This window comes from Amia ocellicauda, chromosome 12 (genome assembly GCF_036373705.1).
Source record: "Amia ocellicauda isolate fAmiCal2 chromosome 12, fAmiCal2.hap1, whole genome shotgun sequence".
Taxonomy (NCBI): domain Eukaryota; kingdom Metazoa; phylum Chordata; class Actinopteri; order Amiiformes; family Amiidae; genus Amia; species Amia ocellicauda.
The window spans coordinates 2,041,074-2,113,162 of NC_089861.1; the positions used below are offsets into that span (position 1 = coordinate 2,041,074).

Consider the following 72,089-nt stretch of genomic DNA (forward strand, 5'->3'; position numbering starts at 1 on the left):
GCGTCTCTCTGTATACAGTGTGTGCGTCTCTATGTATACAGTGTGTGCGTCTCTCTATACAGTGTGTGCGTCTCTCTGTATACAGTGTGTGTGTCTCTCTGTATACAGTGTGTGCGTCTCTCTGTATACAGTGTGTGTGTCTCTCTGTATACAGTGTGTGCATCTCTCTGTATACACTGTGTGCATCTCTCTCTATACAGTGTGTGTGTCTCTCTGTATACAGTGTGTGCGTCTCTCTGTATACAGTGTGTGCGTCTCTCTGTATACAGTGTGTGCGTCTCTCTGTATACAGTGTGTGCGTCTCTCTGTATACACAGTGTCTCTCTGTATACAGTGTGTGCGTCTCTCTGTATACAGTGTGAGTGTCTCTCTGTATACAGGGTGCGTCTCTCTGTATACAGTGCGTCTCTATGTATACACTGTGTGCGTCTCTCTGTATACAGTGTGTGCGTCTCTATGTATACAGTGTGTGCGTCTCTCTGTATACAGTGTGTGCGTCTCTGTATACAGTGTGTGTGTCTCTGTATACAGTGTGTGTCTCTGTATACAGTGTGTGCGTCTCTCTGTATACAGTGTGTGCGTCTCTCTGTATACACAGTGTCTCTCTGTAGACAGTGTGTGTCTCTGTATACAGTGTGTGTCTCTGTATACAGTGTGTGTCTCTCTCTGTACAGTGTGTGCGTCTCTCTGTATACAGTGTGTGTCTCTCTGTATACACTGTGTGCGTCTCTCTGTATACACTGTGTGCGTCTCTCTGTATACAGTGTGTCTCTCTGTATACACTGTGTGCGTCTCTCTATATACAGTGTGTCTCTCTGTATACAGTGTGTGTGTCTCTCTGTATACAGTGTGTGTGTCTCTGTATACAGTGTGTGTCTCTGTATACAGTGTGTGTCTCTCTCTGTACAGTGTGTGCGTCTCTCTGTATACAGTGTGTGTCTCTCTGTATACACTGTGTGCGTCTCTCTGTATACACTGTGTGCGTCTCTCTGTATACAGTGTGTCTCTCTGTATACACTGTGTGCGTCTCTCTATATACAGTGTGTCTCTCTGTATACAGTGTGTGCGTCTCTCTGTATACAGTGTGCGTCTTTCTGTATACACAGTGTCTCTCTGTATACAGTGTGTGTGTCTCTCTGTATACAGTGTGTGTCTCTGTATACAGTGTGTGCGTCTCTATGTATACACTGTGTGTGTCTCTCTGTATACAGTGTGTGCGTCTCTCTGTATACAGTGTGCGTCTCTCTGTATACAGTGTGTGCGTCTCTCTGTATACACAGTGTCTCTCTGTATACAGTGTGTGCGTCTCTCTGTATACAGTGTGTGTGTCTCTCTGTATACAGTGTGTGTGTCTCTCTGTATACACTGTGTGCGTCTCTCTATACAGTGTGTGCGTCTCTCTGTATACAGTGTGTGCGTCTCTCTATACAGTGTGTGTGTCTCTCTGTATACAGTGTGTGCGTCTCTCTGTATACAGTGTGTGCGTCTCTCTATACAGTGTGTGCGTCTCTCTGTATACAGTGTGCGTCTCTCTGTATACAGTGTGTGCGTCTCTCTGTATACACTGTGTGTCTCTGTATACAGTGTGTGTGTCTCTCTGTATACAGTGTGTGTCTCTGTATACAGTGTGTCTCTCTGTATACAGTGTGTGCGTCTCTCTGTATACAGTGTGTGCGTCTCTCTGTATACAGTGTGCGTCTCTCTGTATACACTGTGTGCGTCTCTCTGTATACACTGTGTGCGTCTCTCTGTATACAGTGTCTCTCTGTAGACAGTGTGTGTCTCTGTATACAGTGTGTGTCTCTCTGTATACACTGTGTGCGTCTCTCTGTATACAGTGTGTCTCTCTGTATACACTGTGTGCGTCTCTCTGTATACACTGTGTGCGTCTCTCTGTATACAGTGTGTGCGTCTCTATGTATACAGTGTGTGCGTCTCTCTGTATACAGTGTGTGCGTCTCTCTGTATACAGTGTGCGTCTCTCTGTATACACTGTGTGCGTCTCTCTGTATACACTGTGTGCGTCTCTCTGTATACACAGTGTCTCTCTGTAGACAGTGTGTGTCTCTGTATACAGTGTGTGTCTCTCTGTATACACTGTGTGCGTCTCTCTGTATACAGTGTGTGCGTCTCTATGTATACAATGTGTGCGTCTCTCTGTATACAGTGTGCGTCTCTCTGTATACACTGTGTGCGTCTCTCTGTATACAGGTTGTGCGTCTCTATGTATAGACTGTGTGCGTCTCTCTGTATACAGTGTGCGTCTCTCTGTATACACAGTGTCTCTCTGTATACAGTGTGTGCGTCTCTCTGTATACAGTGTGTGTGTCTCTCTGTATACAGTGTGTGCATCTCTCTGTATACACTGTGTGCATCTCTCTCTATACAGTGTGTGTGTCTCTCTGTATACAGTGTGTGCGTCTCTCTGTATACACTGTGTGCATCTCTCTATACAGTGTGTGCGTCTCTCTGTATACAGTGTGTGTGTCTCTCTATACAGTGTGTGCGTCTCTCTGTATACAGTGTGTGCGTCTCTCTGTATACAGTGTGCGTCTCTCTGTATACACTGTGTGCGTCTCTCTGTATACAGTGTGTGCGTCTCTCTGTATACACAGTGTCTCTCTGTAGACAGTGTGTGTCTCTGTATACAGTGTGTGTCTCTGTATACAGTGTGTGTCTCTCTCTGTACAGTGTGTGCGTCTCTCTGTATACAGTGTGTGTCTCTCTGTATACACTGTGTGCGTCTCTCTGTATACACTGTGTGCGTCTCTGTATACAGTGTGTCTCTCTGTATACACTGTGTGCGTCTCTCTGTATACAGTGTGTCTCTCTGTATACAGTGTGTGTGTCTCTCTGTATACAGTGTGTGCGTCTCTATGTATACACTGTGTGCGTCTCTCTGTATACAGTGTGCGTCTTTCTGTATACACAGTGTCTCTTTGTATACAGTGTGTGTGTCTCTCTGTATACAGTGTGTGTCTCTGTATACAGTGTGTGCGTCTCTATGTATACACTGTGTGTGTCTCTCTGTATACAGTGTGTGCGTCTCTCTGTATACAGTGTGCGTCTCTCTGTATACAGTGTGTGCGTCTCTCTGTATACACAGTGTCTCTCTGTATACAGTGTGTGCGTCTCTCTGTATACAGTGTGTGTGTCTCTCTGTATACAGTGTGTGCGTCTCTCTGTATACAGTGTGTGTGTCTCTCTGTATACAGTGTGTGTGTCTCTCTGTATACACTGTGTGCGTCTCTCTATACAGTGTGTGCGTCTCTCTGTATACAGTGTGTGCGTCTCTCTATACAGTGTGTGTGTCTCTCTGTATACAGTGTGTGCGTCTCTCTATACAGTGTGTGCGTCTCTCTGTATACAGTGTGTGCGTCTCTCTGTATACAGTGTGTGCGTCTCTCTGTATACACAGTGTCTCTCTGTATACAGTGTGTGCGTCTCTCTGTATACAGTGTGTGCGTCTCTCTGTATACAGTGTGTGCGTCTCTCTGTATACAGTGTGTGCGTCTCTCTATACAGTGTGCGTCTCTCTGTATACAGTGTGTGTGTCTCTGTATACAGTGTGTGTCTATACAGTGTGTGCGTCTCTGTATACACTGTGTGCGTCTCTCTGTATACAGTTTGTGCGTCTCTCTGTATACAGTGTGCGTCTCTCTGTATACAGTGTGTGCGTCTCTCTGTATACACTGTGTGCGTCTCTCTGTATACAGTGTGCGTCTCTCTGTATACAGTGTGTGCGTCTCTCTGTATACACTGTGTGCGTCTCTCTGTATACACTGTGTGTGTCTCTCTGTATACACTGTGTGTGTCTCTCTGTATACAGTGTGTGTCTCTGTATACAGTGTGTGTCTCTGTATACACTGTGTGTGTCTCTCTGTATATAGTGTGTGCGTCTCTCTGTATACAGTGTGCGTCTCTCTGTATACAGTGTGTGTGTCTCTCTGTATACAGTGTGCGTCTCTCTGTATAGAGTGTGTGCGTCTCTCTGTATACAGTGTGCGTCTCTCTGTATACAGTGTGTGCGTCTCTCTGTATACAGTGTGTGTTTCTCTCTGTATACAGTGTGTGTGTCTCTCTGTATACAGTGTGCGTCTCTCTGTATACACTGTGTGCGTCTCTCTGTATACAGTGTGTGCGTCTCTCTGTATACACAGTGTCTCTCTGTAGACAGTGTGTGTCTCTGTATACAGTGTGTGTCTCTCTCTGTACAGTGTGTGCGTCTCTCTGTATACAGTGTGTGTCTCTCTGTATACACTGTGTGCGTCTCTCTGTATACAGTGTGTGTGTCTCTCTGTATATGGTGTGTGTGTCTCTCTGTATACAGTGTGCGTCTCTCTGTATACACTGTGTGCGTCTCTCTGTATACACAGTGTCTCTCTGTAGACAGTGTGTGTCTCTGTATACAGTGTGTGTCTCTGTATACAGTGTGTGTCTCTCTCTGTACAGTGTGTGCGTCTCTCTGTATACAGTGTGTGTCTCTCTGTATACACTGTTTGCGTCTCTCTGTATACACTGTGTGCGTCTCTCTGTATACAGTGTGTCTCTCTGTATACACTGTGTGCGTCTCTCTGTATACACTGTGTGCGTCTCTCTGTATACAGTGTGTGCGTCTCTATGTATACACTGTGTGCGTCTCTCTGTATACAGTGTGCGTCTCTCTGTATACAGTGTGTCTCTCTGTATACAGTGTGTGCGTCTCTATGTATACACTGTGTGCGTCTCTCTGTATACAGTGTGCGTCTCTCTGTATACACAGTGTCTCTCTGTATACAGTGTGTGTCTCTGTATACAGTGTGTGCGTCTCTATGTATACACTGTGTGTGTCTCTCTGTATACAGTGTGCGTCTCTCTGTATACACAGTGTCTCTCTGTATACAGTGTGTGCGTCTCTCTGTATACAGTGTGTGTGTCTCTCTGTATACAGTGTGTGTGTCTCTCTGTATACAGTGTGTGCATCTCTCTGTATACACTGTGTGCATCTCTCTCTATACAGTGTGTGTGTCTCTCTGTATACAGTGTGTGCGTCTCTCTGTATACAGTGTGTGTGTCTCTCTGTATACAGTGTGTGCATCTCTCTGTATACACTGTGTGCATCTCTCTCTATACAGTGTGTGTGTCTCTCTGTATACAGTGTGTGTGTCTCTCTGTATACAGTGTGTGCGTCTCTCTGTATACAGTGTGTGCGTCTCTGTATACAGTGTGTGCGTCTCTCTGTATACAGTGTGTGCGTCTCTATGTATACAGTGTGTGCGTCTCTCTATACAGTGTGTGCGTCTCTCTGTATACAGTGTGTGTGTCTCTCTGTATACAGTGTGTGCGTCTCTCTGTATACAGTGTGTGTGTCTCTCTGTATACAGTGTGTGCATCTCTCTGTATACACTGTGTGCATCTCTCTCTATACAGTGTGTGTGTCTCTCTGTATACAGTGTGTGCGTCTCTCTGTATACAGTGTGTGCGTCTCTCTGTATACAGTGTGTGCGTCTCTCTGTATACAGTGTGTGCGTCTCTCTGTATACACAGTGTCTCTCTGTATACAGTGTGTGCGTCTCTCTGTATACAGTGTGAGTGTCTCTCTGTATACAGGGTGCGTCTCTCTGTATACAGTGCGTCTCTATGTATACACTGTGTGCGTCTCTCTGTATACAGTGTGTGCGTCTCTATGTATACAGTGTGTGCGTCTCTCTGTATACAGTGTGTGCGTCTCTGTATACAGTGTGTGTGTCTCTGTATACAGTGTGTGTCTCTGTATACAGTGTGTGCGTCTCTCTGTATACAGTGTGTGCGTCTCTCTGTATACACTGTGTGCGTCTCTCTGTATACAGTGTGTGCGTCTCTCTGTATACACAGTGTCTCTCTGTAGACAGTGTGTGTCTCTCTGTAGACAGTGTGTGTCTCTCTGTATACTGTGTGTGTCTCTGTATACAGTGTGTGTCTCTGTATACAGTATGTGTGTCTCTCTCTGTACAGTGTGTGTGTCTCTGTATACAGTGTGTGTGTCTCTCTGTATACAGTGTGTGTCTCTGTATACCGTGTGTGTGTCTCTCTGTATACAGTGTGTGCGTCTCTCTGTATACAGTGTGTCTCTCTGTATACAGTGTGTGCGTCTCTATGTATACACTGTGTGCGTCTCTCTGTATACAGTGTGCATCTCTCTGTATACAGTGTGTGCGTCTCTCTGTATACAGTGTGTGTGTCTCTCTGTATACAGTGTGTGCGTCTCTCTGTATACAGTGTGTGTGTCTCTCTGTATACAGTGTGTGTGTCTCTCTGTATACAGTGTGTGCATCTCTCTGTATACACTGTGTGCATCTCTCTCTATACAGTGTGTGTGTCTCTCTGTATACAGTGTGTGCGTCTCTCTGTATACAGTGTGTGTGTCTCTCTGTATACAGTGTGTGCATCTCTCTGTATACACTGTGTGCATCTCTCTCTATACAGTGTGTGTGTCTCTCTGTATACAGTGTGTGTGTCTCTCTGTATACAGTGTGTGCGTCTCTCTGTATACAGTGTGTGCGTCTCTGTATACAGTGTGTGCGTCTCTCTGTATACAGTGTGTGCGTCTCTATGTATACAGTGTGTGCGTCTCTCTATACAGTGTGTGCGTCTCTCTGTATACAGTGTGTGTGTCTCTCTGTATACAGTGTGTGCGTCTCTCTGTATACAGTGTGTGTGTCTCTCTGTATACAGTGTGTGCATCTCTCTGTATACACTGTGTGCATCTCTCTCTATACAGTGTGTGTGTCTCTCTGTATACAGTGTGTGCGTCTCTCTGTATACAGTGTGTGCGTCTCTCTGTATACAGTGTGTGCGTCTCTCTGTATACACAGTGTCTCTCTGTATACAGTGTGTGCGTCTCTCTGTATACAGTGTGTGCGTCTCTCTGTATACAGTGTGTGTCTCTGTATACAGTGTGTGTGTCTCTCTGTATACAGTGTGTGCGTCTCTCTGTATACAGTGTGAGTGTCTCTCTGTATACAGGGTGCGTCTCTCTGTATACAGTGCGTCTCTATGTATACACTGTGTGCGTCTCTCTGTATACAGTGTGTGCGTCTCTATGTATACAGTGTGTGCGTCTCTCTGTATACAGTGTGTGCGTCTCTGTATACAGTGTGTGTGTCTCTGTATACAGTGTGTGTCTCTGTATACAGTGTGTGCGTCTCTCTGTATACAGTGTGTGCGTCTCTCTGTATACACTGTGTGCGTCTCTCTGTATACAGTGTGTGCGTCTCTCTGTATACACAGTGTCTCTCTGTAGACAGTGTGTGTCTCTCTGTAGACAGTGTGTGTCTCTCTGTATACTGTGTGTGTCTCTGTATACAGTGTGTGTCTCTGTATACAGTATGTGTGTCTCTCTCTGTACAGTGTGTGTGTCTCTGTATACAGTGTGTGTGTCTCTCTGTATACAGTGTGTGTCTCTGTATACCGTGTGTGTGTCTCTCTGTATACAGTGTGTGCGTCTCTCTGTATACAGTGTGTCTCTCTGTATACAGTGTGTGCGTCTCTATGTATACACTGTGTGCGTCTCTCTGTATACAGTGTGTGCGTCTTTCTGTATACAGTGTGTGTGTCTCTCTGTATACAGTGTGTGCATCTCTCTGTATACAGTGTGTGCGTCTCTCTGTATACAGTGTGTGTATCTCTCTCTATACAGTGTGTGTGTCTCTCTGTATACAGTGCGTCTCTATGTATACACTGTGTGCGTCTCTCTGTATACAGTGTGCGTCTCTCTGTATACACTGTGTGCGTCTCTCTGTATACAGTGTGTGCGTCTCTCTGTATACAGTGTGTGTGTCTCTCTGTATACAGTGTGTGTGTCTCTCTGTATACAGTGTGTGCGTCTCTCTGTATACAGTGTGTGCGTCTCTCTGTATACACTGTGTGCGTCTCTCTGTATACACTGTGTGCGTCTCTCTGTATACAGTGTGCGTCTCTGTATACAGTGTGTGCGTCTCTCTGTATACAGTGTGTGTGTCTCTCTTTATACAGTGTGTGCGTCTCTCTGTATACAGTGTGTGCGTCTCTCTGTATACAGTGTGCGTCTCTGTATACAGTGTGTGTGTCTCTGTATACAGTGTGCGTCTCTGTATACAGTGTGTGCGTCTCTCTGTATACAGTGTGTGCGTCTCTCTGTATACAGTGCGCACTGGCTCTTCACAGTGGCTGGAGTGGCACCACTGCCCTGCTCCGGCTCCACTCAATCTCTCTTCTTCACAGGGTTCATACGGGTGCTTGAAATCCTTGAAAATGCTTGAATTTTAAGGTGGTATTTTCAAGGTTGTGAAAGTGCTTGAAAGTGCTGGAATTTTGTGAATATATATATATATATATATATATATATATATATATATATATATTCATTATGTGCTCCTTGCATTCTTAATTGTTCTCCTCTTGCTCCCTTTCCCGTAGCCCTCGTCTGTAACCCGACATCTTGACAGCACTTAGCTTTCACCGTCCGTTCAGGATGTAGGAAGTCACTTACTGTACTTGTGTAAATTGTAAATTGCAATTTGAAAAATGTATTTTGAATTGCTGTTTAGTTTAATTGAATTTGTAATTATTGATGCCTTGTACTTACTGTATTCTTGCACTTTGTTTGCACTTATGTTGTAAGTCGCCCTGGATAATAATAATAATTTTTAAATTTGCTAATCACTGTCATAATATATCGGCAATCTGATTAAATGAATTAACTTCGGGATATAACTACAGTGGTTGGAGAGCCAGTTGATTGCTTTATGCCGCGGCCAATACAACTCCTGTTTGATGTGCCGGTGTGTTTGACGCGCTGAGTGTGAGCCGCTGACACAGCGCACATCAGCGCCCAGTGTGCAAATGTGCTGCAAAGCTGCCCTTTAAAGAGAGGTGGCTCCATAACATTGAATATACTCTATGATTAAAACAAGGTCCACATTGCGCACAGCATTGTAAGTTTCCACTATGGGAGAGTCTGCACTGTCGGGTTAGGTAGTAAGGTAAACGGCAGGGAATGTTTCATAATTCCTAGACGTTTTGAAGAGAATAAACAGTTTTGACAGTAAGTGAACATACTGAATATACATGGATTGACTCGTAGTACTTTGTTGTGCTCTATTTTACATTTGCTCATTGAATGTACATGGAAGTTCAATAAAGAAAAGTATTGATGTAGTTTTTTATGTTTTGCATATTTAAAACAATTGTCACTTAAGCTTTAATTCTAACTGAAGTTACTGTGTACTGGTGTTCACTAATTTTGACTCATTGCAAGATTGATTTATATTGATTTAATATCAACCTGATTTAAGCCAGGTAACAACACAATGCCAAGTGTACATGAAGGCTCTCATGAAACATTTTTGGTGTTACAGCATAATAACATCTAATAGTGTGGTGAAATTATAATTTAATGTGCTTAGTTCAGTGCAGAAAAGTCAATCAATCAATCAATCAATTTTTATTTGTATAGCGCCCTTCGCAGGGTAGCCACAGAGCACTTTACAGACTGGTAAACATACAACAAACGTACAGCAAAATAAAATACATAAATACAATAAAATAAAATATAGACCTGTAAACATTTTACATGATCTAGAATAAAGTGAGTGAACATTTAAGTAAATAAACCATTTACGCACGGAGGAGAGAAAAACAAAAAACTCCTATGGATGGCATGTAGGAGAAAATGAATCCCTGGGGGTCCATGGTAGGGTTGGCAGTGCTCCGGGTTTGCTGGCTCCGGCTCCGGAGCTGATGGAGGTCCCCTGCTCCAGCTCCAGGTCGGCTCCAGCAGCCCCAGCTCCAGCTCCGGAGCCACAAAAAACAGTGCAAACTAGGATGTGAATGTTATAAATAATGATTCCTTTTTTACTTCTTTTATGTAAATAACTTTAACAAAAACAAAATATTAATAACAAACATCTGTTTAACATGAAAAAGTAGAAACTTGTAAAGATGTCTGTGGCAATTAGGGTTGCCAGCCGGCCGGCCAGTATTTTAGTGGACTGTCCTGTATTTGTACACTAGATGGCCAACAGTATGTGGACACCTCTTCTAATTACTGTGTTTGGCATGCGGGAGACTCTGAGACCAAGTAGAGGAAGATTCTATGGTCTGATGAGACCAAAATAGAGCTTTTCAGCCTCAACACTAAGTGCTATATTTGGTGCAAGCCTAACACTGCACATCATGGTGGTGGCAACATTATATAAAATGGATGCAGCAAAGTACAGAGAAATCCTGTAAAAAAACCTGCTGGAGTCTGCAAGAGACCTGGGACTTGGGAGAAGATTTGTCTTCCAGCAGGGCAATGACCCCAAACATACAGCCAAAGCCACACTGGAGTGACTTAAAAATAAAAAGGTCAATGTCCTGGAGTGGCCCAGTCAAAGTCTGGACCTCAATCCCATTGAGAACATGTGGAAAGAGTTGAACATTGCTGTTCACCAAAGGGCCCTATCCAACTTGATGGAGCTTGAGCAATTGTGCAAAGACATTTTTCGTATTCTCTCTCTTCATTGTATCACTCGTTTTATGGATTTCACGTCACAATAGCACTGATTGATGACTTCCTGCTCCCTTTTGCGAGCCCTTCGTGATTGAAGCATCAGACAGGGGTCTCCCCAGCAGAGACACTCCAGTCTCCACATTTAAACAACACACCAGTAAGGGACACAGACCACATGGACGGCAATAGAGACTTTTGTTTTGGCTGTGCCCCCTGGCCAATTAGATGGTCTGTGTCAGTTCAATAAACTGTGCTTTCAAGACATTATGATTTGTGCAGACGGTTCTTTATTTTCCTCATATTAATGATTAATAACAAAAGTGGTTACCCTGGTGAGCAGAAGTGTCATTGTGTTAGCTGTGCCAGGGAGAGTGTGTCTGTAGAGCATGGGGACATGCATTGTGGAGATGCCTGAATGAATATGCAGTACATAAGAACATGAGAAAGTGTCCAATCGAGAGGAGGCTATTCACCCCATCGTGCTCATTTGGTGTCCATTAATAACTAAGTGATCAAGGATCCTATCCAGTCTGTTTTTGAATGTTCCCAAATTGTCTCTTCAGCCACATCGCTGGGGAGTTTGTTCAGATTGTGACGCCTCTCTGTGTAAAGAAGTGTCTCCTGTTTTCTGTCTTGAATGCCTTGAAGCCCAATTTCCATTTGTGTCCTCGGGTGCGTGTGTCCCTGCTGATCTGGAAAAGCTCCTCTGGTTTGATGCGGTCGATGCCTTTCATGATTTTGAAGACTTGGATCAAGTCCCCACGTAGTCTCCTCTGTTCCAGGGTGAAAAGGTTCAGGTCCTCAGTCTCTCAGTAGGACATTCCCTTCAGACCTGGAATAAGTCTGGTTGCTCTCCTCTGAACTGCCTCTAGAGCAGCGATATATGTTTCTTGAAGTGTGGAGCCCAGAACTGTCCACAGTATCCAGATGAGCTCTAACTAGTGCATTGTACAGTCTGAACATCGCTGCCCTTGTTCTCAATTCTACACTTTTGACAATATACCCTAGCATTGTGTTTGCCTTTTTTATTGCTTCCCCACATTGTTTGGATGGAGAAAGTGAGGAGTCCACATAGACTCCTAGGTCTTTCTCATGCGTTACTTCATCTAGATCTGCTCCTCCTATAGTGTAATTATAGTGGACATTTTTGTTACCTGCATGTATTACCTTGCACTTGTCCACATTGAATTTAATTTGCCAGGTGTCGCCCACAACTGAATATTATCTAAGTCCCTCTGAATAGCCTGTGCTACCAAGATTGTATCTGCTGAGCCGCCTATTTTAGTATCATCTGCAAATAGCGAGTCACCCTGTTTACATTTGTAATGATGCGAATAATGCAATACAAATGGACTGTTTTTATAAGTGGTGAAATAGTGACCCCTCAAATAGGTCTTTTACACTCCCCGCCACAAGGAGCTGGAGCTGACACCCCCCACTGCTCAGCTGCGTGACTTTATTTCAGGTATTGATCTCATGTAGTCTTGATTCTGGGTCTGTTGGATCCTGTGGCCCTGCTGCGGACTCCTGTCCCCCAGAGACTGCTGCTCCTCCCAGTGGTCTAGCTGAGGTGTTGTAGGGAAGTGCTGATGGGCATTGTGAGGAACAGCACTGTTATCTTCGTGTGTTTGCTTTGTCCGGTTCTTTATGATCCAGATCAGGCGGCTCCGGGGGAGAGTGGGATGAAGCAGCGCCTGGACGCTGTTGCTGCCTGCCTGTTTCATCTGATGTACATTTTGTTATGTTTGATATTTTATTTTAAAACGCTGACATTCAAAATCAGTTATTGTGAGGTGACATTGGTTTTACGTTGGGAAATATCTGTAAGAAAATTAAAAATTAACTAAGATATGTTTCTTGCATAACTATTCAACCCCTGTGCTGTGGAAGCTCCCAGTTTACACAGATGAAAGTTATTGCCCTAAACTGAGGCACAAGCGTGTGTGTTTTCCAGCCCTGTCCTATTCCTGTGATGAAGTGGTTTTGCGCTCTGCTCCAGCTGGGTCTCTCAGTTACTGCTGCGTGTCATTAACTGAACCCTAAGCGGGTTAACAGCTGGCAGAGTTTACAGAAGTCCAATTAAGCACTTTTCATTCAGTTAAGTGTGTCAGTCAATTAGAGCTCAGCTGGAAGTGAAATCAGAAACCAAACTGGTACTGCAGGTCTGAGGAAAAGAACCACTGCTTAGTGAGATGAACATTTGCTGTGAACGACAGGTTTTCAATCTCTCTCTCATATATGCTCAGTTTTTTCTCTACTGACTTTAAATTGTTAATGTTCTTACTTCTCTTATTCTTAATTCGTAAATGGTGTCTTGAATTGTTTAGTTGAGATTTGCATTGACGCGTTTTATAGCATCATTTGCCCGTAGTTATTGCTCAGTCCAGGAGGGGGCAGTGCAGGACCTGCTGTGACGTGCAGACAGCACAGCAGGAGGCTCAGCGAGTATTATTAGCTGCAGTTAATGTAGGTCAGAGCTGTGAATTTACCACACACCTAATACTTTTAATGGCATTCGGTTTTCTTTTATTTAAATAGAGCTATTAGGACAGTGTTGCCTCGTTGTCTTCTGTGTGGAGACAGAGACCAGGACACAGGGCAACTGCGTGGGGTTCGGGGGACACTTGAGCCTCAGTTGACCTAGTTATTGTTAAATGTTACTGGGTGGGTGTTTTACTGTCTGAGGAGGAATCATTGCTTAATTGGTGAATTAATAGTGAATTTAGTACAACTACAGCCGGGTGACAAATTAAAGGAAAAACCTGAATAAATGAGTGGAGGAACATAATTAATGCAGACGCCTCCAACCAGGACCGACGTGTTAGACAGCGCTCTCCACCACCATCATCAAAACCCCAAATGAGGGAATATGTTTTGGAAGAATGGTGTTCATCCCTCCAGTAGAGTCAGAGACTCGTAGAATCTGTGCCAAGAGCATTGAAGCTGTTCTGGGGCTCGAGGTGTCGACACCTTTGTCACCCATCTGTGGAGAAAAAAAACAAGAAAACATGATTTGAGAAAGCTGTTCCTAGAAATACTATTCTTAGGAAAGACATTTTAGTCTAGTTGAATGCTTTCTAAATTATTCTTAACACCTGGCCAGTCACGTGTACACAGTAAGGAAGAACATTGTGTATTCCAAATAATTATTATTACTGTTAATCAGGATGTATTGATTAATCATATTCTTTGGCAATAGTACGTGTATCCCCCCTGCTGGTAATGCAGTTGAATTGAAACCCAACCACAGGCCTCTCCTAACGGCCCTTCCTTCTCTGCTCTGAGGAAACATATATGAAACAAAGAGAGATCAGGTTTGATATTTCTACTGTAAATTCTCGTTAGGGGACCCAGGCAAAATGGCTGTATGGGATGGAATAGCTATACATGTCCTGTTTGTCTGTGTGGCAGGGAGGGGTTAATGATCCCTCCCTGCCTGCTCAAGGACTGCAGGGTTGGGGTTGATTAATCAATTAGTGTCAGTCAACCCCAGCCACAGCAATTAAAGTAGTTGGAGAGCCTATCAAGCAGGAGGGTCGTATGTTTGGTGCTTGCTGTTTGTTCTTTTTTGTTTGGGGTTTTGCTTTATTTCACGGTGAAGTTGATGTCCATCCTGTGTGTATTTTGGTTTGGGTTTGTGCACTTTTGGTTTGGCCCTCGTGCCTGTTTAATTTGTGTGTTTCTTTAATTAAAGGCTTGTTTTCTATCTGTGAGCCTCCATTCCCACCTATCCAGCCACCGTCTGAAATATACAGGTAAGTGTAAATGGTTAATGGTCAATCAGGGAATGCAAGGGCAGCTCTGCCTGAGGTCTGGACTGGACAGGACTAGCACTTCATATCAATTCAGTAACACAGTAGCAGTAGCCAATCGTCACACGTGCCGATTCCTGTTGTTGACGTGTCATAGTGTGTACTATGAAGTCAGAGAAGTCGCCCAAATCGTGTCCGCAGTGTCTCAGAGCAATGGCAGCAGTAAAGCAGGTGAACAGGTTGCAGCAGCAGCAGCAGCCCACACTGCCATAGGTGGTCATGGAAAGGCCGGTCAGCTCTGTGATTTGTCGATCCGACGCCTCAGTCCGCAGACGCCTCAGGTCTTCACTGGTTTCCATGCTGACTGATTCCCGGTGTGCTGGTGACCACAGATGCACAGAGTACGCCGGCAGTGACGTCCCACTTGTTGCCGTTATTGTTTTTGCCTCGTCTTCAGTAACTGAAGCTCTCTTTCAAAGTCATGTCGTCCCGAAACTGCTTGATGTGATTTCAAGCCATCAATCCATCCGTGACACAGCGGGCGATACTGCAACCCTTTATCTGCACAATCATGCCTCTCGAAAGACTCTCCAAACATCAGTAGCAGAAACACAAACTCTTTGTGTTTGAATCTGCTGCAGAAGAGATTCGGCATCTAGTTTGACCGCAGCTGCTTCCAGGATCCTCTGCACGTTTTTCTAAAACCACAGTGGTGGGGAAAGCCTGTCGAACGGATTCCCAGAGCTCCCTGAAGAACACCCCCTCAGTCTGACCTGGCTTTTGGAGGAATTTCAGCCTCAGCCACACCAGCTTGACCCCCACGAGACGTCACCCCGCTGTCCCTCTCCACTTGTTGGTTAATTGTTTTTATCCCACTGGTGACCCCACTGTAGCGATGTAGGCTTTACGCTACTTACTGGGATTCACCACCAAAACGACAAACAATAGGAGGGAGTCCTAGCTGAAGCAACATATTTATTCACAGAGCACAACTGCTTCTCAAAGGAGCAGCACTATCTTTAGGCTCTGAAGTCCTTCAGAACTGGGGCACCTCTATTTATGTCCTTGCACCCTGTGAGCCTCCCCCAGTCACGGCACCCCCATGTTCCCGTGTGTGGGTAACCCATCACCCCGAAAACTACAATATTTCCCGCTAACTTACATTAACTACCCCACCCCCCAACAGACTGCAGTCCCTACACACACACACACACACACACACACACACACACACACACAGATTGCTACATTACATTGAAACTTTCAAGTTTACAACTACCTCAAGAACCAAAAGCCAAAATACACTGCACTGGTACCAGGGGCAAAGCCAGGCATTGCCCAGGGGGTAGGCCTGGGTAAAACAATGTGGAACTAGTGGAACTTGGGCAAAATAAATCAAGCTTTACATGAGCCTTGTAGGACACTACCATTATTATTGAGCTAGTATTACTGCCTTTTTGTATAATACTGTACAACAATGGAGCTGCCACGCAGGCAATGCCACTGTCACTGAGCCGGGTGCGATTCATAATGAAATACAGGTGAAAATGAATCGGTACTATTATTAATCTTCACTTTTATTGACCCACCTCTTCAAATTCTAAGGCAGATTGCCAAAGCATTAGCAAAGGTGTGTATACAATTATGTTGCATAGAAATATCTTCGGAAACACAACCGGTGTCCGATTCTTTGTGTGCTGTACATTGTTATTATTATTAATGTTGTAGTATTGGTGGGGGGTTCAGTCGGACCAACTCATTTTGCAGGTAGAACAAACACTTTATTACTGGCTCGAACAGCGAGACACACCTTCCTCTTCCTCCAACCTTTATTCCCTCTGTGCCCTATTAACCCCATATTGAGTGAGGTGGCACATTACATTATCATTATGATATGGCATTATAGGAAACCAGGGGGACAGATCAGCATTCACTGGCCCACTAACGAGGTGCATTGTATTCAGAGGTTTGCATTTGTGTATCCAGGCCTTTTTTCTGTATGCACTCGTCCTTTCCAGCACCGTGCCATACCACAGTGCGCCTGAAACGGCCACTGCCCCCCTGCGCTCCCCCGGCCGGGTAAGGCATGAGTAGTGAGTAGAGCCCCGGAGCTCCGCCTCGGTGGGCCGGCCGCCCGCCCCCGCCGCCCCCGCCGCCTGCGCTCTCCCCGCCCTGCGCAAAGCGGTGGAGTCTGCGGGCAGGTGAGTGTGCGAGACGGGCTGCAGCTCCTGCGTCGAGAGCAACGTTAGAGCAGCGTTAACACACTCCGCACACACAGCACAGCACAGCACACAACACACAACACACAACACACAACACACACACACACACACAGCCATGAAGAGCCTGAGCGCGGGGCTGGCGCTGCTGTGCGGGGCGCTGGCGGCGCTGGCGGCGGCCGGGGAGCAGCAGCCGGAGCAGGACATCTCCTTCGAGTACCACCGCTACGAGGAGCTGCGCAAGGCGCTGGTGTCGGTGTGGCTGCAGTGCCAGTCCATCAGCCGCATCTACACCATCGGCCAGAGCTTCGAGGGCCGGGAGCTGCTGGTGCTGGAGCTGTCCGGCAACCCGGGCGGGCATGAGGCCGGTGAGTGCAGAGCGGGGGGTGCGGGCATTCACGACGGTCCGAGTGGCCTGGGACTACATGCATGCCCGAGCAGATGGGCAGAGCACAGGAGACCGGCTCAGTCCCTGGCAATGACAGTAGTTGGGGTAGCGAGGATGCCTGTTAAACGGCAGATAAGGATGTGTGAGTGTGTAGCTGTTTTTGTGCACAGATTTACATCTCTGGTGCTCATATATAGAAATGGTCCGGCTGAGAGCATGTATTCATACATGCAAACGCCACACATTAAAGCGGTGCTATGTGCTCATCTCGGTATCGCAGAGCCGGCCGTGCAGCAGCATTTCCACACACATGCAGCAGATGTGCAGCGCCGTGTTTGATGGCTTGGTTTTGCAGCAACATTGTAACCAATCCTGGCGCCGCTCGCCTGCCCTGTGCCAACTTGTTGCCCTGGCGGTGCTGGTAGACCTTTAGCATTTATGGCCCAATGAGGCTGGAGACAAGGGCCACATCACCCCCCGGCTCTGCTTTGTCATTGCGTTCAAGGAAAGCAAAGTGTTGGATTAAACAAAGTCCCTGCACATTAGATCCTTAATTTTGGACTTTTTGAAAGGCGTTCAAGGTTCAATTCAGTGCAATACTCGTTTTATGTGCTTTTCCATCGACATCGTACATTCTGTGAATTAGACGCACACACACACTACTAAAACACACACTAAAAAACAAATGCAAATCAACAAAACAAGGTAGGAGCATGAAACCCTCACAGTGCCTTATTGACGCTCACTAACCCTATGTTTGATGTGTGTCCTGTAGTGGTGGGGCTTGGAAAGTGTTTTCAGTGATAGTGATTAAACAGGTTGCTTCTCCCTGCTTGTGTGCCTGAGCCCCCTGTATCCCCCATCTGCTTCGGACGCAATGAATGTGTTTTAGTGCTTTAGCCAGCTGTGGCTTTTCAACACAGACCTGCTCCCAAAACCTGAACAAAAGAAACTGGTTTTGTCATTTTTTGTTAATTTCAACAGCCTCTTAATGTGGACAGCGCCACCCCATCAATCAGCTTCATCAAAGGAAACGGTTCTGTTTTCTCACACTCAGTGAGCCATACGTACAAATCCCATGTGTTTAACAGTACTGTACAGTACAATGCCGAGGTGACTGATGCCCTTATTAGTATTACTATCAGTAGCAGCAGTATTGTTACCAGCAGTGCCTCATTCCCTTTAAATAGCTACGTTTAATTATCAAAACTGAGCTCTTGAACAATGCTTCTTTTTCGTGGTTGCCAATGAATATCGCACACAATTTAATGGAGCCTTTTGTTTGTGTTGGGGATGCAATATTTCCCCATGGCCTGAAGGCCGCACAATACACGGCCTGCTTCACGCTCGGCGCCCGGTGTGGCTGGGAGCCTGGCTCTGTGTTTTTCCGAGAGCCTGATGAGAAATCGGAGGCCTGATTACCCCCCCTGGGACCAGTGTGGCGCCGCTGACAGCAATTCGCTTGAAAGGAAAAATAAGAGGCAACAATCCCTTATGTTCTGAATTTGAGCAGCCTTTGTTTATCATTGCATTATTTGTTCTGTGTTTATGTGCTGTCTTGCTCCAGTGCTACTTAGATCAGGGCTGTGTCCATCTCTGGTCCTGGAAGGCCCAGTCCAGCCCAGTCCAGTGGGCTTTGCAGGTCTCTCTGCCTCTTCAGCACCTTCCGAACTGGGGGATGTGGTTGAATGAGTCTAGTCCAGCCCACGATGCATTGATTTGGGTCGTTCGGGGCGCAGGGTGGGATGGGAGTCTGATTCCATCTTACAAAGGGACGTTGTGACAACAGAAATTTGCGGACTCCAGGGGGAAGACACTGTGTCTAAAACCACCCGCGGACCTGGTCCGCCTGGTCTTCTGTGGGCGCCACAACTGGGAAGGGGAGTGTGATCGATTCGAGGGATTGAGCCCGAGGTGATTCACACAGAGCTGGCAGGGTGATTTATGCAGCGGGGTAAATGTGCGATGTAAGTGGTGTGCAATGGAGAAGGGAACCTGATCTCTAAGGGCATCAACCTGAATCAATAAACACTGAAACTGGGAATGAATATTTATTTTGGCTCCAAGGAGGGGGTGGTAATGCACTTTAATTATTACTTACAGAACATAGAATCTGTGTTTGTACTGATTAGCATGAAAGGAAATATGTTTAAATGGCATCTGTTTAATAGTTCTATATTTTAAAATGTGTGATTTATATAGTTTTTCCCCACAATTTTTTACAAAGGATTTTTGAAGGGACGGATAGTTATTATTTAGCTGAAAATAGTAACATTTTGGAAATATATTGAGATTAAATCATTAACATGCATATTTAAGCTCCAGTTTATTTTGGGAAATAAGGTATTCTGATGTATTTGAAGAGAAGTGGTTCTCAGTCATGAGTCAGTATTACGGTTGTCGTGAAAACAAATGGAGGAATGTGTATGGAGCTTTGTAAATGCAGAGTGGCGTTGATATGGATCACGTGTGTTTACAGTAATGCCACGTTATATCTTTATTTTTTGTAGTACATTGAACAGTCCTCCTGATTCCCTTCTGGAAATGCATCCATAGCTCCTCCGCACCTCCCCTCTCACGCTGTGCAGAAATATCCGTGAACTCATGCAATATTTAGATTCGGTAGCTCTAGCTACAGACATGCCCAGAGCGATGGCTGTGAACGCCGGACGGCCGCGGCCAGTTTCCTCCACGTCCACGGGAGCCGCGGCACATCGAAGAGCAGACACTGTGCGCTGGGAGGTGTGGAGCATCTGGGTGCTGAATATTTCAGGCCGACGTCAGAACAACGACCCGGTAGCAGGCAGGGGGGAGCGGTACGATTTCAGGCCCACAGAGCTGGATGAACTATTTTAGATGAAGTCAGACGAGTCATTTTGCAGTTGCTGGAATCCAGAGGCCTTGTTGAGATGCAGCCGTGCCTTCCCCACTTTTATTTTCTTAATTTCCTCCATTCCTCTCCGAGCTCTTCCGCCCAGCCTCGATCGACACCCGTGCGTGGTCCGCACGGCTCGGCAGCGCTGTGGTCAACGCGGCTCTGTGCGCTCCTCCGCTCTGACTCACTCACTCGGCCAGATGGGCTCCCACTGTGGGAAGGGACTCCGGGCCCCAGGCGACCGCTCGGCTCCCTCGCCGGCTGAGCGCTGGCTGCATGACGAGAGAGGCCCAGTGAGCCGGGCTGAGCCGCGCTGAGCCGGGCCGTGCGCTCGCTGTGAAAGGGTCACCGAAAATAGACGTTGCCATGGAGATGCATGGGATTACGGCACAGTGCACGTGGGCTCCGGCGCGTCTGAGGAGCATTAGTGTGCTGCCTTCTGCTCGGTGTTTGTCAGGGCCATCTGGTAGGCTGTTAGCGAGGCTGTGTAGCGAGGATGCCGCACCGACTGGTCGACAGGCAGATATTTGTGGTGGCACAGAGGGACAGGTTTCCACGGCGTGTGCGTAGAGTAGGAGATGAGCCCCCCTCCCCCCCGACTCCAGGGAGGTTTGATGACTCACAGTCACACGTTTCGCCGTCAGTGTGGTTTATGGCGCATGTGTTCAATGCAGCTCTTCCCTGCTTGTGTTCAAGTAAAGAAAAAAACAATCCCGCTGCATATTTCTTCCCCCAGGACATTATTAGAAAAGCTTTCAGATTCTCAGCAAATCTAAATCAATTAATTAATATTATTATTATTATTATTATTATTATTATTATTATTGTTCTTATTTAAAATATATATCCCGCTTATATTTGGCGGTGCAGACGCTGGGGAGCCTCCAGTCCTGCCTTCAATGTGAACCGAAGCCTTTGATGGAAAGCTGGTTGACAGAGTCGATTGCTGGAGGTCATGAATAATGTAGACACAGCAGGCAAGCTGTAGAAATGGCTCTTCTATGTGGGGAGAGCAGTGGAGAGCGGAGAGCTCGATGGAAAATGTAGCCAGAGCAGAAACTGTTCTCACTTTAATATTATCTACTGAATATTTCATTGTTTTGGCATCAGTGCAGTCCTCTAAGTATATTTCAGAGTTACACATCATTCATTCTTCATCAGGTCCAGTACACATCAAGTGATTAACATTATGATTATCATTCGACATTAATTTATATATATATATATATATATATATATATATATATATATATATATATAAATCAGGAAGTCAGGAGTAGTGCACTTATACGCATGACAGAGTACAGAGCGAAGTCATTTCTTGGTAACAAGATTAGACTTGATCACAGGCAGCGTGAAGCTGCACTCTAACTGCAAATGGGAAAATGATTTCTGTAGGAATTAAGCTGGGTAAACAAGAGGAAGCAGAGAGTGACCTGACAGGCTATTTCACCTGTTAAGTCAGCTGCAGACTCCTGTAAGGCCCAATAGTGAATGGCGATCATCCGGACCAAGGTATAAATGCTCGTCAGATGAGTCCGAGCAATAGTAGAACACGTTGGATCTGCGGCACTGATGAGATTCTGAACAGGGCAGGTAGCCGGCCAATTACATGTAGTTAAAATGTCTGCGTCAATGCAAAGCCTTTTATTTGGGGACTACCAGGGTGTGGCTTCGTGTCATTACATTCATAATTAGATCAATAAAACCACGTCATGAATCAGACTGCGAGAGCCCTAGGAGAAGGTACAGAGAAGGTCACCGGCCCCAGGAGTGAAGGGGACACTCTCAGTCCTGGTGTCGGAGAGCGTCAGTAGAGCACATGACACTGGCTCGTCTGCTTTTCACGGCATCTGAGCCCATAAGCACTTAATTGAACCAGATATTGAAATATTGTGTTTGAACCACCACTTGTTTCCAACTGTGCAGAGGGGAGCCTGCTGTGACTCATGTGACTGTGACTTGACATCACTACATACAAGGACTCCTAATTTGCAACTGCAATTACGAATGACATAATCATGACATCACCTTTTAATGTTTGTCCCGATGACATCTCTAGTGATGATAAACAGTGTGAAAGAGGCATCGATTGTTAAGAGATTGAATGAAGACAATGTATGGCTGTAATGTTTGTCTGTTGATTGCAAAGAATAAATGCCACTCTGGGCATCTCGTGCAACACCGAGGGGATCGCCCACAGGGTATTAAGGGTCTTTGTGTACCAAAACATCCTGTAGGGGGCTGAGTTTTATTGAAATGTAATGAAGGGTATCAATAACAGTTACAGCACTGTGGCAGGTCCCACACCCTGTCTGCTCTGATGAAGTGAGGCCCCAGTAAGAGAAGGTGTCTGTGGTTTCTTGTAAAAGCAGAGAACAGCTACCCTGGGCAATTACACAAGGGAGCGCTAGTTGGTCTCGCCATGTCCTTGGGTACCGTTCACTGGCATCCTCCTGGCAGCGGTGTCCTGAACTCTGTGAGGAACACCTGGTTGTAGGAATGGAGTTTGCTGAGGAAGGCCAAAGGGTGGCCAAGTCATTGCTGAGTCTTTGGTTTGCTCTTGCGTAGTACGTCCACACGGTTTTACCTGCTGCCTATGCAAAACCTTATCTGTGTCCTGCACAATGGCCCGCTCATGAGGTCTGGGTTGAGTTCAACACGATGGAGCAACCTGTTTCCCTGTTTGGTGCAAACCAACAGCAGCACAAAGCTTGACACGTTTTATTTATGTTTTTAGATGATTGATTCTCCTATATTGTGTGGAGAATCTACCCATGGTGTGGGAAGTAACAGTTACAGCAGGTTACAGCAGTTACAGCAGTTGCAGGTTATGTTACCCTGTCGCCCTTTGGACCAGTGATTGTACGCTGTGGTTCAGCTGTGCAAGAAACGCCAACTGGCAGTGTTATAGTCGAATAGCTGGGTGTTCCCAAAGAGGGATGCGGACACTGTTCACGGATCTAAAGCTGAAACTCTTGAACCGATGGAACGTAAGAAAAAAGCCTAAACCTCCTGTTTTAAACGCTCTAGAAATTATTTTTTTATTACAGCTGATTGTGCTTTGGAAACTATCGTAAAATGCATGAGTCAGTAATGTGGTCTATAACTGTGGTCTAAAACCTTTTTTATTACAGTGTTTCACAGCGCTGCACAATCCCAGATGCACTGTAAGCACTTGTTGACATGTACGATGCCGGGCAGAGAGGCCTGTGTGCTGCTGGTTTTGTTGCAGCTTCACTCAGCTCTGTGACTCAGTGTTTCCGGTGCAGGCAAACAGACATACACGCATGCAAACACCCTATCAGCAAAGACCAAACGCACGTCTGTAACGAAACAATGCAAATAGCCTTTCTGTCTGCGTGGGGGACACACAGAATTCAGCCAATTAATAGTCCATTAAATTACAAAAGCATTCAAACACAAACACTCCATTGAAATATAAAATAAATCTGTGTTTTATCGCAGAGATGCGTCTGTTTTAATACCCCACTGGTTTAGAAATCGAAGAGGTACAGAGCTGTGGATTTGTCTTATTGACCACTTAATTGCAATTTGGTTGTTTTAATGTGGACTTTGTGTATAAAATGTACCTGATCACTTTGGGAATCTGAGGGAAAGAGTTTAAGAAGCTCAGTTGGCATGAGAGCTTCAAACTGCCCGTTGGGCTTTAAGATCTTTATGTGGGCGTTTGGCTCGGCGCCTACCTGTGCTGGTTCACGGGCATCGCATGGGATTAGCCTGCTTTATAGCACTAGCTTACATTTTTGTTATGACTAAAGAAATAAATAAAAATAAACGTCTGAAAGTATAAAGAGCTTTAAAATATGAACACAATGTCGCAATGTTTTCGGGAAGGGAGAAATTCATACTGTTCTCATCAGGGTTGTACAGGATTGTTCTCCCCTTTATTCTTAATAAATTTTAAATGTTGATTTGGGGACTCTAGCAATGTTTAGTTACAGTGATTTATGTATAGGAGGGAATTCCGTCTGATTGAAGTTTCTGATTGGTCTCCAGATTGATCAGTCTTGAGTCCCTTTCCAAGTCCACCAGTTTCCAGTCTCATCCTGTTTAGGTACTCTTGAATGTTAGTCTGAGTGTCAGTAGTTTATTTTCGACTAGTCGGAAATCTGCTTGCTGTCTCGGAAAATACGTAGGGATGATTGTAAATGGTATCGTTGCGAAATAAAAGTTTCCAGGAAAAATGTGAGGTTTACTAAATGACCTGATTGTGTTATGAATGGTGCCAGTTCAGTGGAAAGATTCCTTCAGAGTGAACTTCTGCTTATAATTATTGCATTTACAGTTGAAAGTTTAGGCCTGGCAATCACGCATGGAAAGGGTTAACATAGACACAGATCTCGACGTGTGGAAACCGTGTAAGATCTATAATATAGATTACAAGATGTCCGTCAGCGGCAGCTCTTTGAATGTGTTCTGTTATCTCCGAGGCTTGTCTCACTTTCTACCGAACTCTGTCTTTGCAGAGGTGATGACTTTTAACGCCTCTTATCTGAAAACTCTGGATTTCTGTCACATTTTATCAGGAGCGTTTCATGTCTGTAGATAATCGTGGCAATATGTTGAAAATGGAGTAGAAGAGTGACAAAGCTTTGCGTGCAAATTAAAAGATTGTGTTTGATTATCCGATGTTTTTTATTTATGCGAGTGTTAAGGGTGGAGTTTATAATTGTATTTATGATATTTTATATATATGTTGTGGATAATTAGCTGGGTAGAGCTCTTTATATTGCTGTTTTCCATGATGTGAGCGTTACAGTGCTGACTGCTGAAATGTTTATAAAACACTTTTTTTAAATTTAAAACTTTTCAACTAACATAAACCTCTACCAGTTTTTAATGTACTGCTAGCCAGCAGCCTCCTACGCTGGGGTCATTAGCTTTTCTTTTCTTTTTCTGATGCCAATAAATAAATGAAAAATCGTGAAAACATATCTTAAAGTGTTTTTCAAAGGCTAAGTGGTGAAACCGCTTTATTTTTCGTGACATAAAACTGGCGTATCGAAGCTCGTTGGCTGTTCTGGGAGTGCTTTACGGCCCGGTCCTGGCGAGGCCTGATCCAGTTAGTTTAATAGTCCACCCCATAAATCGCCCGTTTCACTGAGCTTTTTATCGCAGCGCAGCCACATTTTCTGTAAAGGACCGACTTTGACCAAAAGACCTGTTTAAGCAATCAGAGTGAAAGGCCTCCAAGTCTTTATGAATTGGTGATTTATGGGTGGCCTATTAAAGCTGCTGGATCGGGTCTCTCTGAGAAACAGAGCTGCTCTCGGGGCACAGCTTCTATTGAGAGCAATTATGTTTCAGGACAAACCATCAATTCACAGAAGAAGGAGAAGAAAAAAACTGTGCCTGAAATGTTTAAATGTAATATTTATATAATCGCGCATGAAGGGAATCCACCCACGTTTCTCACAGTCTTTTTTATGATAGGAAAATCTTTTTACACGATCCATATGTACTGCTGCGTGATGTGACGCTGCGTTCAGGAGAGCCACCGTGTTTGCCAGGAGGAAATGCCTCACGGGCACCAATGCCAACAGATGCAAACGACAGTGCCGTTTTTTCTTTTCAGCGGTGGAGGCTCCTTACTGGGCCGTGTGTGTTTTCCGAGATGCAGCCGTTAAGTGTGGTTTTAAGGCCGGCTAGTGAGTGGGTTTTGGCTTCACGGCGGTGGCACACGCAAGCGCAGTGATGCGCAGAGAGATTGCTGCCAGCCCTGACGTTCTTTACTCCGCAGTTGACCCGTCTTCGTTCAGGAGGGAGATCCTATTCCTCAAACACCCTGGACCCGTTACCGCCCCTGTCGGCTCCATTGAACCCTCCAGTTTATGATCCTTTCAACTGCTTCGTATCCTGTCTGCCAATTATCCATCTATCCATCCATCCAGCCCCCATCGGTCCACTGCAGGGTGCTCTTAACTGAAGTTAAGAGCCCATATGACCCCAGAGGCCTGTCTTTGGGGTGTAGGAAGAAAATGGAGCACCTGGATAAAAACCACATGGCCACAGAGAGAACAGGCCCGCTCCACAATGCCAGAATCAAACCTGGGTGTCAGGAGCTAACCGCTGTACACCTGTATGGTGTGTGTGTGTGTATTGGACTGGTGTACCTTCTGCCCCTGTCCCCTCCAGGTTGGGCTCCGGCCTGCTGTGACCCTGTACTGCCTGAAGCGGTTACTGATAATGAATCAACAAATACATATATATATATATATATATATATATATATATATATATATATATATAAAATAGTTCCTGATTGCTTCTGGAGAATGCCGACTGAAATGTAAATACATCACTGCACTGCTGGAGCCCCTCGAGCTCCTGTCAGCTCTGTGACTCATGATTTTAGTTTTATTTGTATCTAGTCTCCTAGTTAGAGAACATCATCTCGGCTCGTAGAGGAAAAAAGGAGGAATCGCGACAGCACAGTGAGGGAACGGCACTGCACCAGTTCTTGGGCTTGATTTTCCGTCTCAGTTACACAGAGAATGGTGTGATTGCAGCCACGTTGTAGATTTGACTTGCCTGGTGACATTTGCAAAATCAGGTCATAGAAGAGATTCCTCCTTCATTAGTACTTCATCAATGGCAAGTTTGTATTTAAAAGAAAATGCATGCTTTTCCTGTAAAATAAATTAAAAGACTTATTTAAATGATGGCTTCCAGATGTTTGTATTCTGTAGGAATTTAGGACATCCTCTGATATGAGCACTTTTCTTTGTGTGGCACGACCCAGCACTGAACTGGCTGAAACAATCAGCCGTATCCCTTGTAGTTAAAAACTCTTTTTCTGCGTTCGCTCTCGACCTGTAATTCAATCCAGAAGTTCTAATTGCCTCATAAAAAAGGATTAATTCCATCTTTAAATACTCTGAGACATAATTGCTCGTTTATTTCGGAGGAGGGAAGTGGTCTTCTCATTGGCTCGTGAGTGCAATTGTAATGAATTTTACAGTGCGTTTATGCTGAATTGTCTTTTTTTTTTTATACAAGCGGGACCATGTTTTGGGATGGCAATGCGTTATTTTTATTTTTAGATGAAATCAGCAGACTGTAAATCCCTGCGAAGCCCTGAATGTGACCTTGAGGAGACGAGGCTGACAGCATAGCAGCATGAAGGGAATTTGCATCTTCAAGCCGAATCACTGAATCACTGACGGCACCTTTTTGGAATCGGTCATTTGATCGTCCGCTCTGGGAAAACGGTGATCTGTATCTTGTTCTGAACTCCTCAGGGTTCATTTGTGCTTGTTGTGGTCTTTAAGCGATCGTTGACGCCCAAGCTTATTTGTGTGTTCGGGGGTCTGTTAAATCTGGTTATCTGGCATAACCAGTTGGCATTAACGCCTAATTTCTTCGGATGATCGAATCTTCCTCCCCAAGTGCCGATCCGGATGCTTGCCACATACTCACACAGTTAATACAGTGTGAGTTTACAGGCCAGGCTTACAGTAATCTTGGGTTGTTTTCCTTTTCCAAAACGGTATACAACTTAAAACATTGCTCTCTGCTGTGTTCATTTATTCCAGTACACATGAGTGGTCTACCTGCCTCCAGTTTGCTTTGACTCTGAAGCAGTGAGGTTTGAACGCCTGGTTGGTGTTTGGGAATAATGTTAATAAAGTTGATTCAGATAGATGCAAAGCAAAAGATGAGAGAGTGAGGGTTGGCCGTGTGTAAAAGCCACAACACTCGCTCCTTCTCTGGCTTTCCAATATAAATACTAACCGACACGCTCTTCAAAAGCTGTTCCTCTCTATGTGGTTAGGGAGTTCTGTGCCAGAGGAGATCAGAGGGCTGTACATATACTTTGCCTATAACAGATAAAAAATGTAAGGAAATGACGCTCTAGCACGTAAATTACAGGAATACTAGAGTTATTACATTTAAATTGCATTAAGAGTGATTTTTACATGGTTGATTTATTTGCTGGGTCTTTCATAATTTGTCTGCACACTATGGTTAGGTTTTCTGTGAGACTGAACACATCCCTTTCTCTGGGGTTACAGGCAGGAGTTATCTGTTATATGAGCCATGTGGCCAGAGACAGTTTTCCCATGAAGTCTATGCAAATGAGTCAGATCGGTATCTAATGGGTGGACAGCTTGGCATGTCAACCAAAAACATGAGCTTGCCTGCGTGACTGCTGATTTCCTGTACGTGAGTCAGTGAAACTACAATATATCACAATTTAATTTGGCCTGAGTACAGTAACATCTTGTTCTTCAACAGCCTGCATCCTGCTTGGTTTATACATTAATAATATCTGACCCCATATTTTAAGATTGAGGTGCCTTAAGTATGAGGTCACGAGAGCAACATCTTTCTGAATATTTCAATGTGCAAAACCTAGTTTCCTTTCTACTGTCTAAAGCACAGCATTAAGGATGATTAAAACAGGCTCCCACTCTCATTACAATGCACACGCACAGGTTCTCAGTCCTTCAAACGATGCAGTCAAATAACCGATTATGATCTAAATTATAGAGACAGAAGGGATATCTATCTCTGTCAACCAGGCACCTTCTGTAAACCGCTGCTGTCAGCTCTACGGCAACTTTAGTGTAAGCAGAGCATGAGTAGCAGTTGTGTCTGGCTTGGCCAATGCGTGCAGACGGAGATCGTATGGAATAAATCAGAAGACGAATACAAATAGGAGGGAGTGCATTGATACAAAACTGACCAACGCATACTGCCAGGGCTCACATACGGCTCCAAACCCCGCCCATTAAACACACAACTCCAATGCCTCGAAACAACACAAAGGAACAAGCTGGGAACATCAAGAAGAGACAGGAAAACAAGTATCTGTGAACCAACAAGGGTGTTTGACAGCAAGAGTGAAGTTGTCAGGTGGCAAAGGGCCGGACAGGAGGACGAGGTCAGAGACGGACTCTCTAAAGTGAATCCCAAGAGGTGAAAAACACAAACCAAGCAGAGCAAACTGAAATGGGGAAGATGAGATCAGAAGTCTGGCCATAACCACTGTTTTCTCCCAAATACTGTATTTAATATTTGCAGGAAAAATAAGGGAGGAGAAATCATGTGCAGGCGGCTCTGCTCTCAAATTTGTGGACGTGTGATTTAATCACTTGCAAATGTTCAATACGGAGGAAGCTGAATTAAATTACTTCTCTGCAAATTCGCAGTAATGGTCATGGACAAAATGTGTCACTCCCTTTTAGCATAATTAAAATATGTATATATAATCTCTCCCACATTTGTATTCACATAAAACAGCACAGAAGGGACTGTAATACAAAGAAAACAGTTAAAGACTGTCTGACGGAGCAGCGCAGTCTCCTCAAACCGCTATAGTCGCAAGTTTGTTGGCAAGACAGCCCGTTGTAGATGCTCTTAAAGAGCTCTGCAAACATTTGAGCATGACAACATGTTTGTCATCTCTCTGATTTAACACATCCTATTCATGACATCCTGAATAACACAGAGCAGGAAAGAAGACCATGGGGAGGAAATCAGTGGGATCTGCCAGATATTTCACCTTTTAAAGACAGCACCTCAAAAGTACCCAAAAAACCTGAAAAACAGCAAAGAACATATGTTCTGGATCGAGAAAGAAAACTACTTTGCAGTGAAATATGTTATAGGTAATATGATTGGCTTCTCTGCGATTTAATCGTAGGAAATTGTGTAACCTGTATGTCGACCTATAAAGGCTGTTTGCCAATAAATAAATAATAATAATAATAATAGGAAACAAACTGTATCATAAAAGAAGCAGCTGTGTTTTGTTTAGGATCTCGTGTCTTGTACAGTGTTTGTTTTGTGTTATTCACAAGCCTGCTGGGTATTTTGTAGTGCAATCCCAATAATAACTAACTAACCAATGGTTTAGAAAATGAAAACCATCAAATAACTTCGTACACAATTCTGGTACCTCTGAAACAATTATTCGCGTTGAAAGGATCTGATATTTCAGTCCAAACTCTCATTTTCAACATAGAATACAGGTTTCAGAATATACCTCTATTTCTCTGTACAACTCATTAGAAGAAATCAAACAATACCATAATAAACAACAACAATAATAATAAAAATCATATTTTTGCTAACTTGAGCAGAGAGTAATTGAACTGATTATACAATTGTGCGGGTCCCAGCTCTGACTCTGTTGTTATTGTACTGCTGTCCCGGGTCGGTCTGTCAGCTCTCAACCAGGCGGCGCATCACGGCAGCTTCTCTACTTCCAGTTCACAGCGACCGAACTTGATGTTTGTTTGTCTTTCTACTTCTTTTTCTAAGGCATATTTGCCAAAGGGTTTTAGTTACACACATGGGAAACTCCCAGCACTGCTGACTGGCCAGAAAAACAAGGGTGTATTCAATTATTTAATCTATTTATTGCCCCCCCAATGAAATGTAATGAAAATACATTTTATGAAGATGGAAGACAAATGAAAATCTAATCCGAAACATGCAAATGTGCTTTAAGTCAACTTAAATTATATAGATCTTGTACAACGATTTTCTTTCAGAAATGCAGTCAGTCGTTTTTTTTTTATTACTTATTATGAAGGCTTTCATAGCCAGTGCTTACCAAGGGGGCTGTCCCCTGGAGTGTCTCCCTAATATAGACCATCGCTTGACATATGTTTATACACATAGTTTAGGAACAACAACTCCATATATAGAACATGCAGATTTGAACAGAAACGACTGTGATTCTGGTTTTGATCACCCTGAGTTTGTTATTGGGTCAAGAAGTCAAAGACACAAGATACACAACACTGACATTGACAGAGCAGTGGAGTCGGGTGGCGTGTAAACAGCGGGGCTCTCGCACAAAGCGGAGGAGCCGCCCGGGTGTTTATTGCAGGTAGCCGCCCCCCTCAGCCCGGCCCCCCGACTGCAAGTCTGTGCCGAGACCTGGGCGGTGATCAGAGCAGCCTGAACACGGGGGCGCTGCGATGACACACTTCAGCACACAGCTGTCAGCCTCCGCTCAGCGCACACCTCCCTCCGCAAGGGTCCAATAAGGTCCCCCCACTTTAAGGCCTTTTTATTACGAGGTATATTCTCAAAAGATGTTTTTTATCTTCATTATTTACAGGTTCTTAAAACGTGTTCGTTACCGTTTCACTAACCAAAAATGAATCGGCCTGATTAGATTAAGCTGACACTGTGACTGCGTATGTGTGTGTTTTTTCTATGAAATGGTTTCGGGCTGTTGCGAACAGCGCAAGTCTGGTGTTTCTGTGACCCTCAGATTCTGGCTTCGAGCCTCGGCTACTGATAAGCCTAGCGATAAATCTGTCTTCAGTATTGTGGCTCTGCTCTCTCAGTTCTTTATTTCTGGTGGAGGGTTCAATACAATCTGAATCCCTTTAATCTGACGGCCTGAAGCCTTTACTAAAGATTAGTTTTTTCATCCTTAATGTTTGTTTTTCAGTCTCAGAGAAGCTGTTTTTGGTGACTGTAGCCTCTCTAAATGACACAGAATCTAATACCTTATAATACAATTTTTTTTTTTATCAAGATCTAAAATCCAGGCTTGAAATGGTGACACCAGGAAGATGATTCTCAGTGAAAAATCCCAATATATGAACAAACAAACAAACATAAATGCTTTGAAGCTTTTAGTCACTCTTAGTGCCAGTCGTAGTGTTTACAGTCTTTGTAGTTATTGCATATTGTCATTATTATTATTGCTTTTAAACTGTATTGAGCCTTTCATACTTAAAGAAGCATGAAGCATTTGTGCAAGAAAAAAATAAGTGACTACTTAAAATACGATTTAAGAGAAAATGAAACATACAGAGAATAAAATACAGAGAAAAATAAAAGCATAAAAACAGTGTAAAAATGTGACTGAACTCTTCACTAAATCAGGGAGGGTGTGTCTAATGAAATGTGGCAATGAGTCTTGGAGCATTATAACTAAAAGCTGCCTCTCCTTTTCTGTTGTGCCTCACTCTGGGGACACAAAGCCAGCCCCTGTCACCAGATCTCGATGGTCGCACATCTCAGTGAACAGAGCAGTAGAGTTGTGGGTCATCCGCACAAAAGTGAAAGTTTTCCCCACGTCTACAAATTATCTCACCTAAAGGCAACATATATAAAGAGAACTGCAAAGGACCCAGGACTGAGCCCTGAGGGACACCACATTGACGTAGATTCTCCCGTTGAGGAGGTATGATCTAAACCAATCCAGAACAGTCCCTGACAAGCCTACCCTTTGTTCTGCTCCTTTTCCTTCTCCTGACTGCTGTTTCCTTGATGTTATGGTAACTTCAAAGGTGTGTGAAACAACTTACTGGTAGCCATTTGGGTCAGATGCAGCTGAATAAACCATTTCAAAGTAACCTGCTTCTGTTCCACTGAAAAATAACCTTTGTTTATTTGTCATTGCTTATTTAAACTTTACATCAAGGTTAATGTATACAATGCAATGAAAGAGGTTTGCCTTTTTACATACCTCCTTTAACTGGAATAAGGATGCACTCTGGGTCTTGTAAAGAAAATTGCATACAGAGACCACAATCAAAAGGAGATTGAAAATGAAGCTGAAATAAAATAAAATAAATCAGGATCTCTTCCTTTCAGCCAGTTCTTTCCCGGTACCATGAATGTGATGGGCTTCCGTTCCCTTTGTCATGCTCTGCTAATATGATAGTGATCTCTTTTTAAAAAGGAATACAAGATTAATACTTAATTGGCCGCCCGGGTGAGAGAGCAACCACTTTCCACAGAATTACTGTGAGTGCCTTAGACCTCCAGCGCCAGCGTTCACATTCAACACTGCAATAAAGAGCGACTGAGTGTATCAATTATTCCTCTCTCTTTGATTGCTGCCACTGCATGTTGCATAATATACGAGACCAAAGTAACGATCCCTTTGGACTACTTCTTAATCTGGATAAACAAGTGCTTCGTGCCCTTGTGTACATATTTATTTATCATTACGCTGTCTGTGTAAAACGCGCACCAGACGTTTTCGTGGGGTCTCCTGCACCTCTCTCCTGCTGCCCAGGATAAGCGCGAAGTCTGGGCGGTGTGTGAGCTTACGCTTCTAAACACAGACACGGCCGAAGCTCCCAGCTGATTAATCTGATTTCAGCAGTGGCTTCCTAAAATGGCTGTAATGAAGCTTGCGTGACAGAGCAGAGTAGTGCAGTGCGGTCTATAGATACAGATATAGGTATAGATAGGGCTGTGTTGTTGTCAGTGGGGCTGCGGGATGAGAGTGGGGGTTACAGTTGAACCCCTTCCCTCTGGTGTCCTGTTGGGGAGTCGTTTTCAGCCCCCTCTCTCTCTGCCTCCTTTCTCCAGCTCTGCGTCTTACATGGGGGAAGGCAGCCATGCAGTTTTGACACTACAGTTTATTACCGGTGCTTTCTAATGGGGGTGCTGTACTCGGTTAATGTGGTCTGGCTGCTGTTGTGTAGGTTCCCTGTTGTGGGGGTGGAGTGTGTGTATTTGATGGTAGCGGGTGGGGGGGTGTGGAGTTGTAGCCTACAAGGTTTACAGCTCAACAGGGATCAATTAGTTTATAGAGAAGCAGGAGAGGTGGTGTTTGCACCAGCCTAAATCGTGTTTCAGTTGCTTGATTAGTGTTCATCATGGTAAATGAATTAGATTATTTAAAATGATAATGACAATAACAATAATAATAGCAACACAACAGCAGGCCCCGCAGTGCAGGGTTATGTCACCCTGGCCTTAATACACTGTGATGCACAGCTTAATCCGCTGCACAGTGTAGAAGTGAAGGAATTATTTGTCTGAACGGAGCTTAAACCGGGGTTGGGGGGGTGCTTAAAATAATATTTCAGTCTCTCTGCTGCCGAGGATTAGGCTGCTGAAAGTTTACTCAGTTATTTGGGGGCCGGCATGGAGGAGCCCCCATGGTGCTACACTCAAGAGCGAGAGCAGGGACCTCCTTGTTAAAGGGTGTCGCGTGACCTTTTTGATATCATATTAAATACCTTTGCTTGTCCGGAACCCCCCCCCTGATTTAATGTGGTTTTATTGTTTTCCAATCCAACCGCTGGATGGACGATGTCTAAATGTGAGCAGGAGGCTGTTGACCCTCACTCTCCCAGAAAGTTCCCCCAGAGCAACACGGGAAGTGACCTCGGGCACAGACTCGACCATTCGGTCCTTTAGGGAAATATACTCTCCCCGTTAGGATGTTTACAGTCAAACACAGATATTCTCATCTAAACCACTGTTGTGTCTTTACTGTAACAAACTGTGTAGAGTATCTTACTCATGGGTAAGGTAAAGGGTAATTCTAAGTATGAGTCCAGGGCCCTAACCACTACAACATGCTTATCTTACATTAACGACCCCCCAAACTGACTGAATGATCTGGCCCTTTGTTAGGCACCAGGTTTGTGACAATATTACAGCATATGTGTATATGGGGGCTGGGGCAAAAATTCCTTCTCCGTTTATCTGTGAGGTAGAATAAGTCCCAGTCATGGAGGGACCAGTTTCCATGATCCGAGACTCCTTTGTTTGTTCCTCTGCTCACAACGTCACGAGGTATTAGAGTAAATAATTCACACGGTCCTTCAGGCACCAGAAGGAAAGTAATTCATTTTCCACCCTGGACCTGAATTTCTGTAGCGGCTCGATGCATTATTTATTATCCGTTGTTCGTTGTGATGTAAGCGATGGGCGTTGCTTCATAGCCTAAAAAATAAAACCTAGCTTATCTTTTAGGTGTCATCACATTGTCTCTCAGAATTGGTTAAGGTAAAAGTCAGACTAGTCATTTTTTAATCTCCTACTTACTTCTAAGACGCGTCTGTTGATCCCAGTGAATACTGATGTAAACCATTCGTGTGTGTAAACATGTCTCCGGTGATTTCGGGCTTCGCAATGTCGCAAAGCTACTTTTTTGTTTCAAGCATCTTGCAATTAGTAACAGGTGTCTGTAAATGCCTTCTGGAACACATTTGTACGAGGCTATAGATGTAATTAGCGTTCAAAGCAACAGGTGCCCGGGAACAGCAGACATCGGGGTGCAGCTTTGGAAACAGGGCTGTATCTCCCCCTCGCCTGTACCTGCGTTCGATTAGACTCCGTACCGTCCGCAGTGTGGAGCCATTAATCAGGAGCCATGATCTGTAGACACTCCCAGATTAACACATTTCCTGCTGGCTAGACTGGAAGGTCATTGTTTTCCTTTTCTTTCTTTCGTTCTTTTGTTGCTGCCTCACATCTGCTGTTCAAGTTGGTCCCGAGTCTTTTTCTTTCTTTCATTCCTTTCTTTTCTTGTTCTTCTTTGCGAACCTTTCACTTCAAAGCCGGGATGTAAAGGCTGACAGCTGAGCAAGTGTCGGCTTTTGAAGCGTGTGGTCTGTTGAACTGCCAGGCGTTTTGGTCTTAAATTACAGCTAATTGAAAGGCTTGAACTTTGTAGCTTGGAACAGAGTCGAAAAGTGTGCGCGGTTACATCAAAACATGTTATTAAGTAGTAAACAATATTTGAACCCTACTGAAGTGGTTGATTGATTTTTTCAATGTAGGTTCAGTGCTACCCCTCTTCTTTGTGATTAGACTCGTGTCACCTCTGAGAGTCATTTAGCAGAATGAAAGGTGACTTATGTGGCCATGTGGTCCTACCCATTTACACATTTATTTCTGCTGAAAAGGTGCAGAGACTCAGTTCACTGAAATTCTTCCCCTTCCTGAGAATGTTCCCTGGTGATCAACTCTCATGACATCACAAAGCACCGACACAATGTTGTATAGTATGTATAGTACACTTTACTTTCAGACTCTTCATTAATTTAAAACGCATGAATAAAAATGTTTCTGACCTCGGGAAGCTTCCTGACACGGGGAAGATTTGCTTTCAGTGAAGTGTGGGGTTTGACCCTCTACTAAGTAGCTCTTAGCTGTCGGATCTATGCAGCTATGTACGCGTATCCGACACATTTCCAAACGAAACCTGATAAATGCGCAGGCCTGTACGGTATTTGGCTAAGTGTGCAATAATACAGGCTTAAACGTCTTTTGGCCGCTGAAATATATCTCTGGTAATGATTCACTTAGGCCACACAAAGGCCTTTTATCGTGGCTAATGCACTCGGCAGCCTGTGTTTCGTAGGGGGAGATTTTTGTCTTGAATCATCTGCAGTGGCGACGTTTGCTTCGCTGCACACTGAGCGTGATCTATCTCGAAGGCACGGCCCGTACGCCATGCATCTCAATTTAAAAACGAAGAATATCTGGCATTTAATTCATCCCGACACATGCTTCTTTACGGTTTTGTTTATAATTACCTCCGCTCCCCCTCTCTGTTAGCTTTCCGTATACAGAGTAACCACTGTGTCGGCCAAGTGCAGTTCACGCTCGTCTGAAGCGCTTTGTGAACGCCGGTCTTGATTTGGCTCCCAGCAGTCAAGATACACCCTGCAGAACTGCGTGCAGCTCCGAGTGCTTAATTACTTAATTAGTGATTGCGCCTTGATTCCTCATTTATGATGGGGCTTTTCTCTGCAGCTCATTTCTTGCGGTTTGTCAATAAGTATAGGCTGTTTTTCTTCTCTTTACGCCCCTGGCATATTATGTATATACATCCTTTGCTATTGGCTTTGTGATGTCTGCTTTACAAGAGCTTACAATCCGACTGACAATTGCGATTTGTGTACATCAGTTGTTTACACAGGGTGGGATCTATCCCTGTCCATGGATTATTTTGTGTTTTTTTTATTCCGTGCTAAGGGCTTGTGAATTGTATTTCAAGAACTTGTTTCTGCTTGCACTGGAATTTTTTTTTTTACCTCGACTCCAGTTACACCACTCTCTGGTACTCATAAATTAGTAAAATCTTACCCCAAAATTAAAAAAGCTGATTGCAAAGTGTCTTTGTAGCACAGAAAGGGAATTGTCAACGTTTTTTGCATTAGTGGTCTGCAGGGGCTGGGGAAATAATTAAAAGTATCATTCTAATTATAATACAGATGTAATGGAAGAGCGAAGATGATTTTTTCAATTATTTCTAGGAGCAAACCTCAGAATCTGGATTCAGTCAAACCTCCTTATTCCTTCTGATCTAAAAATAAAAGATGGAATCACAGACCCAGCTGCTCACAGTTCGCACTCCTCCGAGGGTGAGAAGATATCGGGGGAACTATCTCTCGGTGGGAAATCAGGATAACTTTCACAAACCTCGTATGGTAATTTCCAGGCCTGCCCTGATGAAAGTCTACATGTGTGAGTCTATCACAGTAACTTGCCAATTCAGGATCAGAAATTGAGAATCTTAAACCTACTTTATTGCTCACTTTTTCCTCGTGATTTTGCTTCTTGCAGTACAGTAGTCACTGGGCACTGCAGATGTTTTGTGTTGTGGTTTGTTTGCTCTTTTCAGAGTTAGTTCTGTTTACATCAATAAAGATACTTTATAAATAGAACAGCTGAATCCCATGAAACCTCATTTTGTTATATCTCTGGTGGGGCTGGTCGGTAGATGGTGGCCTATTTGCGTGAGCGAACACCTGCCTGCAATTTAACAGATAAACAACCCAAAGTGCCGCGAATTCCTTGAGTACAGTTTGTTTTTTCAGCGGCTGTGGATGTTGCCTGCTGTTTATTAATACAGCGACTCGCTCGGTAGCTGAGGTCACGGCCGAGGATAGACTAGTCAGGAAGTCTGGTCATCTGGGCGTCTGTCATCCCGAGACGTGGCCGGATCGTGGGCCTTGACCAATAAACACTGGCCAGTGTCCTGCTGTCATGAGTTGGGTTTTATTGCATCTTTATGTTCTGAGAGTTCATTGCTGTTACAAATGGCAAAATCCTTTATTTATTTGTCTTTTGTATAGATACTTTCTCTATTTCTGTGTTATATTTACATATACATATGTGTACCTTAGTTTAGTGGAAATTAGTTAATTAATTTAGGATAGATGAAGCCATATTTACCATAAGTATTTGGCTGAAATGTCTGCATTTTCATGGTTTCAAATAATTTGTTGTTTACTGAACGAATTTCACTGGACCTCATTCACAAGACTTTACTCCTTACCGTGTTTGGTAAAATGGATGAAATCTCTGACACAACATGCCTGCATGCATTCAATTATAATATTAATTCAATTATTCTCAATTAGAAGGAGATTTTACACAACCATCAATAACCCCTACAGAGCCACCCTGTGCACCTCTGTTTGGTGGCAGTGGGGACGTCCGCTCAGTGTTGGAGATGACGTTGAGCCGCTAGGACACGTCTGTAACACGCCACGACAAGACACATATGCCTATGATCATTAATCGCCATGACCTGACAGGAGCCAGACTCGGCTCTGTCTGCTGGTGTGTTTCTGCCGACGCTGCAGTCCCCGCTCCCGAGTAACGGCAGGGCATCCATCATCACGGCCCTCGTGAAGTCTCGGAAGGGCCTCTGGGTTCCCCAACGTTATCCTTCTTTCCACCGAATCCTTTTTTTCCACACCTGCCGCACTGAAGCTACAGCGGATCGACACTGACTCGTAGGGTTTGAACTTTACCATCGTAGGTTTTGTAGTCATCTTCAGTTCTGGTTGGGAGGCAATGTGTGTTTGTTCCCATTATTTAGGAAGCCCTGCAAAGAAAGGGTTAAAGTAAATTGCATTATTGCATTTAGTGCATTTCTTAAATTGTTCTTAGTATCACATTTTCAGGGCTGTGTGGTGTTGTGCCACACATTAAAAATACATTTAAGTCTAATTTCACACTGAAGAAAACAACAACAAAACTGAAAAAAGCATTGTGTTGATAGTTTAATGTAACACGTGTGTCACGGGGGCCATGTCCTTCAGACCCACATAATTACCATCTCTGTTGCTGTGTGTTTTAATAGCAGGTGTGCCTCCAGAGAGGTCTTTATTTTCAGTACACAAGGTGTGTGTGCAAATGACACACTCCGACACGGAGAGCAAAGAGATCTAACTGGAAAAAAACCTAAAAAACATATAATACACTATGAAAATGCATCCATATATTGTGATCTATTTCCTCTGTCTTCGCTGTAGATTCTGCGGAGGCTTTTTCTCGAGGTCGTATGAGTATTACATTGCCGGCTCTGCCTTCTGAACAAACGCATCGTTCTGTGAAACCCGAGGTGCGTCTGATGTAAAAGGCCACCTGCTAATCCAGTCAAAATGCATCAGACAAAGAGACAGATTTAAGTGTTGACCCACCTGCTGACAGTGGCTTAAGAGTTTTTGTCAGGCGCTTCTTTCTTCCACCGAGAACACGTCTGTCGTTGGCTTTGTTTGAGCTGGTGGTTCAGAGTTTGGATGTATTCGGGGCCCCTAGTCTGTGAGATGTTTTAAACGTGCATGTGATAGATCTGATTTTATAACAGACATGAATGTCATGACTTGCTTTGATTGTACTGTATCGGGATAATCACAGGATGGTGGCTTCATGTATTGAAAAACGTGAAAAACGTGAATTGAAAAACAATTGTATAAAAAGTTGGAATTGCACTGATCACTCAAAGGATCCCAAACTGCTTCAATATTATGGTCTCTGCCAGTTCAAGATACCCGCTGTGTGTGTATAGAAGTGCCTCCCATTTTCAGCCCAAAACACACCTGCTTTTGTTTTGGGTTCCCGAACTCTGACCCTTGCTTAATTGTGGAGCAGGAAGACAGGCCTGCTGTGTTGACAGGCTTTTGAGTATTGGGCTCAAACTCCAGCTGGCAAAGCTCCTCTGCTCGAGACCTGCGAGTGATTTGTCTGGCCTGTCTGGAGGGGACGTTTATTTGACTGTTGCTTTCGTTGCATTTTCTGTGTTTCAGGTTCATGAACTGGTAAAAACAAAAATTAAAAATGGATCACTTATGAAGGGGGCACAGTGGTGTAGCTTGGGGGGTTGGGGTGGCAGGAGGGCAGGGATGAGTAATAGCCCTGATGTGAAAAACACAAACATTTTCATTCACCCACTTCTGGAGGAGTCTCTGTGTGTGACGCTGTGTGTCTTCCCCCCCCGTGTCGCAGGCGAACCCGAGTTCAAGTACATCGCCAACATGCACGGCAACGAGGCCGTGGGCCGGGAGCTGGTCATCTTCCTCGCCCGCCACCTGTGCAACGAGTACCAGCGCGGCAACCAGACCATCATCGACCTCATCCACAGCACGCGCATCCACCTGATGCCCTCCATGAACCCCGACGGCTTCGAGAAGGCCGCCTCGCAGGTACGCTGCCGGAGGACGAGGGCGATGTGTGTGCGTGGGTACGTGTGCGTGTGAAAGTAGGCTTGTGTGTGTGTGCACCTGAGGAAACATAAATGAATCAGCACACACACACACAAGCCTACTTTCATGCACATTGATCCTGGTGAATTACCGTAGGATTGTGACCCTTTTAGCATGGTTTTAATGTGGTTTTACTCATGTTTTACAACAGTTGCCTATAGCTGGGCCATTGGAATACCATGATTGATATTTCTAAGGCTGTAGTAGAGCAGGGTTTACTTACATTAGGAGTGTACTGAGGTCCTCTAAGTCTTCAGGTTCTCATTTCCTGCCCTGAACGTGATCTCTAACTGAATTCACAGTTGGCTTAATTGCGCAGTGAGCCCACATTCCCCGGACGTGAAGGTGCTGTTGATTGACCTGCTGATTGGTGCTGTTGATTGACAGAGGCCTGCTCACCCTCTCAGCAGGAGTCCACTGCCCTCGGGGTCCAGGACTGCCCCCCCACCCCCGTGTGTTTCCACACAGGAACATCTGTATTCACTACAGCTGTTGGACACATTCAAAAGTGTGTTCATTTATTTTTCTTTCTGCCATTCGTTTCTTTTTCTTTTTTGTTTCGTCAGCGATACTGACCTGCGGGGCTCGTTCTGTTCCCCGATTATATCAGCCAGTCCCGTAGCGTCTGTCCGTCGTCAGCGTTTTTATTTAGCAATCCAGTCCAGGTCAGGTCGAGCCCACGCTTTGCATTCGTCCCATCAGCCATGTGGAAGCTCAGCTAGGAGACGCTTCTGCCTGCTGTGTCTCCTACTGGAGCTGAACACCGAGGCACGCTGTCCCTTCAGCTCAGGGAATCGCACCGCAAATCAAAGCGTATTTCACCCACACCATAATGTATAGTTTGGGCACTTAAACCAAATATTTATTGTCTTTATTTAATTAGTATTATGAAGCTTGTCTGTTAATCTGACTAATATATATATATATATATATATATATATATATATATATATATATATATATATATATATATATATATATATATATATATATATATATACACACACATTTGGCGTCTAACAGGCACACAGACCGAGTTTATTCCGCCAGGTATCTTTCTGCCTCCTCTCCTCTCGCCGTGTCGTTGTTCCCCGCCACTCAGGCTGTCTGCCAGGCCCAGACAGAGACAGAGGAGCCCAGTGTCGGTGAAACGTCCGCAGAGACCAGCCCAGTCTGGCAGTCTCAGATACAGATGCCAGCCACGGCACTCCGGTTAACATGATCTGCCAAGGATGTCCGCAGACACGGCAAACTGCGCTAAGTCTGTCGCTTTTGTGCCTGGATTCAAAAACGGCAGCCCTGCAGACTCCAGGCTCTTAAGACGCATGAAAGAGTGACTTTTACCTGACAGGCTTTTGTTCGGGTGTTTTTATTATGCTGCTGAAGCTGATTCGGGGTGGCATTGATTCCCACATTTCCCAGCAGATTCCAGACCCCTCTGATATCTGTTCATGTTAGCCTTTTAAGACTTCAGTCACCATCTCTCTCTTCCTTTCTCTCTCTCCCTCTCCCTCTCCCTCTGTCTGTCACATTCTCCATCTTTCTCTCTCTGTGTCCCTCACATTCTCTTTCTCTCTCTCTCTCAATACTGCCTAATGCAAACAGTCAGCCTCGCATTATTTAAAACCGTCACCTGGTCCTGCCGATTGCCTCTTTCCGCAGCAGGAGAATGAATGTTCGCACTGTGTCCCCGTTGAATGTCGTCCTCGGAGAGAAGCACTCACCGCGACACTCTCACTTTTAATCTTTTCTTTTCGTTTTTTTGTTGTTGTTGGAAAGGTTTAGCGATGTGGGGAGAGGAACAATCTTTCCACTTGCGATAAATGGTCCCAGATGCTGCGAGGTGCCGTGATTTTGAGCGAAGGCAGAGACGCAGCCCCCGTGCATTTCCTGTCGTTTCTGGGGGCCCGTAATTGGCCGTCTTGAGGGCTGGAAGAATCAGATTTTCAGTCACTGTCACCTGAAGTGATCATGAAGCCTAAAATCGACCCCCTGTCTTCCTGCACGGCCCCAGCAGCGATGAAGGCTACAGTGTTACATATTTCTCAGTACCCTAGACTGTGAGATAGATTTAACCACAACCAAACACACTCTGCTGATCTGGAGTCATCCTGGAGACTCTTGAACGGTCTATAAATATGAAATCAAAAATACTGTAGGGCTTGATTAGATGTTTACCACTAAGGAATAAACTATTAGTAGGATGGTCTCTGATGTAGGTGGTTGTAATATCTGTATCACCAGGACTGGAGGAAGCCCACTGAGTAAACCATCACTATGCGACACCTCCGGGTCTCCATCGGGCCGCAGACTCGGGGAGAGTTTTACAGACGCACACACCCTGTGTTCGCTCATGTCTCGGTGTTAATTTGCACGAGTGGAAGCTGCTGTCTGTGCACCTGGCAGTGGTTTTGATAAAGGGCTCTTCTCCTCAGCCCGGCGACCTGAAGGACTGGTTCGTGGGCCGCAGTAACGCCCAGGGCATCGACCTCAACAGGAACTTCCCCGATCTGGACCGGATCGTGTACGTCAACGAGAAGGAGGGCGGCGCCAACAATCACCTCCTGAAGAACATGAAGAAAGCCGTGGACCAGAACACCAAGGTAGTGTCATATCCAAATAAAATACCAAGCCAAGCAAATTGTGATTCCCTACACAGTACTGACATGAATTGAATGAATTAGTGTTGCTATAATAAAACAAAGCAATGTAGTGCAATTTAATGGCAGAAAGTTCAGCCTCTTATCTATGCATATAGTTAAAAAGTCACAGTTACTACTAATAGACAGAATAGTAATCATAATCATCATAATATTAACAAGTGCTTACTGCAGTTATTTGTATACAACACAATTCCTGAGGATATTATCGAGCAGCAGCACAGATGCTGTCCACATTTGCCCCGGGAGTGGAATGGCAGTGTTTTTGTGTCCGTGTGTGCAGCTCGCCCCAGAGACCAAGTCCGTGATCCACTGGCTGATGGACATCCCCTTCGTCCTCTCGGCCAACCTGCACGGCGGGGACATCGTGGCCAACTACCCCTACGATGAGACACGCAGCGGTAAGGAGACGTGCGTCCCGGCAGCATTAGACCTGCGTGGCTCTAGTTGGCACACTGAGGTGTTGCTTGGTCCCGTTCGAGAGAGTGTCAAGCATCGCGGGCCGAGGCCACAACCTCACGAGACGGGCTTCCCTCAGATGGTTTAAGATCTGAGGGTCTTGTGTGTGGGTTGGGTTTGGGGTGGAGTTTGACAAGGTTTCGTGATGGCGGTGTGGCTCAGCACTGGGTACACTGGGTATGCACTCTCTGCTGTGTGTGGTAATGCACATTGCAGCGCTTTGTGTACATGTGATCCTGCATTTTACAAAGCTCTTTGGATACAGAGAGAATGGCTGTTTTCACAGTGTAGGGAAAAATACATAAGCCATTTCAGTTCACAAACATTCACCCACCCACACACGCACACACACACACACACACACATTCTCTCTCTCTCTCTTGTCTCTGTCTCACTCACCTGCCTTCTCTCGCCCCGTGCGTCCGTGTGTGACTCCAGGCTCCGTCCATGAGTACAGCGCCAGCCCAGACGATGCCACCTTTAAGAGCCTGGCCCGGGCCTACTCCAGCTACAACCCCGTCATGTCCAACCCCCACCGGGCGCCCTGCCGCAAGAACGACGACGACAGCAGCTTCGACGAGGGCATCACCAATGGGGGCGCCTGGTACAGCGTGCCTGGAGGTGAGCTGGGCTTCCTCTTCCTCACAGAAATGCCACGTAAAATCACAGACCATTAACGAATGTGGACACCAGCCACTGATCGAACTGTACTTAAAGATAGTATCGAATGTTTCAGGCAGGATATGAGATGAATTAAAATTCACTGTATTCGCTGCTGTACAGGTGTGTGGGTGTATATCTCTCAGAGCTAAAACAAGCTCGCTCTCTCTCCCTCCCTCCCTCCCTCTCTCGCTCTCTCTTCCTCTCTCTCCCCCTCTCTACAGGGATGCAGGATTTCAACTACCTCAGCAGTAACTGCTTCGAGATCACGCTGGAGCTGAGCTGTGACAAATTCCCAGCCGAAGACACCCTGAAGATGTACTGGGACCAGAACAAGGACTCTCTGATCAACTACATCGAGCAGGTGGGTGTGCGCTGGATCGTTAAAACGTATTCTCATCTGACTGTCCAGCTTGAAGGATTGAATGATGTTGATGAGAGACATGATCTTATTTTATCTGATTATGATAAATATCTCACCCCAACGGCAGGTTTTTCTGCCTAATTAATGTGGGGGTTTCCACACTTTATTTACGTCTTCTTTTCTGAACAGTGTGCTAGAAATAATCTGGCCTAGAATATACACAGTATTTTGAAGACTATTATAGAATGAAAACGAGTGAAGACGTGTTTGTCAGGAAAGCTGAGAAGATAAACGGGGCACGTATCTGTAAAATTTAGCCATTTGTTCCTGTTAAATTAAAAAACTAACTGTTGGTACAGAGTGAGACACAAGCTGGCACACTTGATCTGCAATTAGTGATCTGAACATTTTATAGGACACTTTTCTTTCAGATTTAGTTTTTTATTCCCTGATTGGAAGAAATCAAGTGTGAACTCTTTGTGTTGGACCATTTGGTGGCGGCGTCCCTCTGTCCGTCCTGTGAGACGTCCTGGCGGCGTGGCGCTCAGTTTGCCCCGCTCTGACGCACCCCTGTTGCCGCTCCGTGTTTGATTTGCCGTGTCCCCTGCTTGGTCCGTGCAGGTCCATCGCGGGGTGAAGGGATTTGTGCGAGACCTTCAGGGCAACCCCATCTCCAATGCCTCCATCTCCGTGGAGGGCATCGACCACGACATCACCTCCGGTAATGACCCACTCTTAACCGGACCACCCCGCTCTCTCGCTTCCTCCTCGCTCGCCCCGCACACCTGGAGAGACCACCAGGACCTCCTCAAGACACGTCTGATCAGATTAGCCCTGCTGCCATGCATACTGATCTGATTTTGAGGCTTAATTTTAGCATTCCTACTCCTAATTCACTGATGTTTTGAATACTGATTGCATTTCAGTGTTTCTAAAGGCTTGTAAATTGCCACAGATTAAAGGAAGGCTTATCAATGTCATAACACAACTATGATTGCATACAGTGTACTTTGCTGCCACCTACTGGACAACTGACACAAGTACAGAATACAGAATACATAGATGATTTTTGTTTATCTTTTTCCTTCCTCTTTTGATTGCACACAAGCGTCACATCTAGAGTACATAATTCCCGAAGCCTGAAACCTCATTCTGAGCTCAAACTCTTGTCCGTGTGGTTTATATAAAATGCTCCGTGTGCCGCCACTTTCCGGACCATTAACAGTGTGAATAACGACGGCGGCAGTCTGAGCGGTCTGGTGAGTGACTGTGTGTGTGGTGTATGTCGTACAGTACCGCTGTCTCAAAGCCACGTGTTTCTTTCAGCGAAGGACGGCGATTACTGGCGGCTGCTGGCACCCGGTAACTACAAGGTCTCCGCCTCGGCGCCAGGGTACCTGACAGTCATTAAGAAAGTGGCCGTGCCCTCCAGCCCCGCAGCCAGGGTGAGCGGTCATGTGACGGGGGGTCTTCGCACTCTGGGGGGGTTTGTCAGAGTTTAGTGTTAATATGTGCGGCTCTATAGAGGTTGGTGTTTTATATAGTGGAGCAGAAAAGGCTTATTCTTATATATGTGTTTGTGTGTCAGTGTATCTGTGAGTGTGTGTGTGTGTGTGTGTGTGTAGGGGTGTTTGTGTGTGTGTGTATCTGTGTTTATATGTGTGTGTGTGTGTGTGTGTGTAAGTGTGTGTATCTGTGTTTATATGCGTGTGTGTAGGTGTGCGTATGTGAGTGTATCTTTTTGTGTGTAGGTGTGTGTGTGTATCTGTGTTTATATGCGTGTGTAGGTGTGTGTGTCTGTGTATCTATGTGTTTATGTGTGTATGTGTGTATCTATGTTTATATATGTGTGTGTGTGTGTGTGCGTGTGTCCTGTATCTCTCTCTGCTGTTTGCAAATCTAAAAATCGTTCCAGAAGAACAGTTTCTTTGAAGACACTGAACGCTAACCATCGTTTAACTCAGTGTCAGCAGTCGATTCACGACTTCAGAGTAACTAATTTCTTCTCTTCTCTTTTCTGTCTTTTCTTTTGCCCAGGTGGATTTCGAGTTGGAGTCTCTGGTCGAGAGAAAGGAGGAGGAGAAAGAGGAGCTCATGGACTGGTGGAAGATGATGTCAGAGACCTTGAATTTTTGAACGCGAAGTTCGTGAAGTCAATGTAAAGTGTGTTTAGCCGTCTGTGTTTTAGCCACATTTCCTAAAACCACCGTGTCTTTAGTTGGTTCAGTTGTAGTTGTAGTGGGAGTGTGCTGGGCCGCTCGCAGGCTTCGAGGGGGAAATGTCATTCGCTCACCGTCGCACTGACCTGCAATTCAGGGACCGCTGCGAGCAGCCTGAGAAGAGCACAGGATTCAGTCTTATTTTTCACGTTTTGTTTAGTTTCTTCTGTGATTTATTGTGTTCCTTATTGTACACGTTGAATTTCTTCAGTAACCATGAATCCACTCACTCTGAGACCCGATAGTCGGCCACAGATGTTTGGACTGTGAGTCTGTTATTTAAATTTCAGAGAATGACGATTAAGTAAACATGCAGTGTTGAGCTGTTATCTTGTAGGATTTAACTGTATTTCAGTGTCATGTTCTTGTCTCCTTTATTACACATGTATTTGTGCTGTAAAAAGTAATAATTTGTTTAATATCTACAGAGCTTTAGAGGAACTATAAATTAATTTACTATGAAAAGAGTACTACTACCTTGTCTAAAGTAAGTGTCTTTTCTATGTCTCTAGTGAGGGCTGTGTTGATGTCTATCGATGGGACACATGTATTACAGTACGACGTGAGCACTATTACTAGGCATTTTGCATTTCTATTATTTTCCACAGGCTGTGAAAGTGTTACTAGGTAACCACACACGTGTCACGTGTTCACAGATATACAAGAACTAGTCGTTCTCACATTACAACAGTTACAAATTCGTAACCCGTCATCTCACTGCTCTTAATTAAAACCTAAACAACGTACAAAAAGGAGCATAGGTTTGCCGAATGTACATACAGTGTGTAATTGTCACTCAATGGTCTGATTCTGTAATAAGAAATTCAGAAAAAGAAACTGGTACGAAAACAACTGACAACACGAGATTCATCACATGGCATCTCCTCCTTCATCCTGCTTGACTTACCGACTGACTTTGGGATGTTTCGAGTGCAAAATTCGCCCTCACGGTGAAAAACGTCGTAAATATATATTTTGTAACATTGAATGTAACAAACAAAATTTTAAACTTTGCCTTTTAATGATTTATTTCCTTCAGTTCATTTATGGAAACCTCTCCTGTAAGTGAACTTTAATGACACAGAACGTGTTCAGTTTAAACCTGTGATGTAAACGATTACCCAGAGTTCTTTGGGGGAATGTTGGGAAAGATTCTGGAACCCTGACTGGACTTTCAAGTGAATCTTAATATCTTTAAAAGCCATTTATTTATGTATCGCTGCTCAGACGCCCCGCATTCACGCGCTGCACCGTTGTATGTGTTGTCGTCCTGCTTGAGGTCTGGTTCCGATCACTATTGTGTTGCCGTGACTTTCTTGTGATGTGAGTGACATCTCGCTTTCCACGCACCTTGTCTGTGATCTGATCAACAGGTTTTACGTTTCCGTCTCTCGTAGCTGGGGATCTTGATGTCAAACCAAGTTGCACTGAATAAAAAAACGGAATAAACTTTCTCAGAATTGCTGCCATGATTATTTTTTCCTGCCGAGCGTCATCAAGAAGTTTGGGCGACACATCACTGTACCCTCCCCTGTACTCAGTGACCCTCACTCCCTGTGCGCACATAGCCTTGGATTCCTGTAGTTTCCAGTCAATGTATGTCTGTGGATTCGGAGCTGCTTAAGAAAGTGTCCAATGGAGAGGAGCCCATTCGCCCCATCATGCTCGTTTGGTGTCCATTAATAACTAAGTGATCAAGGATCCTATCCAGTCTGTTTTTGAATGTTCCCAAATTGTCTCTTCAGCCACATCGCTGGGGAGTTTGTTCAGATTGTGACGCCTCTCTGTGTGAAGAAGTGTCTAATGTTCAGAGCAAAACATAAGGGTCAGATCAGGGGCCAAACCGAGATGGTAAATATGGGGAGTTTGTTTACAGAGTTGTCATTAAGGTGTCATTAAGGTGTTCACGTGTCCGTGTGCTGCTGGCTCTCTTCTAAGAGACGATAATCTCTGATGCTGACAGGGATGGAGCAGTTTGCGTTGCTGAGACGGAGCTGTGGATCAGTGGGTCAGAACCGGAGCCGCGGTACAAAGAGCTGCACAGACAGAGTTCATACACAGGGTTGTTGTTAAGGACCTATACAAGTTCAACCAAAACTGCATATTTCTGATAATCAAATACTTCCCAGGGTTACATACAGAGCTCATATTTAGCATTTATAAATTGGGGGGCTGACTTTATTTGGACATTATTAGTTGTGTATCAGAATTATGCATATTTTTAAAAATTGTATACTTCTTTTATAATAATTTGAAAATAATTTGGAACTTGTTTGTGTCCCCCCCAGAGAGACCCGTTTAATGGTACGGGTCTATGTACAATCATCATGTATAATTCTGATTGACAGATTACCTGAAGGAGTTTAATGCTCCCCCAGGCCAGTGCATTGGAATTAAAATGAAATTAAAATATTAAATCCATTTCAGATTGATTGGAGTGTTTTTCTGCCACAGTTTGAGTCCATACAAAATACACATTAACACCTGCACAACTGAGGAACCCACCCAAAGCCAAGTTTCACACACAATTAAGAAAGAAAACAAGCCCAGTTGGGCATGAAACCAATTGAAGGTGGTGCTCAGAGAAGTTTGGTTTGGAACTGATTTTAATAAGAAACAAAGCATATAGTGAAAGCATTTGGCAAAGTGACACAATTTGGCTCAACAGGTAATCCCACAACACATTTATGGGTATAAGAACATAAGAAAGTGTCCAATCGAGAGGAGCCCATTCGACCCATCGTGCTCGTTTGGTGTCCATTAATAACTAAGTGATCAAGGATCCTATCCAGTCTGTTTCTGAATGTTCCCAAATTGTCTCTTCAGCCACATCGCTGGGGAGTTTGTTCAGATTGTGACGCCTCTCTGTGTGAAGAAGTGTCTCCTGTTTTCTGTCTTGAATGCCTTGAAGCCCAATTTCCATTTGTGTCCCCGGGTGCGTGTGTCCCTGCTGATCTGGAAAAGCTCCTCTGGTTTGATGTGGTCGATGCCTTTCATGATTTTGAAGACTTGGATCAAGTCCCCACGTAGTCTCCTCTGTTCCAGGGTGAAAAGGTTCAGGTCCTCAGTCTCTCAGTAGGACATTCCCTTCAGACCTGGCACATACATGCAAGCTAGTTTTGTGTTTCATGTTATTTTTGTTCATGTTAATAAACCACGTACTGAACGTTCTCTGGGTTAATATGTCTTGTGCTTATACTAATGAATGATGACTCCTTTAGCCCTCCCATAAGTCAATATAGGGGACACTTTTTTACACGTGTATGTAGCGTTTTAGTGGAAACCACCCCCATATGTAGTATTTTAAAATATTTTTTTATTGCACATGGTTTATAAGAGGAAGTGCTCATCGATACCACAAAATATACATGACACTGATTACTGGACACTTTGAAGTTCTGCAAACGTCTTGAAATAAATCGCATGCATTCAACTGCAGTTAATAAGAAGGCTATCCTTATGTGAAAAAGTGACAGCGTGCTTTTGGGAAATCAGGTTTAAAGCACTGAGCTACCTCAAAATCAGAGTTCACACACAGATGCTATTGGGTATCGGTCAGCTGACCGCTCTCTCTCTTTTTATCTGATGATAACTTTGGAAGTGCGGAGCCGTCGCAAAGTCCAAGCGCTTCACTACTTCCTCCCAGGCCTCGCAAATATACAGTTACTGGGGAACTGCGGGGCTGACATCGAGTGAAGTCAGATCCTCACCGCTGGGCCCTGGAGTTTAGAGGAACAGATAGCCGACCGAAACTCAGAAAGGCAGATAAGACCAGAAAGGGGAACATGTCTGCTACAGTTGGATGAACTGATTTCCCCCTCCAGCGGATTCCTAATTATAACCAAGAAGAGAGTCAGCCCGGGCACTTCCATGCTGCCCGCTGTCGCTCGCTGTTCACCGTTATTGCAGCAGGATCAGTCCAGTAATGAAGGTCAGAGACATGAACAGTGTCGGTTTGGTTGAAGCTCCAGGACTGGATTAAAGTGAAAATCGGTCAAGGCCCATTTCATGTGAACAGAAGAAGTGATGACTTCAGTAATAATGATAATTATGATTTGGTTCTTCGTGATTGTGTGAAGTATGTATACAGTCTTAAAAGAGAATTGTCTTGTTATTATGTATTTATTTGTTTACTTATGAACAAGGAAATCTTTACCGATCACAGCACCGACACAGAAGGATGTTTACTCTATGAAAAATGTATTAAAGCCACTAACTGCCTTCAAAACACCAAAAGCTTCCACACAAAGAAAACACCAGAGCACAGCTTTCTGAGATACAGGTTTATGAACACAAAATCAATAATAAATAGAGCCCCAAAGCGGCGGGATGCACAGATCGATAGAAAGACTATACCATTATTCATCTGGGTCCCCATTAGCATTCAGAGATCAATAGTATTGAGCAGAGACCTTCCAAAGGTTAGGCAGACGACACGTAAGGACACGGCAGCAACACATTACACCAGCGCCTCTGTTTGAAACGGCAAAGTCTACGAGGTTCTGTATAATATTATCAATGCTCAGTCCTTGGAGCAAATAAGTGTAAGCTAGTAAGGAGCTGGGAATCTTAAGTAATTTATAAAGTGTGTGGGTGTGTTTATCTGCTTTTTTAACAGCATCTAATATCATCTTAATGTTATTATACGACTGGTTATTTTACTGTCAGTTCCAACCCAGACCTTGTGGAGGACCAACAGTTGTCTTTTCTGCAAGAGAAAAAAACAGGAGGTTGACACTGATGTGCAGAAAGTTCGGATATGGAATCAAATCTCGATGGGCTGTTGCTTTTGGTGCTTCCGTTTTTGTCTGGTACTTGAGGACGAGTTTGTGGCGGCTGGAAGCTCTTCCTCTGGACTCTCCGACAGGCCGCTCGTCCCTTCCCATTCGTCCTCCCTTTGAGGCAGCGACTGGACGCTGATGACAGACACCCCCGAGTCTCTGGACAGGGTGGTGCTGGTCTTCGCCTTCAGCTCCCTGAAACCGAGCCTGCCTGGCTCGAAGTGGTCTGGGAAAGCCGCGGACATGTGGTCTTTGCTGGAATCTGAGAAGTACCTGGAATGCTTGGCTCGTCTCAGGGTGGAGGACAGGGAGCTGGCCATGCACTCGCAGGCACTGCCACGCTTGGCGCAGATGCAGGCGCCGGCGGAGTAGCGGGGCGTGTCGTACACGCCTTCGTTGTCTTTGCGCTTTAAGTTTTCCAGGGACTCTCGGCAGGTCCTCATGTCCACGTAGGGTGACCAGGCCGCGTAATCGGACGAGAGATCCACCCCCGACCAGGTCTCCTGGCTCTTGTCCTGCGACACTCTGGATGTGCGCTCCCTGCTTGACAGCGTGTCCTCGTAGTCCGGAGGGGTGTAGTGCTTGAAGAGACTGGGCACGGATGACTGGGATTGGAAACTGGGGACTCTGCTGGCAGGGGAGACCTGGGAGGAAGGTCTCTGTGTCTCATTGACATCCAGTTTGAGAGAAGACTGCCTTGTAGGTGCCGCGCTGTCGATGGGTCCGATATCTACCTTTTCAGGCTGCGATCCATTTGTGTCCCACAACTCATGTGTCCCGTGGAAAGTTACCCGTTCGTAGATGGTATCCTTCTCTATGAGCTTCTTCCAGATCTTTAGAGGAGACAAATTTTGGTTAGCATCATTCCTCAGCCTCATGCTGACAACTCGACACACAGTGGAAGAGACAGAGTATTGTTTCCTGGGACTAGCTTTGATATTAATACAATATCTAGTGTCCTAGTTCTACACAACTGGGGTTTTGTGCATATTTTATACAACATTAATTTCACATGGGAAGAAAATAATGCAAAAGTCTAATTGTATTGAGTCAGCAACATTAATACTGAGTTCTTTATTTTCATATGTCATTCCAGATTATAATCAGAGACGTACTTTCCTGTCATTAAATAAAGTGGTAATCTACTGCAATTAAGTCATCATTAAAATCCGGTGAATTTGCTGAGAAGAACATTTTGTTTCTTTAAAATTGACGTATTTATAGACCATTTATTTATAAACAATTGAAAAGTGATTCTAATATGCTGTAATCAAGCATGGACATTAAGACTCGATCTTAATTACTGACGTGACGTATAGCAACAGTTTACAAATCTTTGGCTGTTGCGGTTTTTTTTTAACTGTGTAATTGTAGACATACCTTTCTGAGTCTCATGGTTAGGAGGACGATGCCCAGCACACTGGTGATGCTAAGAATGACGGCCGCGCTGAGCAAGGCCAGCACCACTATTTCAAACAGGTTGTTGGACAACAGGGTCGGATTTGGAGTTGAACTTTGACTTTGCACAGGTACCTGAAACAGACACACACAATACGACCCTTTAATGTAGAAATCTGAGATAATCTTGTTACTCGATAGTGAGGAGAACTTTCCACCACGTTTCATTATGTGTCACAACCCAAGCACGATGGGTCGAATGGCCTCCTCTCGTTTGTAAACAACATAAGTTCGTTGACATGCTGTCACTCACACCTGTCTGCATCCCGCCCTGCAACGCTCCAGGCTTTTCTAATTGGCTGTGGGCTGTGAAATCATAGACGTTCTTCCATTTTAACGAGTTTTCAAAGTGGTTATACTGGGTTAAAGAGGGGTAAGAGGTGACCCTAAACACACCAAATTACTCGATACTAAACTTCTGCCCTGTACTTTTGACTGTCAATACTTCAATTCCAAAATAAGTTTGAATCTATTTTTGTACCTATTTTCATGAGCTCTTATTCCTTTGCTGACTGAGCTTTAGGAAAATGGACATCAACATTGTTTAGATGCCCACCGATCCCTGGGCGGAGAGGAAGTTGCGTCTCTCGGGTGTGACTGCACAGTGACGCAGCTGTCCTCCACAACATCTGTTAACGAGTTTAACGAGCACAACTGCTCTCCGCCCTGCCATGACGTCAAACAGCACATCTGCTCCTGCTTCTGCTTCTCGGACAGCATCCACGACATTTAAATGTGACATTATTAGCGTTCAGATACTCTCTCGATATTGCATGAATACATTTTGTCCCATTTTTGGTGGTACACGGGTGGGTAGAGATGGAGCAGTAACATCAGGTTAAAGGGTCTGCAGTACTGTAAACACATGCATGTGTATCTGTCTACCTACACATGCATTCATTCAGACATAGCACGGCTCTTCTACATAAGTACATTATGTGAGTTTCCAGATAACCACACTAGCACTGTTTTCACCTCTTCAAAACATGTTTTAATTACAATGTTTCATAAACTGAACAACAAAGAAATACAATGTAAATAACATAAACGTTCTTAAAGCCTGCTGAGTCACTTAATCACTATTAATTACAGCTTAACAGTGTGTTACCAATCAAGTAAAAAGCACTGTTTTCTCACGAGGGCCGAGCAGAAGGACATACAGTGCAGGTCTGCCTTTCTCCCAGAACCCCAAAAAAGGGGAAGCATGCCAGGGAACGTCAAATGACACACAATTTAGGAAGCAATTTTAATATAAACAATATTTCAATATCCCCCTTGCAATATTTCAGTGATTTTTTTAACCCCTTGCCCTCCAGCATTTATAATAATGTCTGTCAAATGTAAGCAATAGTTAATTTAATAAAGCAACACCAATTAAGGATGTGATAAACGAGGTAATAGAAAGGATCTCCCTCAGTCGTTACGTTTAATTTTAACACCACTGTCACACTCAGTCATGGCCATCCACCCTCTAGCTATCAACTTCTAAATAATCGCTAGACATATAGAGAAAATAATCATATCATATCATATTATAGAATATAATCATATTTAACCTGAACAAATACAAGAGGTATTACAAATGACTAACATACATACATACATACATACATACATACATACATATATATACATAATACATACATTTAAAAAACTCTTACCATCAGGTACATCAGGTATACAAATATTATTCTTCCCATTATTTCCTGAGGTGTTTCGAGAGACAGTCCGGCTCCAGAGAACAGGGGTTTTGAGTCTGATTTCGGAAGTTCACGGTTTAAATCTGTGGAAAGAGGAACAATGAAGCACAAACAGCTCACCGTATTCCCCGCGCTTCACTCGCACTGCACTTCCCGTAACGGATGCCTTCTCAGTCAGGTATATCACTTGAAAGACAAGGGATTAAGTTTTGTCCATTAGATTTAAAATCTCACTTTCACGATACAAATCATTTGCCTAAAATGGAAAAGATAAACTTGAGATGGAATTTTCCACTGTGAAAGTTGGAGCAATGCTCGCCCTCACTGCTGGAAGGCCCAGATTGTGAATGTGTTTTGTTTCACTCATACCAACCACACTTTTATATTTCTACATTGAAACACTGAACTTCATTGTCACCAAACCAGAGACCCTTTTGACAAACCTGTTTCAGATCAACCACATGCTACTATTCCTGAGCCACAGAGGATCTTTTTACTCTTACTCTGTTTAGATATTGTAATATATATATTTACATTATTCTCTTGTCAAGATGGTCTCTGGCATTTCCTTCAAGGACTGAAACAGTTTCACAGGTCCTGCTGAAGACGTGGCTGTGTTTTCATTACAGCAGATTGCTATTATTCCTCTCTTATTTGTGACACAGAACATTTCAGAGAGAACATGTGGATCGGAAAGACTTGCTGGGATTTTACGTGTGTATCTGTTGTCTTACTCTCTACACACTGTCTGTGCGCACCTCTCTGAGCACCTGACTGTCACTTTCTCACCTGGAGGCAGTGCGTTTGGGAGAAACCACCCAGGCCTCACGTGTGCCGTACTGAAGCAGTGCTGCTGTGAGGAGACGCTTTGCGGGGCTGTGGACCGGGGCATTGAAGAGATGGAGCAGCAGACTGACTCCCAGTTTCTGTCCTCAGTAACACAGTGACTCTGACGTTCATGGCGCATGTTGTCCCAGTAGGTGGAGGCCGCAGTGCTTTATCACCCAGCTCCCTGGAGAAGCAGCTGGATTTCATTACACGACACCCAAGAATCTGTCTGGATGGGTCCTCCCTGTCCAGAGAGAGAGAGAGAGAGAGAGAGAGATTTTCTATCAACTTCATGTTTCAGGTCTTGGTAGAATTCATTTTGTCCACCTTCCCCTTGCAATAATTAATCTGTCACAATAACTCGTAGCTTCTTTCAATGTAGAGCATACTCCTGCAAAACAACAACACAACAACAACAACAATAATAATCGATAATAATAATAAGAGGCATGTATTTTGTAAAATAACAATATCTAATATGAGTCCCAGTGAAAATACAAAAAGCTGTGTAAAATATGTAATGAATATGTTTAGTCTCCTTACTTTGGGTCGTTCAATTTATAAGGTTATTTTTATCTCACTGTATATAAAATATTTACACTTTTCCACAGGATTCAAACAAACACACGATTGCCTATTTGCGTTTCTCAAAAATGCCAAGACTGTGAAACCTGTTTTTGCCACAAGGGGGCGCGATCGTCTAAATGCACCGAGGAGTTTGAAGATGGTGAGGAAGACCCCTCCCCTATGTGTGAGCCTCTGCGTCTGCACTGACCATTTTCACGAAACATTGAATCAAATATCACACACATACAGCACAAGGGATACAGTGTCAGAAACTTGAAATCGATGAACACCTCCACTAGAAGGCACACTCTGCTCAGACATGTTGGCCAGCAGTCTCCTCCCCCTGCAAATCATGGTCACTTGTTCTTACAGTTGCATTGTCTCATCAAAAGGTTGATACACAACCACTGTACTGTACATATAAATATAAAAGATGAGCCACAGCTTGTGCAATTTTATTGCACATTTCCTTTTAGAAACAGAGTTAAGCGTAAAGAGCTGACGTCAGATGGACTTTTCCTAATTTCCCACGGACCTTTAGAATCAGGATGAGACCGGTGTTAGTCATCCACCGAGCGCCGTGTGTCACGCAATGCTCAGCAGGCAGACGCAGCCTGTGACACGGGGACCTCAGTCATTAGCACTTACCACACCGTTGACTCTGCCAGAGAGTGTCTCAATGGGGTGTGGGTCATGGGACACTGTGTGCATCGCCTCACACTGAGCGTCAATGGTCTTCCTCAGACGGTATTGTTCGCAGGATAAACACACACAGAGATGACAGAACCCGCTGAGGAGGAGTTTGATAAAAATATATCTTTTAATAATGAAAAAAAGACTACAAACAATGTGATTATTGATTTGCTTTGACTGAGAAATTCAACAAATCTTCCACAGCACAGGGGTCAGCCAGTCTCGAGTCAAAATTGGGTTTTGGTCAACTTTGGTCTTTGTCCTGATCTCTATCTTGATAATCTACTTTTTTATGTCTTAATTGTTGTTTCTATGACCTCATGTTTCCAGCCAGGAGGAAATTATATGTCTTCTAAACTGGCCAATGTCTGAATCAAAGTCAGGGATGAAAATCATGACACGTGCTATAGCGTTGGGTGTCAATCCGGCCCCTACAACACAATATGGACTCTTAGTTCAACTCTTAAACTCAGTTTGTCATGTTCTGAGTGAGATCTCCACAGACCACAGCTACTGGGTGTGGAGGAAAAACAGATCCCAGTAAAGCTCCGCTCAGAGTCCGCTCCCACACCCCGGTGATTTGACAGTCCACTGAAGCATGACTTTCGACAGCATCTCTGCATCCAACAGCCCACTCAGCCGAGACACCGCCAAGCCCCCGAAACCAGACAGCCGTCAGCTGCAATTGGAAATGACTGGGCCAGTGCTCTTTGGGACTTCACATACGTGCATACGTTTATTTTAAAGTATTCATGACATTCATCCATGCATAATTACCATTGTCACTGTGTGTGTGTGATATATATATAATGTACAGTATTAGGAACCTGGCTTGTGGTGGACTTCCCTCGCAATCACTTCTAACGAACCTTCCTCAGTCCCATTCAATTACCATAAGGCTCAATTATTGGTTGCCTTCACACAAGCATTGTTGCAAAAACTACCTGGATACAATTTATATTAAAATCTTACAAGCAATATAGAAGCTGGGAAATAACAGACTACATGTTTTACACTGGGCGTGCTGCTTTGGACCCTATGCGTTTGTTTATTCTCAGCCCCACTTGTGCACAAGACAGGACACCATGATTAATGTTAGAAATCTACTCTGAAAACAATGCTAATTAAAGGGAGGAATAATAGAATCAATCATTGGCAAAATGATTAGTGGAAGAGTGCGTGTTTAGAAAGTCACAGAGGTCTCATCGGCTCGAAGCACTTCGGAGGAAAAGATCTGCTTACTGCCGGCTAGAAACAAAAAAACAGAGAAACGCTGATATTGCTTCCTGCTCGGAGGAGGCCCACTGTACTATACGTGCAGGAGTCCAGCTTCTCGTCCGCATCAGTGCTATGAATACACTGCGCTGTTACACCATCGAACTGTTAGACATCAGACTAAATCATTTCATTTTATTCACATTTTCATTTTAAATGAAGCAGCTTTGCACTGATTCACAATTCATTCTGTCAACGTTGTGTGAGGTTGTAGTTTGGCTGTAGTTTGGAGTCATTACACAATCACTTTGTCTGCACGTGTCACTCTCTGGAACCATACATATCAAGAGCAACTATTTTCATTGTGCATTCACATTTACAGTATAAATTGTTATTTTTTTAGTTTTTTGCCGATTCCACAAACTGTTATTTAGGTGTATTTTTATTTTGTAATATGGAAATGTTGTTAAATATGTCCATTTATTATATTTTAGATCATCTTGATAACACTCCCTGGAGTCGACAATTTTCTGTTCCTTTATTGAAATTTTGCCACAACGTCTTTTGTTAGCTGCGATGGCAGTTGGGTACCTGATGTAGTCCTTCAGGGAACTGAACCTTTTCACCCTGGAACAGAGGAGACTACGTGGGGACTTGATCCAAGTCTTCAAAATCATGAAAGGCATCGACCACATCAAACCAGAGGAGCTTTTCCAGATCAGCAGGGACACACGCACCCGGGGACACAAATGGAAATTGGGCTTCAAGGCATTCAAGACAGAAAACAGGAGACACTTCTTCACACAAAGAGGCGTCACAATCTGAACAAACTCCCCAGCGATGTGGCTGAAGAGACAATTTGGGAACATTCACAAACAGACTGGATAGGATCCTTGATCACTTAGTTATTAATGGAGACCAAACGAGCACGATGGGGCGAATGGGCTCCTCTCGACTGGACACTTTCTTATGATCTTATCCCTGTCCTAAACCTGTTACCTGAAAATTAGTTTTCTTCTATTTAATGGGGGGATGAGTTGGCAATTTTAATTTTATTTGCTCTATTAGCAATGTGTTGCAAAAGCAAGCCTTCATATGATGGCAAACACAAACATTACAAAATATGTAGTAATTAAAAGTAAAACTACATGCCTCCGAAATCCAGTCTTTTCTTTCTTTAAAAATAAAAAAATAAAGGTCTTAACCTTTAGTGCAGACTTGTCTAGAACATTAGACACATATATTGCATTCGCCTCAGAGCTGTTAGTGACTCATGAGATGCTTACCTCCAGTTACTGTTGAAAAAATTATGAAAGTTTGAGTTTTATCACGTTGTACATTTCCTTCAGGGAATGGATGCTTGTGGAGGAACTGGTTTACCTTTCGGGTCCCTTGAGGAAGATGAGACCCTGTTACAGGCAGACAACATCACAGGAGACGGGATTAACTTCTGGACACAAATGGAGGAAGAGCCCAGCGCTAAAAATATTTCTGCTGGAGAAGGTCAGATACAGAGGAGATACGGAAGATTTGACAAAAAATAAAATGACTTGAACAAAAGAAATCCAGATTCATACACATGCACATGATTTATATATTATACTCTTAGCAATCTGGCAATGATTTGACATTCAGTACATGTTTATCTGGATGTTAATTGATAAATAACAAACATACAGTTAGGTCCATAAATATTTCGAAAAGGACACAATTTTCATCATTTTGGCTCTGTACGCCACCACAATAGATTTGAAAGGAGACAATTAAGTGCAGACTTTCATCTTTAATTTGAGGGTAGTTACATCCAAATTGGGTGAATGTGCTCCCCCCAATTTTAGGGGCTCAAAAGTATTTGGACAAACTAACATAATCATGAATTAAATTGTGAGTTTCAATACTTGGTTGCAAATCCTTTGCAGTCAATGACTGCCTGAAGTCTGAACCCATAGACATCAGCAGATGCTGGGTTTCTTCTCTGGGTTTCCATGATGAAAATTGTGTCCTTGTTCAGATATTTATGGACCTAACTGTATATGATTTGGTTTCAGCTGTTCTTCTTAAGTTTATGGTTCATGGATGAAGTAGACAATGCAGATGTTTCCAAATAGATATATGTTGCTGTTCTACAATAGTTATTACCAGTTATAACTGTAAATAGAGATCATTAATACACATTAATTAAATGTTAATGTAATCAGTAAATACCATTGCCAAAGAATCAAGAATAAATGACTAACCTTCTGCTAACAACTAACAACTAATGACACAAGTTTGTATTAATGTGTTTATACCTGTGGTTTTAACAAGCAAATAATTGCCATTAAAAATAAAACCTGACCAGAACCATGGGATTCAACTTGTGAAACTACTTGACCTGGGACGATTCCTGAACAAAATCTCTTAATGTGGGCTGTGTGTCCCTTGGTTAAACGGCCTCCTGTTTAATTTGTTATATAGAATTCAAGAAATGCTTACATGTATTACCGTTTGCTGCCTGCCCCACAGTGATATCACTCCTGGGTAGCTGAGATATTCAGCTATCATTTTTGTCAAGCGAAAATTATAAACCCTCGGGCTGACGACATTTGTAGCAGCATTTTCACACGTAGAACAGCTACATCAACTTAGTGGATGTTTTCATCTCCGAAGCTTGCATTCTGGCTAGCAATTATTTCCATTTAGTTTCCCGGCAAGTCTTGTAAACAGGTGGCAATAGTGAGGTACTTAACTTCTCAAATAAAAGCAATCCCTCGGGGAGTTGAAACCCCCTTAATCTTAAGCATATGAGTCACCATCCCGAAAATTAGACTGAGTTGTTTAGCATGATTTTTTTTTCTGCGTAGGACGACTTTGCAATTTAAGTCAAAGCCGTATCCCTGTACACTTGGCAGACGTGTCGCTGAAAAACAAACTTAAGATGCGTGATTGCCTCTGTCTGGCAGGAGTTTAGAAAAAAAAAAGCCACAATCTGAGCCAAAATGTTAACATAATCCTGGACAGAAAAAGGTTTTGTTCTCATCATTGAGAAATGGAGCGAAGTAGTGATTAACACGGGAGCAGGAGCTGCCTGTGTTAGTCGCCATCATCCTCTCCAAAAAATGCCAACCCAAAACACTAGAGAAGCCCAGGGACGGGATCATATCCACCCTTCTCGAAACTGGTCTCACTACGAAATGATGAGAATGCCGAGATATTCGGCCTGAAATATACCTATGAAACAAAGATCACGTTGCTGAAAAGCAAATGCACCAAAGGATACGTTTTGCGTATTTTTGGCTTCCAGCACCGAAATGTTGAAACGTCTTCTGCTTTTGTTAGAGATAAGAGCTGAAAATGCCCTTGATATTCCACCACGCACTGGCATCGTCTCTGCCCGGCTCTTATCATTTCCCCATGATGTTTCTGCTGACCGAGGCTTTCTCTCCCACTGCTTTGTCAGCCTCATCCTATACTATTTCAGGAGGGTTAAAATAAGACATCACATAAATTCCCAATGTGCGTCCTTTCTTATTCTTGGCTTGCATAGTTCGGATTTAATCTGGCTGTGTGCTACGGGTCATTATCATTTTGAAAACGAAACCCTTAACCCACGAGAGAGAATTTTAACAAGGACACAATCAATGGCAGGCAAACATGCGGATACACGGGGGGAAAAGACAGTCCTGCATAAATTATTGATGCTCAAAAGAAGAAAGAACGCTGTGTGTTCTGTGTAGCGGCAGTCCTTGTCCCCCAAGAACATGACTTTAATCTCTATATTAATAATGACAGATTGATTAACCTTTTTAATTCAAGAGTGGGTAATCCTTCAACTACTAATTTATTAGCAAATTAAAACAAGAGCCAAGCAAGATCAGCCAAACATCCTCCTTTTGTTTCTTATATTCTCATGTTCTTCATCACTTTACAGGCATAGGTACTGTGATACTGTATTACTGTATCAAGATGGACAGTACACTCCCAAGCTGCGCTCCTGTTGCTCTGGTTTCCGAGTTTGGCTCGGGATTCCCACAGTAATGTCTCAGTTACTCCCAGATGATGTGTTTTCATTGGATCATGTTTCACTTCCAGCTACGGAAAGGAAAGTGGAAGACAGATAGGAGGACAAACTAAATTGAATTCGTGCCCATATGGCAGGTACCGTTCCTAACAGGCTATCTGGAATGCTCCACACTGAAGCAGCTGTTGGAGTTGGGGGGCTGCTGTAGCAGGTGGTCTTCTTGCAGCTGTGTGTCTGACAGTAACTTATGATTGAGCAACATGAATGGTCCCTCAATCATCCTGCTTTGGACTCGTTTCTTCTTCTGTAGAAAGTACGGTACTTGCCAGCCCCGCGGTCTGTCCTTTGGCTCGATCCCAGCTAAGGCATATGCAGAATGCACCATCGCAAATCAAAGGCTTTCGAATCTCACCCAATTGAAATATACTTTTATCATGGCCGTGTTCCAGACATGCTCTTTGGCTTGGACACGGATAAAGTGTGAAGAAGAACCAATGTAAAACACTAGAAGTGTGTGTGCGAGAGAAAGGTGGAAGGTGATGCCTTTCCGGGCAGCTATGGGTTCAGGTTCCTGACTCCAGATTCACTTCTCACGTTTGAAAGTAGTTTTCTGTTTTAATTTCAGCTCTGACCAATTATAATCAGGCATTTATATTGAGTTGGAGTTTGTGGAAGCAGTGCAAATGTATTGTACATTTATGCAATTGCATGTATTTAGAAAATTAGGAAAAGAACCGAAGTGTAGGTGGGTTTTTTTAAAGATGAAAAACAAACCTCAAATATTTTTTGTACTGTTAGGTCAGTAGTGGAAACTTCTTAATTGTCTGTCTGGGGAGAGAAGCTGATAATATTTTAGCACATCATGCAAAGTCATTTCCACATGGTTGTGTTTCAGCCAAAGATTAAAAGGCCAGTTTTGCATAGCAGTGACCTTCAAATCCGGTCAGAATGTGCTTCTATTCATTTCACCTTGGTGGTCCAGTGGTCCTGGAGCTCGAGGTTGCACTGGGGACAACTGAAACTTGGTAGCATCTTCTGAGTCCTTCCAGATCTACCAGCCAAAGCATGTGAGGTTGACAAGGTAGAGCTATGCAGTATGACCACTGCCTGGATGCAGGAGACAGGGTCTACTGAGCAAGAGGAAAGTGGTTGCAAGAGGACTCAATGAGAAAGAACACAAGGGTCTAAAAATGTGGTTAAACCTATCTGAGATGGCATCAAGGAAGTGGAGAATGGAAAAGCCACATTCAAAATTTGACCTATTCACTAATGGAAAACGACAAACCTATTCTCAGTGGCGGCTTCATTTTATGTTAAGACATTTTTTGGCAGATGCTTCTTATGGTTAGCTTCTTATGGATTGCTAACTGCTATCAAGTTTGTGTTTGTGGTCTGCACATAGCAGGGTGGGTCGCGGATCTGAAATTTTTCCGGCGCTATGTCACGAGGAATCATCAGTGGGAGGAGAGGGGAGGGGAAGCCATGAGGAAGTGGAATACTGTATTACCATGTTCTGAACTCCAAGAATAATTGTGATACAAAGGGGAAAAACCCAATAGTTTTCAATGGGGAGGGAACCACTCATAGTCACAACAATCAGAGTCATTGACCCACTGATACTTGTCCAGTCACTTCAGCAGTCCAGGATCATTTTGTCAAGGAGAAAGAATTTCATAGAGTCCTAGAATTAACTTTACATTTTCGATTCACGTCTCATAACAGTGGAAGCGACGGATGTAGTTGTGCCCTTTTCAAGAACCAGAGGGATGGGTTCTTTGAGTAGATCTGAGGGGCTGATGGGAGGGCGGTGTCTGGAACCTGGCAACGAGACGTCATATTCAGGAAAGAACAGGAAACGGCAGCAATCTCTGTTGAGGGAGCACCTGGTCAGCGCTTTGCTTCAAAGATGTGAAGTTGGTGATCGTCACTGGGCGTCTGCATCGTGAGTTCCCTGTAGTGTGTGTCTGTGTGCGTCATGTTCTGGCCAATAAGGCGATGTCTGTTTTGGCTGCGTTTGCACATTGTCTGTGAGGGTGTTAGCCCAGTGGGCCACATTAATCAGAGTTGTCCAGGGATGAATAAAAGAGCTGCTGTTTTCATCCATTACATCACTCCTCTTCTGCTGTAACGTGTGTCTCCTTGCCTCCTTCTCTTTGGCCACAGCTCGAATAACTACAATGGTTAGATCTTTTCTGAGTTGAAGACTTAAAAAAGGGAGGACAGCAATGAAGTTTGCAACTGATGTCTGAAACAACATATACAGTGTTTCAAACATGTGCACTGCCATCGTGGTTACATTAGTTGGTTTACAATGATTTCCATCAGTGAAAGCCCTGAAGAGAAACGAGAAAGATCTGACACATTCTTATGCAGTAATGGTTGTTTTTTGGTTTTTATTTTTCAGAGATACTGATTCTAGGCATGCACAATGTTTCTAATTTCTCCTGCAAGAATTTGTGCAAGCAAGGCAAGAGGTGATCCACTGATTGTACCCATCCTCCTAATAACCCCACTCTCATGTGTGGCCATTTCCATTCTAACAAACAAACTTTAAGTTCTGGGTCCGATTCCAAGTTTACTAAGCAAAAGCCAACACTGCTAATGAAGCCAGTATTAATGAGATTGAGGTTGTACTGCCTTTAAGTGCCAAAGCCTTGTAATTCTGGTACACAGGAACAATTGATCCCAGCTATACAATTTTATATGGTTCAAAAAGTATCTGAGACTAAAAATATAAGCAGATTATGGAGAACATAATAAACTATACACTGCAGTTCTACCACAACTGATACTATTAACAAGAAAAGCATTTCAAAGTTGACTTTTGGATACACCCAATTCAATCTTTTGAAATGTAGAATTATACTATTAAAAACATCGGCATCAAGGGGCCGGGATTTCACTTGGTTAGATAGGAAAATAAAATTCCTATGAAACAGCATTCTCTGACTTGTGTTTTGCTTGGTTTTGCAACATCATTTGCTTAGTTGATTCAAAACACATCCAAGGGGTAAAATATCAATTGGGAAAATAAAAGGGAGAAATGGCATGTCCTGTTCGAAATATTTTTCCAAGGAAAGCCCCCCCACTGAGGTGTAGGCTTGCGGTGCCTATCAAAATGAGTGTGTTTCAACTAAGCAAGAATTTTTTTTTTGTCAGCGCGTTCACGAAGTCAATACACTTTTCACAGTTCCAGTCTTGCTTGCTGAGAAATTGCTGTGCAAATCAGGAAAGTGCCCAGTGATGGTTATGATAAGAAAGTATTTGAGCTCTTGGCAAATCCCGGACATCTGTGGCTGGCATTGATATGGCCTCTGTGTTTGCGTGAACTTTCTATTCCACAGCAAAAGGAAGGGCCTCGTTCTAGGGATCAATACAGGCCGTAAGACGTCCTCGTCCCGCAAAGACGGGCAATCGTTTAAAAGAGGAAACTGATTTAAAGGTATAGCGTACTCTGCAGAGCCTGGGATTGAATCTGCAAATATAAACAAGTACAGTAAAGCTTTACAGTAAAGATTCAAATTCATGAACAGGAAACCTAATCGTCAGAAAGACTTTTACGGTAGACAAATACCACAGACAGGACATCATTTTGATAAAGGACACAATTGAGAAACACAATGCATCCAGTTTTGGTGGACTAACCTTTTGTTTGTGTAATTGGTCACAATGGGCACCTATTCCTCATGAATTGATGTATGAATCCCACAGGAATAACACATAGATACCTCATGCCCTTCACCTGAGTTCTGCTGTTAATCACATGTATAACTAGGTGAGGGTCAGGGGCAGGGAGAGGGTGACAGGCTGGGTTTGGGGTCAGGGCTTCTACATGTGAGCAACATCAGAACTCTGTGGAAGTGCATTCATGTGTTATTCATGTGGGATTCAGTCATTCATTCTTTGATTTTGGGTGTAAAGTGATACGGTGTAATTTATATGCACTACACGCACATGATTCAGAAATTCCAGTTGCTATCAAGTTTCCTTCAGTCACACCCACCTTTCTGAGGTCAGAGAAATAGCAAACTGGCTGTGCGTTGCGTGGTATGGAGATCTTTGTGCAAATTCAATCACCCCAGAAGTACACATTTTACAAGTGTTTACTTCATGCAATTTAAATCCTAGCGCAACAAAAGCAATTAAACCTGTGTAACTGATTGGCTTTATTTATCATACTGAACTGATTTAAATGTAATGCCTTGACAGTTGGCTCATTCATTCACTTAAAAATGTGCAATTTAAAAAACAAAAACGTTGGCCTTAAAAAACTGTCAGCTGAATTCATAACCAGTTTGAACCAGCATTGATGACTTCCTTTAGATGGAGCAGCTCTGAAACTTTAACAAAATCTTTAGCCAGAATCTTTTCCGTGTCTCCTACACAAACGTACAGACTCAGCCTGCATGTAAAGCTACTTCAATGACATATTGATTTGCTACTATGTGTTCACAGTGCACTTAGAACGTCGGCATTTCGATCTAGTAATTTCCAGTGCTCTTACAAAACATATACACAACTTTCACTGCTCATTCAGCTTCCCCTGGCCAATATCCGATTGAAAACATGACCTCCGCTCCTGCTTCCCAAAGTGAGTGGAAGCGCGACTTCCTCCTCATTGTCCCACTGGCAGCAGAGATGGGTTCTGCTGAAGGAGGCGGGTCGTCCCCCTGCCTCTTTATCTCAGGCGGGCCTCCCCTTGGCCAGAGAGCTTTTTGTCATCACATGCAGATGGCGAACACTCGAGCTCGTTCACATCAAGACAGACAGCGGCGAACGTGCTCTTATCATCCCATTTGAGCTTCCTCGGGAGCTTCCTGAGGCCACCGCGCTTATCTGATTCCCAATATCTGCGCAGGAAAGCCCTGTCATCAGCCAGGCTCCCGTCTGTGGTGCAAGTTCATTGCGAGCCCTGATTAGGAAGCGCCACTGCTTTTTATTGCTTACCAGCAAGTATTCGAGAACAGCTTAATAGGCGAGATACACAACGGCAGAGACCAGAAGGCCCCGCCACTCTGCGCGTGTTATTTCAGCTGGTGCACAGCTGGACACTTTTGTCTGCGTGTGTGTTTTTGATTTGTTTTTATACACATATATATGTATTTTACTTTGCTTTTGAAAAGGTTATATGATTTTAATCAAACCTTACCCTCCCCCCTAAAAGAAAACAAAGACCAAACAACAACAAGAAATGTTCAGGGTCTCTTCTGTGGAGGGATATCTGCTTTTAGTTAACAACTTAGGTAGTTCAATTTTTAATCCATTGAAAAATGTTTGATAGGATTTTATTTCCAGTCCAGGTCTGCTCGATAAAATTGATTTGTGCAGAAGAAAGGGGAAGCACACATTATAAAAATGTTGACAGAAATGTTTCCTTTGAAAACATAAAGAAGGCGCTGAGTCTCTGCAAGGTAATGTGAATTTGCTGTCCAGCGTCACCAAGAAGTTATCAGATAAGTCAGCTGGGGGAATCTTTTGAGAATAAAAGCAGTTACAGCTTCTGGGTTTTCCAAAAAGTGATTAAAAGTGATTAATCTCTTCTCTCTCTCTCTCTCTCTCTCTCTCTCTCTCTCTCTCTCTCTCTCTCTCTCTCTCTCTCTCTCTACTCTCGTGCTGTTATGGTAGAGCAATTCACTTCCTCGTTTTCTGTGAAGAAGGAAACATATCTATGAGAACCAAGGCTGGAAGCTGCCTACAACCAGGCAGTTCACACATCTTCCAGTAAACGACAGGAGTCTCAGTTCCTGAACCTGACGGAGGGGACAAAAGCAAAATTCAAAATGTTACACAAAGTGATGACATGATTAAGACTATGTTTCCGTAATTTGCTGGATTTTGTGATTATGATTATTTGTAGTAGCAGTAGGAATAGCAGCAATATAAATGCCATGTAAATGTAATATTACTTCAATTAAGTCAGGCCTAATTGATCGTGCTTTCGTTTTTCAAGGTGAAGTAACCTTCGTAACTGTAAATGTATTATAATGTGTGACATATCCTCCTGAGACCCAGTAACATTTTTTTTTTTAATTTAAACATTTTTTGAAAAGCCAGGAAGAGGAAGTTTTCAAGAACTCGTTGATGTCTAGGAAACAGAGGGAGTCGATTAGAGGAGTTGCTTCTAACTGGAGTGAGGTTGTTAATGGAGTTCCACAGAGATCAGTACTAGGGCCTGTGCTGTTTCTAATCTATATTAATGATCTGGACTCTGGGATAGTTAGCAAACTTGTCAAATCTGCAGATGATACTAAAATAGGTGGCTCAGCAGATACAATCTCGGCAGCACAGGCTATTCAGAGGGACTTAGATAATATTCAGTTGTGGGCCGACACCTGGCAAATTAAATTCAATGTGGACAAGTGCAAGGTAATACATGCAGGTAACAAAAATGTCCACTGTAATTACACTATGGGAGGAACAGAACTAGATGAAGTAACGCATGAGAAAGACCTAGGAGTCTATGTGGACTCCTCACTTTCTCCATCCAAACAATGTGGGGAAGCAATAAAAAACGCAAACACAATGCTAGGGTATATTGTCAAAAGTGTAGAATTGAGAACAAGGGCCGTGATGTTCAGACTGTACAATGCACTAGTTAGAGCTCATCTGGATACTGTGGGCAGTTCTGGGCTCCACACTTCAAGAAAGATATCGCTGCTCTAGAGGCAGTTCAGAGGAGAGCAACCAGACTTATTCCAGGTCTGAAGGGAAAGTCCTACTGAGAGACTGAGGACCTGAACCTTTTCACCCTGGAACAGAGGAGACTACGTGGGGACTTGATCCAAGTCTTCAAAATCATGAAAGGCATCGAGCACATCAAACCAGAGGAGCTTTTCCAGATCAGCAGGGACACACGCACCCGGGGACACAAATGGAAATTGGGCTTCAAGGCATTCAAGACAGAAAACAGGAGACACTTCTTCACACAGAGAGGCGTCACAATCTGAACAAACTCCCCAGCGATGTGGCTGAAGAGACAATTTGGGAACATTCACAAACAGACTGGATAGGATCCTTGATCACTTAGTTATTAATGGACACCAAACGAGCACGATGGGGCGAATGGCCTCCTCTCGATTCTTATGTTCTTATGTTCTTAAGGTTCCACCCCCAAACATGTGGTATCACAAAAAAGCACAGGATGACCTCTTTAAGATACATTAGGACTTAAAACTGTGGCATGCATATTCTAAAAGATATTGACAAAAAAACCTATGTCCACTACAGTGGAGAAAAATGAATTGCTGAGTCTCAGGCGGCTACAGTAATTCATGGAGTAACGCAATGAAGAAGGAATGGGACCGATGTGTATCTGTGTTGTGTGAAAACTCTGAAGGACACGACAAAGTGAAAGTGGTCTTTTGCGTGTGACTTTACCGAAGCCAGTGAAAGAGACACAACGCTACTCGGCTCCTCTCGGATGACACACAATGCTTCAGCTTTTTTATATAAGCTGGGTTCAATTACAAAGGATTGCCTTAGAATTTACATAACAGTCGCAAACCTTCATTAATGAGTCCAAGCGTGACCCACTTCCTAATCGAGGATGTGCCGCCATTGGGAAACACATCAAAGCACACCGCCATTACTGACCTAAACAATGTGAAAACTGAATCAGAACCATCTTACTGACACTGACAGGCTTCTCTTCTCCTGTGTCGCACGAAAACAGTCACCCAGATCAAACAACACACAACCATCCTGCTCAAACAAACACACAACCGCCCCAACAGACAGACAGAACAAACACCACCACCCCAGCAGACCAAACAAACACAACCACTGCAACAGACCAAACACACAACCATCCCAATAGACCAGACAAACACACAACCACCCCACAGACCAAACACACACATAACAACCACAACAGACCAAACAAACACACAACTACCCCAGCAGATCTATAATAAACATATATAACAAACATATATATATTATTTTTGATTAGAGGAACATTTAGAAGTGTAGGGAAACACCAGTAAAGTTACTCCAGGGTGTCAGACGCCCTAGCCCTGGTCTTGGCTGCGGTCCTTCACCCCCGAGCCGTTCTCCGGCCGCTCCTAGCGCAGTGTGGGGACCTGGGGTTTATCTGATGTGTTTTTTGGCTTCTGTTCCTCCTCCTGTTTGCCTGACATTAAACTCCATTAAACCCACCAGGACTCGCAAGCAACTCCAGATCATTGACCCATTTTTTTCCTTTTCTTTTTTTAATTTAACTTTTAAATACAGAGGCACTGAAGGCAGAAACCCCCTGTGACTAAATCAATAATGGTATTTATGTTAAACTGTGTTACTTGGCCAGAGAGAGAATGCTCCAAAAGAACAGAAAAAAAATCCTACAATCCTCTTAAATAATAATTGCAATTACTCCCCCCAAGTTCGCAGTCACACAGTGAGTCCGAGTCTTGCCAGAGATTTTAAAACAAAGGATTTCCTGTCTTCGAGTTGTCAGGCGAAAGTGCTGCATGGCGCTGTTGTTTCATCCACTTTGAATGACACATGTTTATATATTAATTTCTGGACCTCGGAGACACCAGCAGTGTGATTTTAAATATAGGCAACACCGCACTACACTCCATGCTAACAACTTAAGGGACTATTTGTACAATTACAAAAAATTATGAAAGGAAAATAAATAAACTGTCACGTTGTACATCTTTCGAGTGGCTATAGAACCGATTCCTTGGCGGTGGCGAATTAGGAGAGCCAAGAGGTTTTTCAGCTCTAGAAAAACAATGATTGATGTTGCGTTGAGTTTTTCCTTGCGCTCTCTATCATTGTGTTGTCTCACAGAGATGGTACTAGGTCACAGACACAGCTGTACAGATAAGATGTTCCCATCAGCTTCCTTCCCTAATGTTCATTCAGAATAACAGGTTATATTTCGTGAAAGACGCCGATCAAGGTTTGCAAAAGCATTGTTCCAGACCATACTTTTTATTTTCTAAATACGTTTATTAATGTTTTTTTAATCAAATGCTACACCTTGGAACTTTAAACAACATTTGCAATGTGTGTATATTTGAATTACTGCACTTCCTGAATGTGTGTTTCTTTTTATTTTAATTATGCATCTGCAATAGAGCAATACACTTTTCACACGCATGTTTTTCGTGTGTCCATGTGTGAACTGAATGCACAGCGCAGGCAGCTCCTTAGTTTATACAAAATGTCTTTCAGAAAAGCCTCTGTGCTGGTCTTGGGATTTCCCATGGACCACCAGCTCATCCTAAAGACACCCTGCGCCGTCCAACACCCAGATTAATGGACCGGACCCCCTACTAGAAGCACTGCTGTACAAATATGACTTATAGTACCCCTGCACAATGAGTGTGTTTTCAGCTGCTTCAGAAGAATGAGTGGATCTGGATTCTCAGAGAAAGGCATCTGATGAAGGCATTTATCTTAATTTAATTTACCAAAGAATAATGTTACTTAAAAGGAAATAAAATTATACTAGCTGTGTTATTTTTTAACAAATACATACTTGTGCAAGGGGGAAAACATCTTTCGACTATAAAAAAAGTAAGACAATCCAGGTGAACCAATGAATGTTTCGGCATTCACTCTGGACACAGAACAGAGAAGAGGAAAGCTAAAACTTCTGGTAATTACAAATGGAAACCCGGTGAGAGTGGTGTCTTTGGGTTTGTAAAGGGGCTTCATCCATCTACCTGCCAGCAAGTACTAGGCTAATAATGTGTGATTGGCGGAGAGGTTGAACTCTTGATTTGATCGGGGGGCGTGGCTGCTATAAAGCTGCCAAATAGCTTCTTGCGGTCTTTCAGAGCCAATCTGCAAAGACATGAATGAAAGGAAAAGGGCCTTGAAAAAGCTCAGGACAACAAGAGAGAATTAACCTCCGGCAATGAAACAGTACAGATTAAGTTGTGAAATGTGAGTGTTCACTCAGACAGACGTGTAATGATTAAAGGTCTACTGAGCAATTTTCTTTAAAAAAAAGTATTTATTAGTATTTAGAAGACGTATTCCTCAGCGGACCTTTAAGAAAAGAGACTCAGCACATGTTGCACGAAACTAATACTCAGTGGCTTATTGTAAAACGTTCACACAGGCAATCCAAGTGCTCGTGTTGGGATTGAGCGCTGGCACTAATGACGAGGATTAGGTCTCCGTCTGTGCAAAGGAATTGTTTCGCAAAATAATGGCCAGTGAAGGTCTGTCAGAGAATTCATAATCATATCCTCTCCATCTATGTCCAGCGTCCATGTAGTGTTTATCACGGATGCGTTTTCCTAATGAAGAGTAGCGATGGTTTTAAACTTCATTAAGAAATAAACTCAGAAACTTGGCAAAGACAACATAAAATAACCGCAATTTGTACAGTGAAGTCATGTTAAGACCCTACCTTGAAAATGTGCATTTAAATGAATCAATACATTAATGCAAACCTACTGAAATGTATTTTGTATTGATTGTATTACTGCACATTTGAAATGCTTTATAATGCTTATTGCTGCTAAGAAACAAAGAAAGTTGAAAGTTT

The 72,089-nt window shown here is 43.8% G+C and overlaps 2 protein-coding genes across 2 annotated transcripts; one reads left to right on the forward strand and one right to left on the reverse strand.

Annotated features, from left to right (window-relative positions):
* The first annotated feature begins 16,419 nt into the window (after positions 1-16,419).
* cpe (carboxypeptidase E) lies at positions 16,420-47,797 on the forward strand. Its single transcript, XM_066718055.1, has 9 exons — positions 16,420-16,831; positions 39,719-39,915; positions 42,411-42,578; positions 42,919-43,036; positions 43,533-43,715; positions 43,979-44,118; positions 44,740-44,839; positions 45,445-45,563; positions 46,156-47,797. Exons 1-9 carry the CDS (start codon positions 16,582-16,584, stop codon positions 46,252-46,254), a joined length of 1,374 nt encoding a protein of 457 aa, XP_066574152.1. The 5' UTR covers positions 16,420-16,581; the 3' UTR covers positions 46,255-47,797.
* A 1,619-nt stretch (positions 47,798-49,416) lies between these two features.
* On the reverse strand, positions 49,417-54,355 carry LOC136764208 (uncharacterized). The gene is made up of 3 exons (XM_066718056.1): positions 54,238-54,355; positions 52,499-52,651; positions 49,417-51,951 (listed from the first exon to the last, which is right to left on the reverse strand). Exons 1-3 carry the CDS (start codon positions 54,274-54,276, stop codon positions 51,103-51,105), a joined length of 1,041 nt encoding a protein of 346 aa, XP_066574153.1. The 5' UTR covers positions 54,277-54,355; the 3' UTR covers positions 49,417-51,102.
* Positions 54,356-72,089: the final 17,734 nt, after the last annotated feature.

Excerpts from the sequence above, each read along its gene's own strand:
- cpe (XM_066718055.1), top strand. The coding sequence starts at position 16,582 with ATGAAGAGCCTGAGCGCGGGGCTGGCGCTGCTGTGCGGGGCGCTGGCG. Across the intron at positions 43,037-43,532 it reads CTACGATGAGACACGCAGCG|GCTCCGTCCATGAGTACAGC; the intron begins GTAAGGAGACGT and ends GTGTGACTCCAG. Across the intron at positions 43,716-43,978 it reads CTGGTACAGCGTGCCTGGAG|GGATGCAGGATTTCAACTAC; the intron begins GTGAGCTGGGCT and ends CCCTCTCTACAG.
- LOC136764208 (XM_066718056.1), bottom strand. The coding sequence starts at position 54,276 with ATGGGAAGAATAATATTTGTATACCTGATGTACCTGATG. Across the intron at positions 52,652-54,237 it reads TATACCTGATGTACCTGATG|GTACCTGTGCAAAGTCAAAG; the intron begins GTAAGAGTTTTT and ends TGTCTGTTTCAG. Across the intron at positions 51,952-52,498 it reads TAACCATGAGACTCAGAAAG|ATCTGGAAGAAGCTCATAGA; the intron begins GTATGTCTACAA and ends TCTCCTCTAAAG.